The 72,089-nt window shown below is 44.0% G+C and overlaps 5 non-coding genes across 5 annotated transcripts in view; all 5 read right to left on the bottom strand.

Annotated features, from left to right (window-relative positions):
- Nucleotides 1–8,459: 8,459 nt before the first annotated feature.
- Nucleotides 8,460–8,758, bottom strand: LOC146180643 (signal recognition particle RNA). Its single transcript, XR_014700503.1, has one exon.
- A 28,820-nt stretch (nt 8,759–37,578) lies between these two features.
- Nucleotides 37,579–37,873, bottom strand: LOC146180642 (signal recognition particle RNA). The gene has a single exon (XR_014700512.1).
- A 13,245-nt stretch (nt 37,874–51,118) lies between these two features.
- Nucleotides 51,119–51,417, bottom strand: LOC146180641 (signal recognition particle RNA). Its single transcript, XR_014700480.1, has one exon.
- Nucleotides 51,418–57,589: 6,172 nt separating this feature from the next.
- Nucleotides 57,590–57,885, bottom strand: LOC146180640 (signal recognition particle RNA). Its single transcript, XR_014700479.1, has one exon.
- A 14,122-nt stretch (nt 57,886–72,007) lies between these two features.
- LOC146180639 (signal recognition particle RNA) overlaps nt 72,008–72,089 on the bottom strand; it is a 299-nt gene continuing 217 nt past the window's right edge. Inside the window, exon 1 of the transcript XR_014700483.1 lies at nt 72,008–72,089. This exon is cut by the window's right edge and continues 217 nt beyond it. This is a non-coding gene — a non-coding RNA (signal recognition particle RNA).

Raw genomic sequence — 72,089 nt, 5'->3', positions numbered from 1 at the left:
TGCTTTTTCCATGATCCAGCGAAGGTTAGCAATTTGGTCTCTAGTTCCTCTGCCCTTGCGAAACCCAGCTTGCACGTCCGGAAGCTCCCGATCCACATAGTGCTGCAGCCTACCTTGGAGGATTTTCAACATCACCTTGCTAGCATGCGAAATAAGCGCGATCGTGCGGTAGTTGGCACAATCTTTGGCACTGCCTTTCTTTGGAATGGGGATATAAACTGACCTCCTCCAATCCTGTGGCCACTGCAGGGTTGTCCAAATCTTCTGACATAATGTATGCAGAATGTTAACAGCGTCATGGTTGAGGTTTTGAAGCAACTCAGCTGGAATGCCATCAATTCCACTAGCTTTGTTCTTAGCAAGGCTGGCTAAGGCCCATTCAACTTCACTCTTCAGGATGCCCGGCTCGAGATCAGTAATCACAACCGTCTTATCTTGGGTTTGCAGCAAGGAATTTACATTATTGTAAATCTCTAAGTTCGTTTAACGGAATTGGCGTTTTCTGCCTCCCAGGTTACTCGAGTTATGGGTGTTTCCAACGTACAATCCCCTTTACATAAATAAAATATTTGCAATTAATTTTCTCCTTTTTCTAACCGATATCGAATAGTCTCACAAGTTATTATATAGCCTTGATGTTCGCCTCCTAATGTATTACATGCAAAAATTGTTACTACTCAGCAGCCTGAATTTTCCTAAGGAAGAAATACTGTGCTAATATAGAGAATTTCTCTTTAAACCGCAGCAGATGCAAAACCAGTGCCATGTATAAGAAGATGCCTGCACTACACAGACCATACTGAACAAGTGTATCAATGCGCTCGAAGTTGAAATGTGTTTAAGTGCAGCTTCTTTCTTTGCACTATGATTTTGTTGAATGGCGTGCCAGAGGAAACCGTTAAGGGACTCCATCTTTTACATTTCAAATACAAAATTTCCTTACTGGAGACGTTCAATATTTGCCTTTTGTTTAGTTACGTATTATCCCAGTTCGAGCATTATAGTGATAGACATATGAAAATATAAGACAAAACACTTTCACGAGTCTCTTTTTTTTGTCTTTGTTCCCAATGTGTTTTGAATTAAATTCGGTGCAGTTAATCTTTTCATTCCATCTCTCCTGCCCAAATAAAAGCAATAAATCAACTGAAAATGATTTGTTCGCTGCAGAGTGCTCATGTGATGCAATTTCTTCTGCACAAGGGGGCTCTTCTGCACAAGAATCCTCATTGTAGATAAGCTCCATTTACAAGCTGTTAAAATTAGCTCCTAGTGTAGAATATACACCTCCTTCTAATCAGTAACTAATTTTTCAACGAAATTTTACGAATGTTACCAAAGTGCTTCTTTTATAACATAAAAAGGCAACTCTGTAAAAGGGTGTACTAGACCAAAAACGCCTGTTTTCTTGAAGCACAAGTCACCAACGCCTAAGTGCTTTATCGTTAAGCTCCATGCTGCAGTACAAGAAGCCTTGATGTAACTTTGAGGGCCACGTGGACAAGAGCGGTTGAAGCGGTGGGTTGTCTCGGGCGCAGCTGCAAATAAACATAAAAGAACGTTGCGAAAAAAAAAATTAGACATTTCGTTCTCTCCTTTAAAGGGTACTCTGCTACGCAAGAATCCTCATTGCAGCAAAGCTGCATTTACAAGCGGTTGAAATTAGCCACTACTGTAGAATGTACACATCCTCCAAATAAGTACCTAATTTTTAAAACTAAATTTTACGAATGTGGCCAAAGTGCTCCTCTTGAAACATAAAAAGGCAACTCTGTAAAGGGGTGCACTAGACGAAAAATGCCTGTTTTCTCGAAGCACAAGTCACCAACGCCTAAGTGCTTTATCGTTAAGCTATATGCTGCAGTGCAAGAAGCCTAGATGTAACTTCGAGGGCCACATGGACAAGAGTGGCTGAGTGTTGGGTTGCCTCAGGCGTAGCTGCAAAATAACCATAAAAGTACTTTGCAAAAAAAAAAAAAAACCTTACAGACATTTTGTTGTCTCTTTTAAAGGGAACTTTGCGGCACAAGAATCCTCATTGTGGCAAAGCTGCATTTAAAAGCTGTTAAAATTCGCTCCTAGTGTAGAATATACACCTCCTCCAAATCTGCACCGAATTTTTCGAACGAAATTTTACGAATATGGCCAAATTGCGGCTTTTATAAAACAAAAAAGGCAAGTCTGCAAAGGGCTGCACTAGACCAAAAACGCCTGTTTTCTCGAAGCACAAGTCACCAACGCCTAAGTGCTTTATCGTTAAGCTATATGCTGCAGTACTAGAAGCCTAGATGTAAGTTCGAGGGCCACGTGGACAGCAGTGGCTCAAGTGGTGGGTTGTCACAGGCGTAGCTGTAATATAACCATAAAAGAATGCTGCAAAAAAATTACCAGGACGTTTTCTTTTCTCCTTTAAAGGATACTCTGCTGCACAGGAATCCTCTTTTTGGCAAACCTGCATTTACAAGCTGTTAAAATAAGCCCCTAGTGTAGAATATACACCTCCTCAAAATCAGTACCTATTTTTCAAACGAACTTTTTACGAATGTGGCCAAAGTGCGCCTTTTAAAACATAAAAAAGGCAACTCTGTAAAGGGGTGCACTAGACCAAAGGCGCCTATGTTTTCTCGAAGCACAAGTCACCAACGCCTAAGCACTTCATCGTTAAGCTCTACGCTGCAGTACTAGAAGCTGTGGGGCCTCACAGCCCCTTTTAGATTTTCAAACCTCGCGCACTTTTTTCTGTTTGTGTTGGTGTCCGCCCGGGCAGCGCGAGTATGCATGAGCGAGCTGCCCGGAGCAGGGTCGGCATGTTATCGGCGCGAGACAGAGGGTAGATAAGCGCGACGGAAGCATGGCTCGGGGCTTTTTCGCCGGGGTGCCGGCCACAGAAGGGCGGCGTGGCAGCGTCCCAAGCCGGCGGGATGTACACGGACTGCGGAGCGGAGTCCTGCGAGGCAAAGACGGAAGCGGCGCCTACAAGAAAGCCTTTGGAGTGTTAGCATGTGTGCTGCCACGCGAGTAGCAATGCTTTTGTACCGTAATCAATGCTTTGTACTCGCCCTATCCGCGCCGCAGTGTGTTTTCTGTTGCCGCGGTGAAGCCCTGACCCATGTTCTGTTTTATTCTGCATAGTCCATTGTCGCGCACTTCGACGGCATGTTTCCAGCGCAGTTTTGACCAATGCTGTTTCTTTTCTATTTTATACTTTTCTTTTGATCCGGAATAAACTGGTGTTTTTAAGAAAGACTTGGTTTTTCACTCGTCGGGCGAGACCATCGCTCGCGGACCCGTATTCTAGAAGGCGGAAGCTTCAAAGCCTAGATGTAAGTTCGAGGGCCACGTGGACAAGAGTAGTGGAAGCGGTGGGTTGTCTCAGGCTTAGCTGCAAAATAACCATAAAAGAATGCTCAAAAAAATTGCCAGAACATTCTGTTCTCTTTTTTAACAGTCGCTTGTGAGAGATTTTTTTTTCATTTCAGTACAAAGCAACTCGAGAACGATTGCAAAAATATGAGATGCATTCTAGTATTTTTCAGGCTGTCTTATGTTGCAATCACACTGTAATGCTCTAACTGGGATACCACGCAACTGAAACAAGGCCGAAGGTTTTAGCTTTGGCCCTTCAATCCAGGGAAAGGCTATGATGACATTGCGATGCCAGCTGACGGCGTGTGCTAGTACCTATGGCTCCTAATTCAAACTGCGCCGGAATTTCAGTTTAGCACACTTCGTTCTTCCCCAATATAGTGTCAGTGTTACGTGTTGCAGAATAGGCGTAGTTGAACAAGTAAACATTTTGATTTATTGACAGCTGCGGGATGTCATACTACGCAGGTAATATTGAATCGGCGATTAGGCGTAATGACGTAATTCAACGTTTGCTGGATGTATCTTATGATGTAACTTAATTTATGCAGTTACATCATAAGATAGATTCAGGCCGATTTCGCGTAAAGGAACGTTTAAATTTTACATGAGATTCAAACTCAGGACTTTTGTTTTGACAGCCAGCCTCGCTAAAGGCATTTTTCTTGGACTTGGAGCAAGTGGAGATTGATATGCATGTCGTGTTGTGTTTTACATCCATCAGTGGCACCTGGCGATATTGTGCTGATGAGTGTGTATGTAGAAACATGCACCGAAGAACGCAATATTGTCACAACCTTGTCAAGTGGAGCTTGGCATGCGAGAATGAGGGGTCAACTTCAGAACAGTTGCTCCAATTGCATCAGATTAACAAAACCATGATTTCAAAAATCATGAATATTTTTTGCTTTCACTTTGTGTTTGGATTTCTAGGCAGTTCATTGCGCAGGCTTTGGACATTTACGGCTTCTTTATGAAAAATATTTAAAAATTTGACCACTTTAACAGGACCTTTTTTTTTTTTTCATTACATGTCACATATTTGACGCTTGTGTTTTTTTAGGATAATTTGGAATCTGAAAAGTACCTTATTTTGTTCCCAACAAACCTTTAGTTCCGAAACCGCCTTGAAAGCAGATTTTGGCGAAATCATTTGGAGATAGTGATTTATCTCCGTAATTGTGCTCCTACAAAAAATACGAAATGCGAAAAATTATTTCAGAGATTTCAGAACTTCCTATTTAAATATAACGCCGAAGTAATAAATTAAAGCGACCTGGTGCATACGCTGGGCCATTCTTCTGAACAATGCGCTGCTCTGTAGCGATTAATTCGAGTTGCCTGTTTTTGTTTCAGCGTTACACCTGTATTGCGCCCTCGTCTGCGTTCGTAAAATGCTTTCCTTTGTTGCTTGCTGGGAGAACGTTTTCGTGCAGGCTTCATTTCTATCTCCTACTTGCCGAGCACTTTGATTATCCCGGCTACAAGTGGTGCGCTAAGAGCGTTCGGATGTTACGTGGAGCGTTTTATTCACTCCAAGCTTATATTTCCGTTTACCGGCCAATCCGTAGTGGCCGTGTCCACAAATTGTTTTTTCTACTTTGCGTTTCAGCTCTCTGCTGTACTCTTTATAGCAGGTCCTTTTTTACTAAAGAGTGCGGAAGACAACCATCCTAACATGGGCAGGCACTATTTTCAATTTCTTTGTGTTGAAATCAGCGTTCATAGGTTCTTTCAGGGGTGACTGCATCACTGGAAAAAAAATATATATATTTTGGCTGCACAGGTGACAACCAAGCTTCCTGACAATTTTCTTTAATACATGCATAATCCAAAGAAAACAAACTACAAACACACTTTTTTAAAGACATTGAGATTTTATCCCCACATTTTCCCTTAATGGTCTCGATAATTTTGGCTTCGTTGTGTGGCACAACGAAATGCAGGTTTAGAGTTACAGACAGTCCAATAGAATAGGCATGACAAGATACACTAGAGCAAGAACAATTCAAATTTGGCGGAGCAGTCACATGATCACTTATACAGTGCGCGTTGTATTTCCATCGTGCTTCCTGATCGTCTTAAAATAGGAGTTCGCCTTTGCAGGGAATTATCGTGAGATTTCATTTTCCCGAAAAGGTTAGGGAACTGGCTTTCGTTTTTTCGTCTTAAAAACCAATATGAAATTATTGTGTCCGAAGCTTCTATCTCGCCTTTGACACTAACGGCAAAAAGGATTTCTTCTGAAAGCTACGTATCTGGTTTCTCATAAAGAGTCATTCTATTGCACGCTTTTTTTACAGCAAATTACATGCGTCTTGACAACAGTATACTCCTGAAAATATACTTAGCAAATAAAAATTGCGTATGTCCCCATGTCAAGCAATATTAGGAATTGCAGTTCCCACAATTTTATGTTTGGGGAGCAAAACGAAAAGCTACCTTCATTTTTGGTTTTTATTTAATTCTGTACGAATTTTTTCTTTTTCACGTGTTGTAGCTTTGTAGCTCTTTGTGGGTAGCCTCAAACGCCATCCATCAAGTCATTTTCACGTAGGCTGTAAATATTTCTTGCCGCTATCGAATGCAGCTGCCTGGCCATTGTCGCCACTCGTGAAATTTACAAATTTAATTTTGAGTTCTCCTGGTAAGTATACTGCAGGGATTTAAAAATTTGCGCTCTCGACGCATTTCTTGGGGTAAGTGCGCCTGTGGCGGCATCTGTCGACAGTAAAACGAACCTGAAACTGGCTTCCTGGAAAGCTTACTTTCATGCGTGCCCCGCTTTGCGGTAGAGAAAAATGCTTTCAACGAATTAGCAGTTACACATACCGAAAATGTCAGCAGCACTAACATTTCTTTCAGAACAGACAATAAAAGGCATGGTAAAGCAGAATACGCTTATTCAAGTGTACTTTTTTTTTCCGTACAAGCCGGGGCTTCTATGGTGACAATTACTCTAGTCAATTTTATTATAGCGCTTATAAAAACAATAAGCCAGCGAGCTTTTTCACGCAATGCATTACCTCGCTGTGTAAAAGGCAGGCAGCGGAAATTACTATATGTGCTAAACATTTGAAAAAGAAAAAAAAATAATAACGCCTCCAAACATGCCGCACTGTGGAATGCAAATTCATTTCTCCCTCCGCTTCCTCCGTTAAGACTGCGTCGAGATCCTTCTATCTCTCTTTCACAAATTAATCCATGCCACTCATTCACCATTATCGCACCTGCAACGACCCTCTTATTCGTCAACCAGATCCCACTCTAACTACAGTTTTACACGCATTTATGGCAGTACTCATACCTTTAACTTTTCGGCCCTGCCACGTGTTATACGCCTGTGGAACGACCTTCCAAACCACATCGCCTCTGAGCGCCATTGTGAAATTTTCCATGATCATCTAGTCAAACATTTCATCGACAACTGTACTTAGGTCGTTCTCATCTGTATCAGGGAACCATGACTTTGTTTTCACTTTATTTCCCTGTCTTATCACATGTGGTTGCTACGTTGTTACTTTTTTTTATTTTCCCATCTGAAAGATATGCATCTGTTTTTCTGCCAGATTACTTTATGTGTATGTTTTCTTCTTTAATTATTTTGTTCATGTTGGGCTGTTTCTTTCGTGTGGTTGTTATATTTGCAATGATTGCTTAATATATTTTCATATTTAACACTGTTCATTCCTGCTGATCTTGCTGCTTTTTTAGGCACTATTATATTATCTATACTTCTTCTTGTACCCCCCTTGCACAATGCCTCCCTGGAGGCCTGTAAAGTATTGTAAATAAATAAATATATGTTCGTCAGTTACAGCACCGCAGTAGACATACCACAAAGAGCAGCCACAAACGTATCATATAAAAGAGTTTGGACAATTGTGAGCGTGTGAATCAGCTGACAATGGGCATGGATTTCACTAGGTGCCATCCAGAGTGCAGAGTAAGTGGTTCTTCACTGAGTTTACACTTTAGGTAAATTATTAAGGCGACCTTTAATGGCGGAGTGCATTTAGCACAAAAGGAAAAAAAAATTTATGAACTCAAGTCTTAGTAAAATCTTTTATTCATCAATATTATTCGTACCAACACTTGGGGAGATATAATCTTGAACGGAAAAAAAGAATCATAAACATCAAGCATAGAGGTATTTGCTTGGCATAAAATAATTTGCGCCAATACCAGTGTCTGGTTCAGCGGACGATGAGTCTGCATTTCAGTAGGCAGAATCCCGACAGGACCACAACTTGCATCTCTGAGATTTTACAAAGGCAAAGCAATAGGAAGATGGTTTGGTTCGTGGGGTTTAACGTCCAAAAGCAGCTCACGCTATGAGAGACGCCATAGTGGTAGACACCGGAAATTTCGACCACCTGGGGTTCTTTAACGTGCACTGACATCGCACAGCACACGGGTACCTTGCTTTGCGCCTCCATCGAAACGGAGCCGCTGAGGGCGAAGGGAAGAAGTGCAGTGGTTAGAGCACTGAAGTTAAAAAATTGATGAACTCGTCACAATTGCGGCCGAAATCTGACAGTCATAGGTAAATATATACGCAAGTAGGTGTCAATAATATTGCTCCGCGAATATTTTCAAAAAGGCAAACTTCACGCGCATTTCCCATGCTATTGTGTCTCACGACTTCACTTAAGGTTATGTAAATTAGGCGATCCTAACGAATAAAAAGATGTCATTATAAATTTTCAGACCTCAAAAATCACAGTACAAAGTCTGAAGTAATTTTGTGTTTTTGTGGAGGTTTCAGATAATATGAGATAATTTGCGCAAATTCATGGGGAAACGTTCGTACATGTGAGCGCCACTGTAAAGCTAGAATACACTACTCCTGGTGATACCTTCTCATAAACATAATTTTTCAAGCATCAGAGGGCAACGCTGGAACCCCGTGGACGCAGCAAAAAAAAAAAAAAAAAAATGTGGCTGCGGAAATCAAAATGAAATTCAAGCGCGTAGAGGTTGCTTGAACGCCGTAGTGCCAATGCCTTTTTGAAAGCATGTGACAAAGTGCCGACAGGTGGGGAAAATATTCAGTAGCCCTTTGTGCAATTCAAATGGCTACATTAAAAAAAAAGGCGCTAGGTCCGAGTGTATTGTCTGGGCTACCCCACGCCGCACATTCACAGGTGCGATCCCGCTACTGCAAAGCGCGGGAGCTTTTGCCTGCTGCGTTTCCGCCCAGGGCCGGTTCGCTCCTCCTTAGGCGACCTGGTCGCCACCGAGCTCCTCCGGGGCCACCATATCGGCGCCCAGCTTATCGAGAACACCCGATCAACATGGGCAGACGTGGGGCAGGCCTCCCAGATTCAACCCGTCTTCTAACGCCAGTCTCCAAGCACCTGGATCACAGGGGCACGCCACTACACCCGGCGGAGAAGAGAGCAATGCGGCCGGTTCTTATATTCACCATTGTCTAATTCCCTCATAATTACAATCCTTTTTTAACTGGATGCTGTTTCCGGCGGACATATGCTTTCATGTTCTTATAAGGAAATTTCTGCGATCAGTTCTGGTCGAGAGCTGAAATTTCATAGCGCTAAAATACACGCTTCCGATCTGGTTTTGTTTTCAGCTCAACAGCTGCCGCGCTAAGCGCAGCGACCTAACCTCCTCTCTCGTTCGCTCGGTGGCACCAACCTCGGTCCTAAACCCCAGCTTCGATAACCGTTCGAGAGATGGGAGGCCGACGCAAAGAGCGCGATATTTTGAATGGCCTTAGCACATTATAGAACCTGGCATACTTAACATCTCAGACAGTTGATCCTCTAGGCCGCCTGCTCTTTGTTTCAAAGTTATGGAACCGAATATTCTTGCACGTGCGTATGCAAATCCTGAATCATGCTCGGCGGAAAGAAGTTTCGTCTTGACGAGACCACAGTTTTAATATTTCGATATGCAAGAAATCGAGCACCGCTCGATAATCTGCAAGGAATTCACATTATTGTAAACCACCCAAGTTCGTTTAAGGGAATTGGCCTTTTCTGCCTGTCAGGTGATTCGGGTTATGGGTGTTTCCCAACGTATTATCGTCTTTACATATGCAAAATGAATTGCGAATTGTTTTCTCATTTTTCTAAACGATATCGAATAGATTTCACAAGTTATTATATAGCCTTGATGCTCGCCTGGTAATATATTACGTGCAAAAGTTGTTGCTATTGAGCAGCCTGAATTTCCCTAAGGAAGAAATACTGTGCAAATGCAGAGAATTCCGCTTTAACCCGCAGCGGATGCAAAAACAGTGCCATGATTAAGAAGGATATTTTTACCTGTTCTGCACAGACCATACCGAACAAATTTATCAATGCGCTCGAAGGTGAAATGTGTCTAAGTACAGCTTCTTTATTTTCACCATGCTTCAGTGGAATGGCATGCGGGAGGACAACGTTAAGGGACTCCATCTTTTACATTTCAAATACAAAATTTCCTTATTCGACATTTTAAGTGTCTGCTTTATTTCAGTTACGTATAATTCCGGTTAGATCAATATAGTGTGAATGAAGTATTAAAATATCTGACAAAACACTTGCACGAGTCTCTTTTTTTTTGTGTCGACGTTCACAAGGTGCTTTGTATTAAATTCGGTGCAGTTATCCTTTTCATTCCATCTCTTCTGCCCAAATAAAAGCAATAAAGGATCTGGAAGCCGTACCTAACCAATTACAAAATGACTTGTTACCTGCTGAGTGCTCATGTGATGCGGTTTTTCTCTTCTTCATTAACAGTCACTTGCGGAAGATTTTGTTTCATTTCAGTAGTACGAAGCAACTCGGGAACGATCGCAAATATTTGAGACATATTCTAGTGTTTTGCAGGATGTCTTATGTTGCAATCCCAGTGTAATGGTCTAACTGGGGTACTACGCAACTGAAACAAAGCCAAAGGTTTTAGCTTTGGCCCTTCAATCCAAGGAAAGGCATTACAACTTTCGATGATGATGCGGGGCATCGCAAGCGGTGCCCAGTTCAATGTGCGAAGCGTTTCTGCGCAGTATGTGTATTCGTTTTCTCAGCCGTTCATTGCAAACAAACTTGTGCTCATCTCTCTCTGCCGGTCATTATTTCTAAGAAATCTCTTGCGCGACAGAAGAAAAAGGAACAGACAGGGAGACGGCCAACCTACACGCTTGAGTTTTTGATTCCCTTTTCTGTACGCATCCTCTGCTGTGTGACGATGTGCTTATAGACTATGTAATAGTGCGCTGCGCTCTGCAACTGCATTTTTGCTTGTGACAGTGGAATATAGCGTGTGGGATTCTCTAAGGGGCTGCTGTTCCGCTCTCGGCACTAAACGCCGATCCATTAGCTCAGACCTCAATGGTGTCCCGTATGAACAACACGAGCACCGAGAACCAAAAAGTTAACCGTTTATTGGTCGTCATCGGCTGCGCGTGCGATCAAGCTACGGCTGGGTTTACCTGAGCAGTCCGTCTGGCTTCGTGGTCGCGTCCGATCTCTTGGCCCGTCCGGTCCGCACTGCCTTCGGTGCACACACAACACACGCACTCACTCACTCGTTGTCCCTTGCGCCGCCGCCGAGGAAGATAGAGGGGGAACCGCGAGGGGGAACGGCCTTTTGCCACTGGGCACCACGGGTGGTGCGCCTTCCCCACGTTCTTCGCCGCAGAGGGCACCGGCGAGAGGCCGCCATCCCCGAGAGCAGAGAGAGAGGGGAGCAGCGACGGGCCCAAAGTGTGACTGTTTTCCACAAGAGAATATAATACTGTACGACCGCAAGCAGGTAATGCTGTTTAGTCGCATTTTCAGACATTGATGTCATCAGTATGCTTGAAGTTTTTGCGAGTTTTCTCTGAGTTGTCATGGCTGAGTAAAAAACTTGGCTAAAAACGAGGCATCTGTATGAGCCAGACGAACCGTCGACGTCGCCTTGTGCCTGGAGCCCATCGGACTGCCTGCCACCTCGCTGCCACCTTCGCGCCACTCAGTAAACATACAGCAACAGATGGACTAGAGGAATCTTCGAAACGATACCTCTCCTAACAAATACCGAATTTCCAAAATCCTTTGCACAAATTAGGCAAATATGTCGCTTCAGCGGAGAAATCAGAATATCAACTCACATATTACTTATTTGTTTGGCCCATTTAGCTCCTCTGGAAGGCATACCTTACGGATCACTGGTTCTTTGAGCCCATACCGCCCGGAACTGTCGCCCCTTTTCTGATCACTTTCCTTACTCCCACCTTTATTTTCCCAATAAATGTGTACTTGACTTTTCTGCGAAGTTCTCTGTCAGTCTAAAGCGCCCAGTTTCAATTTTCTGCACGAAATTACGACGAAACTAATTGCGCTGGAGAACATCGGAGAATTAGCTCTTCATTTTAGATCTAAGCCCTACTTTAATTTAATAAAAGGTTGTACTGCAATTGTAATACTCATCTTATTATAATATGTGATACAGTGCGCTATGGCATGGAGTATATTGCTGAAAATAATTCCTTCCCCGAGAAAACATTTTAGCAAGCCTCTCGGAGATCGACAGCAAATTCACTTGCTGCATATTTTACTACTTCCCGAGCTGCACAAAATATCAATTTATTTACTTTTTTACATGCCTCGGTGTATTCAGTGAGTATTTGCTATGTCCTAATATATTTTCTTCCAAAAAAATTTCAGTAGCCGCTAATCATCATCACTTATGCGTTTCATGAGTTTTAAATATAACTCTAGTTAGATGTGTGTCAGGAATGCACCATATATTGCGTTTAGGAAGCTTACCTTGATATTCCTGCTCATGCTTTGACGTCTGTCATTGTCAAAAAGAAAGTGACTGTGCTTTTTGTCAATAACGCTTTCGCAGCCTGCTTTAAATACATTGAAATTTTAAATGTATTGATTTGTGATGCAGAACATTCCGTAATAAGAGACAGTATTACTTGAAATTCAGTTAAAACCTATCGCGCAAATATTATGTGCATATGAAGCATGATGTTCTGAAAGGGACCATGAAAAGTTGAAGGGATGACTTTCAGCCGCCGTTTTGGTAATTAGAGAGTTAGGAGGTGTGGAAGTGTAGCTTCTCTTTTCTTCGCGCTTCGTCTAGCTGCTTCTCGTAGTTAAAAGATAAGCATCTAAAAAGCTCAGAAGAGTATCTTGATCGGCATCTACAAGCTAGGCCTTCCAGACTGGCAATGGCTGGTACGTCAACCTACTGCCTGGACTGAGGTGTGGGACTTCACACATCTGGTGGAGTCGTGCTGGGCATACGGTTCCCGACTTTCGTACGCCTACGAGATAAGAACACGGATCTCACACCGGTTCATCAACGCCCAGCTAGCCGCCGGCTCCACTGCCGGTCCCCTGAATTCGGACCTCTTACCGCCCCGACGAGGACGACGAAGCCTCGACCAACGGTTCCACCAGAAATGGCCACAGATAGTAGATCCCCGGCGCCCCATCCTTTACCACGCGGCGCGAACACCGCCATCTTTTCACGGCGATGTATACGAAGATGCGGAGCACTAGTTGGACACATTTCAGCGGTCGCCCGCTACAACGGCTGGAGCGACGACCGTAAGCTCCATTACGTGTTCTTTGCGCTTGAAGACTCCGTTAGGACATGGTTCGAGAACCACGAAAACATGTCCACCTGGGATACATTTCGCCTAAATCTCCTAGCTACGTTTCCCAATGCAGATCGCCGGGAGAAATCGGAAGCTGCGCTTCATTCCCGCAACCAGCGCACCAACGAACGCGTCCGCATATATGTGGAGGACATGACGCGCCTCTTCAAGCGCTGTCGGAGGTCGTCCGGGACGAGGTGCGCCTAACAGCGGAGCAACAACTCCCTGAGGGTCCTAGCAAGAATGAGGTCAGATCTAACTATGCATCTGTCCTCTGCCGGGCGCCAGCACCTGGCTACGACGTCAATACCGTAAATATCACGACTCAAGAAATGCAGCAGTCTGGTGTTGCCCGGATGCCTGCTTAACCAGCCTATCAGTTTCCACGGAAATCTGAAGTGTGGCTTGCATCAGACCGGCGGGCCCTCTGCTACCACCGTGACGAGGCGGGTCATCCTTACAGGCCCAGCCCATATCGCCGAGTGGGCGTGCGTGGTTTCGCGCCCGACGATCCTTGCCCACGGAACGGCGAACGACCATTCGAAATTGAAGCTCACCTGCCGGCTCGTCACAGGCCTGGAACATACGGCCGTTATGACACTAGATCATCGTCTCCTCGGCGTTACCGTACCCCAAGTCCTCGCCGAGATGCCGGCTATCCTGAGCGGCGTTCTCCCAGTCCACGTCGGGAATGCTAATTCCAGCGGTCTCCGGAGGCAAGGCCGCTGCTGTCGGGAAAACCGAAGATCCTCCGTCGACGATACACCGAAACGCTGATTTCTCACAGGGGCAGGGTAGCGACAGCATCCGACGTGCTACCTCTGATTTGTGTTTTACAATTGACGGTACTGACGCTGTCGCTTTACTTGATACTGGTGCAGATTATTCGGTGATGAGCCATGCCCTCGCCCAGGACTTGAGCAAAGTTTTGACGCCAAGGTTGGGCCCTAGCATTCGCACGGCTGGAGGTCACCTCATTAGCCCGGCCGGAAGGTGCACAGCCCGAATCAGCATCCGTGGTTTCGTCTACGTCGGTGAATTTGTCGTCTTGCTCGAGTGTTTGAGGGATTTGATCCTGGGCCTCGACTTTCTTCAGGCAAACGGTGCTGTGATCGACCTACACGAGGCGCGGGTCACATTTTCAACAAAGCAAGCCGTGGCGCACAGTGACACAGAAGACCCAGGAGTCAACGCTTTGTGTATTGTCGAAGACGACGTAATGCTGCCACCACGGTCCAGTGTGCTGGTGTTAGTGAGGAACGACTGGTTTCACGGCTAGGAAGGTATTGCGGACAGTAACCCTTCGCTGTTTCTCGAAAAGAGAGCGGCTATTGCGCGCGGTCCTGTCGACCTGAATGATGGCTGTAAGACAGTGTCTCTGACGAATTTCACCAATGAAATTCAGTACCTCGCGAAGAGAACGGCTGTCGTCTTCCTCCACGATGTAGATGGGTTGCCGAATCTGTGCCCCCTGGAGGTAAATTTTTATGACGAAGCCGCAGCACGCAATGCCATTCAGAAGATTAAAATCAACCCGGGTTTGTCACCTCATCAAAAGAACATTCTGTCGTCCCTGCTACCTGATTTTAAATATTGCTTCGCGACGAGCTCCCCCCGCAGGGGGCATCTGTTAAAGCAGATGTTTGCGTGTACTGTGCGACACCACGGACCCCGAGCACCCACGCTTAGCCGTGCGTGGCATCGCCGTGTCTGGGGAAAAGGGTATCCTGGTGGTTGAGCCGATGCCGAGTGTTTGGACCTTTAAGGCCCCTCGGCGGAGGCAACACACCACTTTGGCCCACGCTTCCCACAGACGGCACCTCCGGGCTGACCCACCCGGGGGAAATCGGCAGTCGCCTTTTCCTGTCCTCCCCTCCATCTTTCACTTTCATATCCCCTCTCTTACAACTGTCCTGTCTTCTCTTACCTTCTTCGTTTCTTCCTACTTCCAGGCGGCGAGGGTTAACCTTGTGTGGCTAACCACCCTGCGTTATGCCATATTTGGTTATAGTCGGGGTGTATGGCTGGCGTGGGCAGGACTGCTTTGCGAGTTCCTGTCCCGTCCCCTCGTTGGGCTCCATGGTGGGTGGCCGCCACCCCGGCTGAACAAAAACTTACTGTATGGCTTCTTCTTTGCTCTCCAATGATCGTTCCCGAAAAAGGGGACGGACCGATGAAACTGCAAACTTCTTTCTAAAGAATGCAAACAGATTCCCACGCTTCCACGTGGTGCACAGTGAAGACCCTCAGAAAACAGCTAGGCAAATATCTCCTTTTGTCGTGACCAAGACATTGACTGAAGCAATAGGCCAAGGATACAATGTCAAAAAACTTCCAAATGGTGACCTTCTCTTGGAAATTATGTACCATCATCAGAATGAAAAACTCCCAACAGTAACCAGCTTTGGGGAATGCCCAGTTAATGTCACCAAACACCGCTCTCTAAACATGGTGAGGGGAGTCATTTCAGATGACGACCTAAAGTACCTAAGTGAAGAAGAACTCCTTGAAGGACTAAGAGAACAAAATGTCATCAATGTGTTCAGAATTAAAATCAGACGGGATAACAAAGAGATACCGACTAGGCACTTAGTCCTTACCTTCGAATCGAGCACACTGCCCGAGGCTGTGGAGGTAGGGTACACGAAGATAAAACTGAAACCATACATACCTAACCCGCGCCGCTGTTTCAAATGCCAAAGGTATGGCCACGGCTCACAGACTTGCCGAGGCCAACTTACATGTGCGAAGTGTGCCTCCCACGAGCATCCCGCTGAGAACTGTGAATCCGAAACGCATCTTTGCATCAACTGTGAGGGCAGCCACGCTGCTTACTCACGAACCTGTCCAACATGGAAACAAGAGAAAGATATCATCACACTAAAAGTCAAAGAAAACCTCACTTACAGGGAAGCACGTAAGAAACTCACGTCCACTCACACCCCAACTTATTCTGTTGTGACGCAAAAGGGGGCGGCGTCACAGCAGTCCTTGGAACCTGCCCAGGTGACACACGGTGCACCTAAGGCAGGGACCTCTACGTCCCCGGTGGAAGTAGCTGGGGCTGCTCCACCACCCCCAAAGCAGGCTGCGCGGGCCTCTAGGTCAGCTGGCCCCAAGGTCTCTCCAGTAACGGAGAGATCTACCACAAATGTGTCTGTGCAGTCTGCACAATCGTCCAGCACGTCCGAGGACGCAATGGACACAACAAACGACGACCGTCCGGGGCCGTCAACATCTGACAGGCGACGGAGCTCCTTGGAGCGAACCAGAAAAGAAAAGGCCCGAATCACCGGGCCAGAAAAAACTTAGTCTCTCTACCTTCCTCATTTAAAATGGCGTTCTTAGTCCATTGGAACTGTAGAGGACTTTTAAAAAACTACAATGATATAACAGACCTTTTAAATTCACTGTCCCCTGTGGTCCTATGCCTACAAGAGACCAATCTGGGACCGCAACAAAAAAAATTTTTTAAAAAAGCACAAAGTGTTTCGATGTGACAGAGAACAAGCAGGTCGCCTCTCCGGAGGCGTTGCTATTGTTGTGCAGAGCAGTATTGCAACGCGAGAAGTCCATCTCAAAAATAATTTCGAAGCTGTTGCAGTTACTGTTGTTCATTATAAAACAATCACAGTATGTTCTGTCTACCTTCAACCTCATGTCATTGTTACCCTTCACGATTTAGAGGAACTTCTACAACAGTTACCTGAACCATATATTTTAGTTGGAGATTTTAATGCACACTCCTCCTTTTGGGGGAGTGAGCAAACAGACAGTAGAGGACGTATTTTAGAAGATTTTTTGCTGTGCAACAACGTCTGCCTCCTGAATACAGGTAAACAAACATATTGCTCCCCAAGCTCGGGAAAAATGAGCTGTTTAGATCTATCATTTTGTTCACCATCAATTTTTACCGATTTTAAATGGGACGTTCTCGACAACCCATATGGAAGTGATCATTTACCTGTCATAATAAGTCTAACATCCTCACCATCCATCACTCTAACCAAACCACGGCGATGGAAACTTCACCTGGCAGATTGGACACTTTTCCAGTCCAAAGCTGACCTCATAAAAATATTTTCAGAAAATCTCAGCATAGATGAGCTGAATGAAGAGATTACAGCTTGTATTATTGCTGCAGCACACCTAGCTATTCCACACTCCTCGGGAACTGTACAGCAAAACCATAAAGTGTGGTATACACAAGAGTGCAAAGAGGCAAAAAGAAAACAAAATAAAGCTTGGGGAATATTCCGGAGATATCCTACACATGAGCACCTTATAACTTTTAAAAAGGCCAGGGCTAAAGCACGGTGCATTCGCCGCGAAGCTGAAAAAGCCTCATGGCAAAATTATGTGTCATCAATAAATAGCTCAACCACATCTAAAAAAATGTTGGAGCAGGTTAATAAACTAGACGGCAAATACTATCCTTTCACGATTCCACTTTTAACAACTCCTGGTATACAAACGAGTGTAGAAGAACAAGCAAACATATTGGGGGAACATTTCGCTACAATCTCTAGTTCGGCACACTATACACATTCCTTTATAAAGTATAAAACAGCAGCTGAAAAACAAAGACTCCCAATAGCTGGAGGCACAAATGAACCGTTTAACTGTTTAATTACACTTGAAGAAATAACTAGAGTATTAAATGCCGGGAAACAAACTGCACCAGGACCAGATGAAATACATTATAAAATGCTTGCTCATTTGACTCCATTGTCAGTAGATGCATTATTGAAATTTTTTAATAAAATATGGATATCTGGAACAATACCAGAAGCCTGGAAGACAGCCGTTATAGTACCTCTCTTAAAGCCTGGGAAGCCCCCGGACTCCCCAGGCAGTTATAGGCCAATAGCCCTGACGAGCTGCCTTGCAAAAGTTTTTGAAAGCATTGTAAATACAAGGCTCATGTTTGTTCTTGAATCCCGGAAACATCTTGATACTCATCAGTGCGGCTACAAAAAAACATGTTCAACTATTGATCACCTTGTCCGACTGGAAAATACTATCCGAGAAGCCTTTATCCATAAACAGCATTGCCTTGCCGTATTTTTTGACCTCGAAAAAGCCTATGACACCACGTGGAGGTTTGGGATCCTGCGTGATTTGGGAGAGCTTGGCATTCGCGGCAGGATGCTAAAATGTATAAGCGACTTTCTCTCTCAACGCTCGTTTAAAGTACGTCTCGGTTCTACCCTTTCTAAAACCTTCATACAAGAAAATGGTGTGCCTCAAGGATGTATTTTAAGTACTACTCTGTTTATAGTAAAAATTAGCAGTATAGCAAAAATAATCCCAAAATCCGTTATGTACTCTGTCTACGTAGACGACCTCCAGATTGCATGTACATCCTCCAATGTGTCAACATGTGAGAGGCAAATACAGCTCACAGTAAATAGACTGGCAACGTGGGCAGATAGGAATGGCTTCAGGTTTTCTACTCAAAAGTCTGTAGTTGTTTTGTTCTCTCTCAGAAGAGGACTGCACATTGATCCCACCATCCACCTTAATGATGTTAAGCTACCTGTAAAGCACGAACATAAATTTCTAGGGCTAACTTTTGACAGAAAGCTTTCATTCCTTCCCCACATAAACAACCTAAAAAAAAAGCTTCGAAATCTCTCAATATATTAAAAGTCCTTTCACATAAACACTGGGGATCTGACAGAACATGTCTTTTAAAAATTTACCGCTCTGTGGTTCGCTCATGTTTAGATTATGGCTGCATAATATATGGATCTGCAAGGCCGTCATATTTAAAACGACTGGACTCTGTACACAATTCAGGCTTGCGTATTTCAACTGGTGCATACAGGACATCCCCCATAAACAGCTTATATGTAGAAACCAATGAACCATCTCTTACAAGCCGAAGAAACATGCTCACATGCTCATACATTTTAAAGATCCGTTCACTGCCAAACCATATCTGTTACCCAATAGTTACAAAATGCCAGTCTCGAACACTGTTCATAAACAAACCTCAAAAAATAAAACCACTTCTGCTCCGCTTTGAAGAGAAATGTCAAGTTTTAGACTTAATAGACTCATTACCTAATATTACCCGAAAACCTGATCCACTTCCACCATGGTACTGCCTGCCGTCTGTATGTGACTTCACATTAAACCAATTCCAGAAAAACCAAACACCACATGAGCACATATTGCAGGAATTTTTAGCCCTAAGTGAAAAGTACAGAAAATATGTGGCATTCTATACAGATGGTTCAAAATCTGCACAATACGTCGGAAGCGCAGTGGTCCAAAACAATTGGAATAGAACAGTACGGCTACCACAGTGTGCATCCATTTTCACTGCCGAGTGTTATGCAGTCCTCATGGCCCTAGAAAAAATTAAAATTGAAAACATAGAGAATAGTGTCATTTACACTGATTCTTTGAGCATACTAACAGCATACAATCATAAAAATGCAGGCAAATCGCTTATTGATGACATTATACACAGCATAAATACAGCCACTACCCAGGGACATACTGTAAAGCTTTGTTGGGTTCCAAGTCACATAGGAATTGATGGAAATGAAAACGCTGATATATGCGCTGCACAAGCTCGGCATATAGAAATTAAGAAAGTGCACGTTCCCTACAAAGAAGCAGTCAAGTTAATGCAGTCTAAGCTAAGAGATAGATGGCAGTCCAAATGGAATAATGAAGAAAATAATAAGCTACACCTAGTAAAACCTGTCATATCTGAATGGAAGTCATGCACACACCAAGAACGATTCACTGAAGTCATTTTATGTCGCCTCCGTATTGGACATACACACCTTACACATGGTTATATTCTTAGAAAAGAGGAAATACCAACATGCGACCTTTGCGGAGAAACTATCACAATTAATCACATTTTATATTCCTGTACAAAGCTAGAAGAACTAAGAAAGAAGCATTTTCCAATATTTTATTCAGAATATATTCCTCTTCACCCTAGCTTACTCATAGGAGAAAATGCTCTTGTTAATATATCATGTGTTTTTATGTTCTTAAAAGATGCCAACCTTCTTAACAAATTATGAGTTTTAACTACCATATTACCATCTGCTGCATGGACAGCAGATCTCTTCATGTGTTTGGCGCATGATAGCCTTAGATGCTTATGCGCCATAAAACACAACACACAACACACAACAAATCGCGACGAGCTCCAAGGTCGGACGTACACCGGTAGCCAAGCATCGCATCGTCATCGATTCAGCCACGCCACCAGTTTGTCAGCGTCCATACCGTGTGTCGCCTAAAGAGCGGGAGGTTATTAGAGTGCAAGTCAATGAAATGCTCGCAGACGATGTTATACAGCCGTCAACAAGTCCGTGGGCGTCGCCGGCCCTCGTGGAGAAAAAGAAAGACGACACGTTACCATTCTGCGTTGATTACAGGATATTGAATCATGTTACTAAAAAGGACGTGTACCCACTACCCAGGATCGATGATGCCCTTGACCGAAAGACCAGGTTCTTCTCTTTCTTAAATTTGAAAAGCGGATATTGCCAGACCGAGGTGGACGACCAAGACCACGAGAAAACAGCATTCGTGACGGCCGACGGTCTCAACGAATTTAGGGTGCTCCCGTTTGGACTTTGCTCGACTCCGGCCACGTTTCAACGCATGATGGACACTGTTTTAGCTATCTGAAGTGGCAGTCATGTATTGCCGCGAAACCTTCAAAACAGTATTTGTTATTTTTTAGCAGCCGCCGGCATACAGGCTTATGACTCTGATTCTGGACCGCGTATCAGTTCCGTAATCTTTGTTTGTTACTGCTCGATGTCGCGAGTCACATCTTTATCAGATTTGTTGTAGCGCAAGACGCACCGAGATCTGTCTCGAAGGTTCCGGCCACTCGGGTGTCTTTCCACAATGTTCCAGCTCGTGCTGGTAGCTGTTTGCGACGTTATCTAGATTGTTCTGTGCAGCCTTTAAATTGAGCGTTACCGAGTGTGACGGGCATTCTTTGTTCGACGATCGACGAGCACTTTTGTTTCTATCGCCGCCGCCGAGTTGCTTAGTTCTTTTGCGGGCGCAAGTCAGCCCAAATAAAGAGTTTCTTTAGTGCAATTATCGACCCCCTTCATTTGTGTCGTCGACCTCGTCACCACTACGTGACATCTGGTGGAGGCGCTGCCTTTGATCCTTCAAGCGAAGACCCAAGCCATGTTCCTGACGCCCTGGAAGACCAGCCTGCAGGTCACCGAGCCAGCCGCCGACTTCAAGGCCTACAACCCGAACACGGTCTGCTGCCTGACCCCATTCGATCTCGGAAGGCATCGACGCTGACAATGGCCCAGCCTACAGCACCGGTTGTTTTCGTCCAACCCCGTGAGCCCCCCTGCTTCCATAAACTACCGGATGACGACGCGGGAGATTGGATGGACCTTTTCGACCGTGTGGCAGATTTCTACGGCTGGAACGACGCTGCGAAACACAGGCAGGTCTACTTTGTTCTTCAAGGACATGCCCGAATTTGGTTTGAAAATCACAAGACTTCTTTCAAGGATTGGGAGACTTTCAAAGCACAGTTTTTGACGGCCTTTACAAGTTCTGTCCGAAAAGAAAGAGCTCAGGCCCTCCTCCAATCAAGAATTCAACTACCAAACGAGCCCGTCCTGGTCTACGTAGAGGAGATGAAACGCCTATTTCGCCGCGCCGACCCTAACGTGACCGAAGGTGAGAGAGTGAAATTCCTAATGCGAGGAGTTAAAGAGTCGCTTTTTGCGGGGCTTGTCCGGAACCCGCCGAAAACTGTGGAAGAATTTAAAAGTGAAGCATCGACCATCGAGAAGACGTTGGACACCCGGATGCGCCACTTCGAGCGACCACTTCAACCAGACTACTCAAGCAACTACCCCAGGACATCTGCAAGCGGAGAGAACCTTCGGGACATAATCCGGAAGATCGTGCGAGAGGAGCTCCGCCGAATGCTGCCATCATCGCAACAACCCCAGGTGGCGACACTCGCGGACGTCGTCCGTGAAGAAGTTCAGCAGGCGCTGGGCGTTCCTCAAGCGACGGCTGCGACTGTTCCAGCTCAAGAGGCAACAGCAATGAACTACGCTGGTGCATTACGTCGCCCTGCGCCCCGACGTGATGACTTTCCGAGCCCTCGCCGCTACCGTCCTTTTCCTGAAAGCCGCCCCTTGGCCCCCGCCCGCCAAGCCTACCAACGACCCCCAATCCCCAGGAAGTGCGACGCCTGGAGGACTGCAAACAACCGGCCATTATGCTTCCACTGCAGTGAGGCCGGCCACATTCTGCGACACTGCCCGTACCGACGAATCGGTCTCCGCGGATTTGCAGTCGACGCTCCGCGACTACGCCCAGGTGAACGACCACAAGAAATTGACAACGATCTGCGTAGCGGTGAGATTGCACCACCAAGCCGTCGGTTCAGATCTCCATCGCCGTACAGGGCCCGCTTTGCGTCGCCAGGCCGTACCTATGATGAGAGTATGCGCGGAAGGTCCCCAAGCCCGCGCAGGGGAAACTGAACAGAGCAACCTATGGGGGTGAGGTTGCTCAACGACGAAAAGACGAACATCCTCCGCCACCGACGACCACCAACGACGACTCAGCCATTTCATCGCCGCTTCACACGACGTTATCGACGACATCGCGACCATACTGCACGCAGACAACGCCGCCCATCGCAGTAACTACGGTATGCCCCGGCCATGACCTGAAGAAACGACGGAGCCGAGATCGGACACTAAGGCCCACGTGCAATGCGAGGACGCGAACAAGTGGCCTTGAAGTTGATATCGACGGTCGCAGAGTCACTGCCCCTGTAGACACCGGAGCTGACTATTCCGTCATCAGTGGACCGTTAGCCTCTCAGCTCAGAAAAGTTACCACCGCTTGGGATGGCCCGCTGATTCGCACCGCAGGTGGCAACCTGATTACTCCATCGGGACGATGCACTGCAAGAATAACCATAAATGGGGGTACTTACCCCACCAGCTTTGTGGTCTTGCAGCAGTTGCAAATTACGAGCGCTGCGACGGAGAACAACAACGAGAGAGTAATGACAAGGACAGGCGCTACTATCAACTGAACGTTTATTCGGAGAACAGAGATTAAATACTCGCAGAAGAAAACCAAAGGCACATGCGCTTCACAGATTTTTCCTAGCTATCCAGATAAACAATCTCACATTCTTGGATGCTTACAGATGGTGAGCTCACGCACGTGTCACTGTTCTTATGGATGTGATATGACTCTGACAGTTCTCTAGTAATTTGCTCTTTGTGTCTAAACTTAATCCTGGTTTTGTTAAAAAGCGGTAGGCATTTTTTCCTACTAGGCCCATTTGACCCACTAGGTTTATTCAAATGACAGTCCCTGTAATGAAGGGCCAAATTGGATGAGGGTGCACTATTCAAAGAAGTGTTATGCTGGCGCAGGCGCGTATTAATACATTTGCCGGTTTGCCCTATATAATTTTTCCCACATTTAAAAGGTGCTTCATACACAACCCCTTCTTCACATGCGACAAAACGCGAATCATGGTCCACTTGGCACGCACCTTTTTTTGTTCTACTTTTTTGTTTCTGATCTCTAGCCCTTCTGTCAACAACCGCACAAATTTGCCCAGCTTATTAGGAACCGAAAATAACACTTTAACTCCATATCTACTGCCGATTTGCTTAAGCCTGTGGGATAACCGATGGATATACGGGATCACTGCATACTTCTTTCTATCGCTATTGATATGGACTTGTGTATCTTCTCTACCAAAAGCCTTAATCTTCTTTATGATTTTATTGCTCGCTAGAATTATCACATCCATCGGGAAGCCCGCTAACCTTAACCTTTGGACCTGTTGTTTGAAACTACTATCTATGGCGTGAACACATGATTTTGTAACAGCAGAACTTAAACAAGACACTGCAATGCCACATTTTACTATCTTCGAATGACCTGAATGGTAACTAAGCAAGGGCTTCTCTGACCGCTGTAGAAAAGACCAACAAACATGATTCAACTTTTTTTCCAATCTTATATCCAAAAATTGAAGCTGATTTCCCTCCGGTAATTCAAACGTAAATTTCAATCCATACCCACAGTCTACAAATGTTTTTAAAACCATTTCCACTTGACTATTAAAGTCCTGAGCTTCAACAAAAACCAGATAATCGTCTACATATCGGAATACTTTTTTTACATAGTTACCTAATTTGTCATTAATGGATCTGTCCACGTAAGAAAGAAATATGTTGCTAAGAACTGGAGCCACTTTTGAGCCAATGCAAACCCCAGATTTTTGTATAAATAGTCTGCCCTCCCATTCAACAAATGTGGATTTAAGATAAAAAGACAAAAGCTCCTAAAAGGAGCCAACCGATACACCGCACTTTGAAATGAATGCCCCCTCATCATTTTCCTCTTCTATACATTTTTTAACACACTGGAGGAGCCTACTATGCGATAATAAATAGAATAAATCCTGCACATCAATACTGAACATGCCACACACACCAGGATTACTGCATTTCAAAAATTCTACAACTGCCACTGAATTAGGAACGAGAAATGGATCTACTACGGAAAGCGAACATAAATTACTTTGCAAAAACTTGAGACAACATGTTGCCAGGTTCCCCGTTCAGTAACAATGGAACGAAAGGGAATGTCAATTTTATGTGTTTTAGCAGAAAAAAATACTTCTAAAAAATTTCCCTTCGTCTTTTTAATGGAGGTGTGCAATCTGTCTAACTTCATTTCTCCTAATAGCCTTAACGCCTCAGTTTTTTGTTTCACGGCACTGGTGCGCACAGGCTTAAAATTCTTGGTGATCGAATCCATAGCCTTCTCACGGAAAAGATTCTCTGGGAGCGTAACAAAATAACCTTCTTTATCCGAAACAACCAAACGCATTTTTTCGGACGTCAGGAATTCGATCAATGGAGCATAGCCCCACCTTCTGATAGGCCCTCCGTCACACTTCTTAAGGGCATCAACACATTCTACAACGCACCTGGGTTGACCTTCTTTCCGGGCTTGACGCGCAATAGTCCTACCAAGAGAAAGTTTTTCTTCTTTTCCCAACGTAGCAGTGCTCCCGCGACGTGATTTTAGGCATGGACTTCCTAAATGAACATAAGGCTATCATCGACCTGCGATCCAAGCTCATCAAGGTCTCTGCAGACAAAGCCATTCCTGCTACGACGACGTCGATGCAACACATCGCTCTAAACGTCCTCGATGAAGATTTGACCGCCCCACCCCGATCAAGCATAGCAGTCTGCGTAGGTAGCGCAAACATCGAAACCGCTGAAGGCATCGTCGAAGGAAATATCCAATTGCTCTTAGAACGAGGTGTCGGTATCGCAAGAGGCATCGCGAAATTCCGGAGAGGTCAAGCTCGGGTGCTGGTAACAAACTTCACCAAAGAATACCGGCATCTCAACAAGGGCACGACGATTGCTTTTCTCGGCGAATTAGCCGACCTCAAAGATGTATTCGCCCTCCACGACCAAACGCTGGAAGACGCACCGGACCAATTCCGTCAGCCTAAATTTGACATCAACCCGGCATTGACCCACCGCAGGAAAGACCAGATTCTCAGTCTTCTTCGAAGCTACGGGGAGTGCTTCTCGTCATCATCGAAGGTACGACAAACACCACTGGCCAAGAACCGCATTATAACGGACGAACACGCCCGACCTCTGCGCCAAAGCCCTTATCGTGTATCGCCGCGAGAACGCCAGGCCATTCGCGATCAAGTTGAGGAAATGCTGCGTGATGACGTAATCCAGCCCTCGAAAAGCCCCTGGGCGGCACCAGTCGTTTTGGTCAAGAAGAAAGACAGCACACTTCGCTTCTGTGTTGATTACCGCCGCTTGAATAGCATAACGAAGAAGGATGTCTACCCGCTTCCCCGCATCGACGACACTCTCGACCGGCTCTGCAATGCAAGGTACTTCTCATCGATGGACCTGAAGAGTGGATATTGGCAAATTGAGGTCGACGAAAGAGATCGCGAGAAGACCGCATTCATCACACCGGACGGCCTTTATGAGTTCAAGGTGATGCCATTTGGCCTCTGCTCCGCACCAGCCACGTTTCAACGAGTAATGGACACAGTCCTGGCAGCCTTGAAGTGGCAAATTTGTTTGGTATATTTGGACGACGTTGTTGTCTTCTCGTCAAACTTTGAAGACCACCTAAAACGACTACAGACAGTGCTGGAAGCCATCAAGTCATCGGGACTAACGCTAAAAGCAGAGAAGTGTCACTTCGCCGACGAAGAACTCCGGTTCCTAGGTCACATCGTTAGCAAGGACGGTATTCGCCTAGACCCGGAGAAAACAGCTGCAATCGCACAATTCCCACCGCCTGCCGACAAGGAAGCTGTGCGCCGATTCCTTGGGCTGTGCGCTTATTATCGACGATTTGTCCGAAACTTTTCGCGGATCGCCGCACCGTTGACGCAGCTTACAAAGGCTGACGTACCTTTTAAATGGGAAGCGCCGCAAGGAGAAGCCTTCGACGAACTTAAGCGCCGCCTGCAATGCCCTCCTGTACTTGGCCACTTTGATGAAAACGCAGAGACCAAAATTCACACCGACGCGAGCAGTGTGGGCCTAGGAGACATTCTCGTCCAGAAGAGTGCCGGACAGGAAAAAGTAATCGCCTACGCTAGCAGGTCCCTCACAAAAGCCGAAGTCAATTACTCGACGACCGAGAAGGAGTGCCTTGCGATCATCTGGGCTACTTCTAAGTTTCGTCCATACCTATACGGCCGACCATTCAAGGTGGTATGCGACCATCACGCGCTCTGCTGGCTGGCTAATTTGAAAGATCCCTCCGGCCGCCTTGCCAGATGGAGCCTACGACTCCAAGAATTTGACATGACTGTAGTCTATAAGTCGGGACGGAAGCACTCCGACGCAGACTGCCTATCACGCGCTCCCGTCGACGCTCCCCCGAAGGACGATGACGACGACGCCTTTTTGGGACCGGTAAGCGCCAGCAGTTTCGCAGAACAACAGCGATCAGACCCTGAGCTGGAAGCGCTAGCCGATTATTTGGAAGGAAAGACCGCTTCCCCTCCTGGTGTGTTCAGGCGACATTTATCATCGTTCGCGTTAAGCAATGGCCTCCTCGTGAAGAAGAACTTCGCACCCAACAAGACCGCGCAGCTTCTCGTAGTGCCTAAAACCCTCCGGCAAGAAATTCTGCAGGCGTTGCACGATGAGCTCACAGCAGGCCACCTCGGATTTGCGCGCACGTTGTATCGAATCCAGGAGAAGTACTACTGGCCGCGACTGCCTGCCGAAGTTGCCCACTACGTGAAGACGTGTCGTGAGTGCCAACGACGCAAGACGCCGCCGATCAGACCAGCAGGACTACTAAACCCGATTCCGCCACCAGTCCTGCCCTTTCAACAAATTGGGATGGATCTCCTTGGCCCCTTTCCATCTTCTTCTATGGGTAACAAGTGGATCATCGTGGCCACTGACTACCTTACCCGTTACGCCGAAGCAAAAGCCCTACCCAACGGTACCGCAGTAGAAGTCGCCAAATTTTTTGTCGAACAAATTCTCTTGCAACACGGCGCCCCAGAAGTGCTCATCACGGACAGGGGAACGGCGTTTACGGCAGAGTTGGCGCAAGCCATCCTGGAATACAGTCACACAAGCCATCGACGAACAACTGCGTACCATCCCCAGACCAATGGCCTTACGGAGCGCCTGAACAAAACGATCGCGGACATGATCGCTATGTATGTCGACGCTGAACACAAGGCCTGGGACGCCATCTTGCCGTACGTGATCTTCGCGTATAACACGGCAGTCCAGGAGACGACCAGAGCGACCCCGTTTAAGCTGGTGTACGGCAGGGAGCCCACGACGACGCTCGACGCAATGCTGCCGCACGTAACCAGCGAAGACAACCTTGACGTCGCCGCCTACCTGCAGCGTGCAGAGGAAGCCCGACGACTCGCACGGCTGCGTATTAAAGACCAACAGCGCAACGACAGCCGACGATACAATTTACGACGACGCTACGCAGTGTACAATCCAGGAAACCAAGTGTGGGTTTGGACACCAATTCGCCGTCGCGGATTAAGTGAAAAGTTGTTGCGTCGATACTTTGGGCCATACAAAATCCTTCGCCACGTCGGACCACTGGACTATGAAGTCATTCCCGACGGAACATCAGCATCACAACGGCGACGCGCACGCCCAGAAATTGTGCATGTTGTACGACTGAAGCCATATTACGCGCGTTAAAGAATCTGGGGTGTTTAAGTTTCTTTGTTTTGAAACATCCAGGCGATGTTTTTTTAAGGGGGGAGTAATGCCGCGAAACCTTCAAAACAGTATTTGTTGTTTTTTAACAGCCGCCGGCATACAGGCTTATCACTCTGATTCTGGACCGCGTATCAGTTCCCTAATCTTTGTTTGTTACTGCTCGATGTCGCGAGTCACACCTTTACCAGTTTTGTTGTAGCGCAAGACGCACCGAGATCTGTCTCGAAGGTTCCGGCCACTCGGGTGTCTTTCCACAATGTTCCAGCTCGTGCTGGTAGCTGTTTGCAACGTTATCTAGATTGTTCTGTGCAGCCTTTAAATTGAGCGTTGCCGAGTGTGACGAGCATTCTTTGTTCGACGATCGACGAGCACGTTTGTTTCTATCGCCGCCGCCGAGTTGCTTAGTTCTTTTGCGGGCGCAAGTCAGCCCAAATAAAGAGTTTCTTTAGTGCAATTATCGACCCCCTTCATTTGTGTCGTCGACCTCGTCACCACTACGTGACAGTATTGTGTACCTGGACGATGTGGTCATATTTTCGTCTAGCTTCAAATAACACTTGCAGTGATTGCGCATTCTCCTTCAAGCTCTACAATCTGCACAACTAACTATCAAGAGAGAGAAATGTCACTTCGCCTTCGAGGAGCTCCGTTTCTTGGGACATGTGGTCAGCACACAAGGTGTTCTCCCAGATCCCGACAAGACTACCGCCGTCTCCAGTTTCTCACGCCCAACCGACAAGAAGGCCCTCCGACATTTTCCGGGCCTTTTTATGGGGGAGTGCCCAAGACTAAGCCTTCAAGGAACTCCGTCGCCACCTGCTAAGTCCACCGATACTAGCTACATTTGACGAGAATGCAGACACAGATATCCAGCTCCTCCACCAGATGTGTAACAGTTGTTACACAGAAGCAACTACTGTGGCCGCTGTGCGAGAGCACCGAGAGTACCGAAACAGCTTAACCAGCGAATAAGGGCACCAGGAACGGTGCCCACACTTCAGCGTCGTCTTCCTCGTCCCCATTAAGCTCCTTCTTCTAGCTCTAATGCGTGTGTCAATATGTCGAACGACTGTTTTTGTGAGGCGGCCAAGCACAAAAGCTTATAAGCTTCTGAATGAGCTCAAGATATGCTACCAACCAAGAATAGGGGCTCCTTAATGCATGCATTGAAGTGAATTTGATGCAAATATGGTTTTCGCTTTTGAAGTATTACAAAATACCGTGCAGAAAAAAAGATGGTCAGGAGAAGTTAGGAACGCTAACGCTCATTTCCCAGTAGACACAAAGGAAGGTTGTGCTGCCTCCTCAAACATTTCCCCCAAAAATATAATGTTCTCTTAATTGCTTTTAACCTTGCAATGTTTGTCATTGGTGATGAAGTAAAGTTCTGGTTCTTTGCTGCATTTCATTGGCATTCAACATTAGTATTGTAGAGAATATTGCATTTTTGCTCATTTTTTTTTTGTTGCGCTAATAAATGCCTCAGGTTCATGCAATTCACTTCTAATGCCCTTTCTGGCGCTGTAGATACCTGGACTATCGTGTTTTAAATCGGTAGTCCTGTGCTAGTTTGCAATAAAGTTAACTTCCCCTACAAACAGAATTACGCCGTTTTCCTTTTCTGTCTGTGTATAAAGGGGGAGGGGAATCTTTCAAGGGCGTGACTTGATTACTCGCAATATAAGTTTGTTTTAATAGACTCATGCGCTTGTTCAGTCATTTCCTTTAGCAGTGCACACGCCTATTCTCACTGATTCCTCTTTTAGTAATCTCAATAAATAACTGTTCACATATGACGTTGTTTTAGACGATAAAGGAATAATTTTGTTTTACATTGCTCTATTAGGGAGTGCGAGAATGCCGATTCGAAGCTATGTTTCACGCCATACCTCGAATCTGAGACATTAATAAAAGCGCTTCTGATTAGGCGACGACAGAGGCCGTTTATTTGTAATCTGTGTTCACTATATCGTTTGACGCGAGTAGCCAGACTTCATGGACTGCATGAACAGGTTGCCAAGGCTAGCAGATTACTGCCTGTAATGGAGGCAATCTGCGCAGCGCAGCAGTAAACGTGACATTCAATGTCTTACCTTCTAAGCTAGAGTGCTGCTATGCACTGAAACTTTGACTAATTTGTTTCCATGACAGGATCTATGCACTGAAAGAGCATACTACGAAACACAGGCCAGGGAGTAAAGCAAGAAACAGCGCTTGTGAGCAAGCCGACGGCGCTCACACTTGTTCCAAAGCATAAACAAGTGCATTTTGTATAACACAAAAGTGTTCTCCATGGTAACGTGTCGCTTCGAAGCCAAAGCTGTCATAATGTAGTTATAATTATACTGCAGCCATGTACAGTGCAACGGCAGCTTGCGAAAGCTACGTGTGTGTTGGCCACTCCATGCTTTCGCGCCGCGTGTAGCAGAAGACGCGTCCGGGAGAAAGCAAGCGTTGAATGCAACGCCGCTAGTTCTCGCGACCGCCACTTGGGACACACTCCTCCGCTGGGCGGTATGGGGAGCTGTGAAACTTAGTTTGTTCTAGTAACGTTGTTCTAGCCCTCCTTACGTTTCGTACCAAAAGATACACCAAGCGTTTTCAGAAAAGGGCAAAGATGTTCATTAACATATATCTGATTAAATTTGCCCAGATTTATATCCTTGATTAAAAGTGTTGCCATTGTTCTCTTCATCAGAGCAGCATCTCGCTTTGTTCTAGATCTAAACGATACAACAACGATACAGCACCATGTAACACAGCTTAATGTTATACACGACGAAAAGTTATCTCAAGGCAATCTGTTTCACAATTTGAAGAACGTGCTTGTTTTCTTATACAATGAGTACGAAAGTTTCAAGGTTTCAATTTGTCACTTGATACTTGAAAATGCATTTTTCCTCTATTTATTCTTTTTCTGTCCGAGCCCAGATAATGCTGGACATCTTTGAATATGCTTACAATTAATCTAGATGGCGGGTGCTGGTCATTAAAATCATTCGTGAAGGCACTATACTTAGTAGCAATAACAAAAAGAGCTTTCGGTATCATATAGAGTACTGCTTCCTTTTAACAGCGCTAATAACCCTTATATTGGTTTCGCCAAGCACTTTTACCGGTATGCAATTACACTTAAACATTATACAAACATCTTATTAGGTTTAAATATTTGGTTGTAAGCGTAAGCTTTATTAAGTGTAGACATTACGGTATTGCTTGTGGATAATTCCTTTAGCTGTGTACAACTTTGTTGCATTTAAAATAGCAGTCATGTTTTTACCGATTGTGCTCTTCTGGTGTCGGATTACACGTTACTAATTTGCAGAGGGCTGAGTCTAGATGAATGGGCATGCAGCGGCTACGCGATGTTATACCAGCACACGTTACATAGGCGGTGAAGTGCGTGGTTGCGGACAAAACAGTGCAAAGACTTCCTTTGGTCGTTTAGTAAAATCAGTAGCTTCATTTTGTCACGGCCTGAAGCAGGAAGAAGGAAGTGGAAGAAATTGTGAACGAAGAATACAATTCCGGTCCCTATTTGTTTGGCTCCTTGCACCTATCTGCCAGTACCTGTTTATTCCTCTTTATTGCATACATATCTCCCCTCTAGGTGCGAAGTGTCGATCAACGTACTTGTCGCTGTTTTCGCTTCATCGGCACCTGAGGCGCGTATCAATGCCAGAAAAAAGCGGCTGTTGCCTGTTGGTCATCTACAGCCGACTTACGTACATCCCTCTCCTGTCTATCGCACCGATATCGATCCTCCTGGATATATTCCAATGACTCAATCAAGCAATGTGCGTATTGCTCCCGCCGATGGTTCTCTCCTACAGTACATCCATAATACTCTTGGCTATGTTATGCTTACTCAAGAAATAGCTTAACTACTCTCCGGTTCACCTAAAGGAAATATATTATTGCGAAAGCAATGCTTATCCAGGTTTCGAGCCTTCGGCATAGCGCGGCCGGTAGCCACGTCTTACCCACATGACGCTGTGACGCCACACCCCACGTGACAATAGGGTGGGAGCTGGATTACCAGCTCAAACGGTCGGCAGGAACTGCCAACTTGGGTCTCTCGTTTCACGAAAACAAAATTGCTAGGACCTTGGCATTCATGTTACCCCTATAGGCCACTAAGGCACGTTCATATAGGTTGGTTAAAGCGGGGCTTTATATCTGGACTGAGGAAGGAGAAAAGAGAAGAAGAACGCTCGGTCACCCGCCGCTAATGCTTTCGCTCAATATTTGGTTAAGCAGCGTTGAACCCTTGTAATATATATTTTTTTTTGTTTAGTGCACGTCCCATCCTGAAGTCTGTGTGCTCTGCTTGGGCTTAGTCAACTGCGTAAGATTTATCATTGCTTGAATATGTACAGGCGCCGGCTGCTTGTTTTACCGCAGCTGACTCACTTCTCAATAAAACCGCGCTTTTCGTCACGTCAGGTGTCGCCACCGCGCATGGCCGAAATGAGAGGAAAGTACTTGCACTTAACATTATTTTATGCTATACTCAACAAAAAAACAACCATCGATAAAGATAGATATCTTGAAAAGTCAAAGTATGTACCCCGTATACAGATCATTACGCGAAGAGCATATTTAGGCACAGCTCTATTCCTAAGTCAATGCATAATTTATTTTAGCACATAGAAAGTGTCACAGAGCTTCGATCATTTCTTTGATGCCCAAAAAAATATTTGAGAAACATTGATCGATGTCTATTTTTGCTGCGCTTACTCTACTTACATTTTTACAGTCTTATTGAAATATGCAAACATCACAGAGCACGCTTGTATACACCTAAAAATTTTTTCTTCGTAGTTCATTTGTGAGCGATTTTTTACACAATTTCCTACTGCCACTCTTTCCATCCCACCAGCCTACACTATAACCAATCGAGGCACTGAAGATGTCTTACACAAATAAGCAGAAAGTATGACACCTAAGCACTTCAGGGCTTGTGTACTGTTATTATTTTCCTCTTCTGCTCGTCTGTGCAGTTTTTCCGCTATGAATATTATGATGACGTTGCGATGCCAGCTTACGGTATATGCTAATACCTAAGGCTCCTAATTCAAACTGCGCCAGATTTTGAGTATATCACTCTTCATTCTTCCCCAAGATAGTGTCAAGATTTCGTGTTTCAGAATAGGAGTAGTTGCGTAGCAAAAAATGTTGATTTGTTGACAGCTGCGTGACGTCATACTACGCAGGTATCTCAAACACCCTGCATCGCCAGTAAATGTGAGTCAGGCGCAAAGTAATATTGGTTGAGCGATTAGGCGTAATGAGGTAGATCAAAGTTTGCTGAATGTATCTTATGATGTAGCTTAATTTTTTAAGTTACATCATAAGATACATTCAGTCGATATCGCGTAAAAGAACGTTTTTTTTTAGATGGGATTCAAACCCAGGACTTTTGTTTTCACAGCTGGCCTGGCTGCAGGCCACAAAAACCATTTCTGTAGGACTTGGTAGCAAGCGGAATAGATATGCATGTCGTGTTGTGTTTTACATGCATCAGTGGCACCTGGCGATATTGTGCTGATGAATGTGTGGGTAGAAACATGCACCGAAGAACGCAATATTGTCACAGCCTTGTCAAGTGGAGATCAATGTTTCATGTGAGATTTAGGGGTCAACTTTAGAACAGTTGCGTCAATTTCAGTAAAATTTTCAGGGATGGCTTATCTTCCTCTCTTTGGTATATATTCTAAGTTTCATCCCTTAGAACATATAGAAAAATATTGTAGACGTCATAATGTGTAATTAAGTGTGCCAGATTATCAAAACTATGACTTCAAAAATCATGAATAAGTGTTGTCTTTGTGTTTGGATAACTTCTACACAGTTCATTGCGCAGGATTAGGACAATTACGGCTTCTTTATGAGCGTTATGTAAAATCTGAGCACTTTAACACGGAACTTTTTTTTTCATTACATGGTCACATATCTGAAGCTTGTTTTTTTTTTAGAGGATAATTACGAATCCGAAAAGTACGTTATTTTGTTCCCAAGACACTTTTAATTCATAAACCGCCTTGAAGCAGCCTTTGGCGACATCATTTGGAGATGGTAGCTTATCTCACAATTGTGCTCTTACAAAAAGTACGCAATGAGAAATATTATTTCAGAAATTTCAGAACTTCCTATTTAAATATAAAGCCAAAGTAATAAATTAAAGCGACCTGGTGCATACGCTGGGCCATCCTTTTGAAGAATTCACTGTTCTGTAGCGATTAATTCGAGTTGCCTGTTTTTGTTTCAGCGTTACAGCTGTCTTGCGCCCTCGTCTGCGTTCGCGAAACGCTTTCCTTTGTTACTTGCTGGACGTGAGTTTTCTTCCAGGCTTCATTTCTGTCTCCTGCTTTGCAAAAACTTTGATTATTCTGGTTCCCAGTGGTGCTAAAAGAATGTGCGGACGTTACTTGGCGCCTTTTATTCAATCCAAGATTATATTTCTGTTTACCAGCCAATCCGCTGTGGCAGTCTCAACAAATATTTTTCTACTTTGCTTTTCAGCTCTCTGGTGTACTCTTGGTAGCAGGTCCTTTTTTAATAAAAAGCGCGGAATACAACCATCCTAACATGGGCATGCACTATTTTCAATTTCTATGTGTTGAAATCAGCGTTCCTAGGTTCTTTCAGCGGTGAGTGAATCACTGGAAAATATACTATATATATTTCGGCTGCACAGGTGACAACCAAGCTTCCTGACAATGTTTTTAATACATACATAATCCCAAGAAACCAAACTACCAACACACTTTTTTATAGATATTGCGATTTTAGCCCCGCATTTCCCCTTAATGGTCTGTATATTTTGCCTTCGTTGTGTGGCACAACGAAATGCACGTTTGCAGTTACAGATTGTCCCGTAGAATAGGCATGACAAGATACATTAGAGCACGAAAAATTCGAATTTGATGGTGGTGTCACATGATCACTTAGCCAGTGAGCGTTGTATTTCGATCATTCTTTCTGATCGCCTAAATATAAGAGTTCGCCTTTGCAGGGAATTATCGTGAGATTTCATTTCGCCGAAAAAGGTAAAGGAACTGGCTTGCGTTTGTTCGTTTTAAAAACCAATATGAAATTAGTGTGTCCGAAGCTACTATGTCGCCTTTGACACTAACGGAAAAAATGATTTCTTCTGAAAGCTACGTATCTGGTTTCTCATAAAGATTGTATTGCAAGCTTTTTTTACGCCAAATTACGTGTGTCTTGGCAACAGTATACTCCTAAAAATATACTCAGCAAATAAAAATGGAGTATGTCTCCATGTCAAGCAATATTAAGAATTGCAATTCCCACAATTTTATGTTTTGGGAGCAAAACGAAAAGCTACCTTTATTTTTAATTTTTATTTATTTCTGTCTTTTTTTTCACGTGTTAAACTCTTTATACACACATGAGCGCATATTCGAATCCTGGGCAGCCTCAAACGCCATCCATCAAGGCATTTTCACGTAGGCTGTAAATATTTCTTGCCGCTGTCGAATACAGCTGCCTGGCCGTAGTCGCCACTTGTGAAATTTGCAAATTTTAATTTTGTGTTCTCCATGTAAGCATAGTGCAGTGATTTAAAAATTTGCGCTTCGACGCATTTCTTGCGGCAATTGCGCCTGTGGCGGCATCTATCGACACTAAAAGAAAACTGAAACTAGCTTCCAGGAAATCTTACTTTCTCGCGTGCCCCGCTTTGCGGAAGAGAAAAATGCTTTCAACGAATTAGCAATTACACATACCTAAAATGTCAGCAGCATTAACATTTCTTTCAGAACTGACAATAAAAGCTATGAATAAAACAGAATAGTCTTATTCAAGTGTACTTTTTTTTCCGTACAAGCCGGGGCTTCTATGGTGACAATTACTTTTGTCAATTTTATTATAGCACTTGTAAAAACAGTGAGGCAGCTATCTTTTTCCCGTAGTGCATAAGCACACTGTGTAAAAGGCATGTAGCGAAAATTGCTATATGTGCTAAACATTTGCAAAAAAAAAAATAACAACGCTTCCAAATATGCCGTACTGTGGAATACTAAATCATATATATTGTTCCTTTTCGTCAGTTACTGCACCGCCGTAGACATGCCACAAAGAGCAGCCTTCCTGGCACAAAATAAAAGAATTTGGACAATATTGAGCGCGTGGATCAACTGACGATGGGCCTGGATTTCACTAGGCGCCATCCAGACTGTAGAGTAAGTGGTACCTAACTAAGTTTGCGCTCTAGGTAAATTGTTAAGGCGACCTTTGAAGGGGGAGTGCATAGCACACAAAATAAAAAAATGATAAACTCTAGTCATAAGAACATGTTTTAATCACCAATATTATTGATAACAACATTTGGGGAGATATATGAAGAAAAAAATAATCACATACATTAAGCATAGAGGTATTTGCATGGCATAAAATAATTTGCATAAAATAAGTGTCTGGTTCAGCGGACGATGAACCTGCATTTCAGTAGGCAGAATCCCGACACAACCACTACTTGCATCTCTGAGATTTTACAAAGGCAAACCAATAGGAAGAAGCGCTGTGGTTAGAGCACTCAAGTTAAAAAAATGGGCGAACACGTCAAAACTGCGGCTGAAATCTGGCGGTCATATACGCAAGTAGGTATCAATAATATTGCTCCGCGAATATTTATCAAAGAGGCAAACTTCACGGCATTTCCCATGTTATTTTGTTTGTAAATGACTTCACTTAAGTTTACTTAATTTAGGCGATCCTAACGAAAAAATATATGTCATTATAAATGTTCAAGCCTCGAAAATCAGAGTACAGAGTTTCACGTAAATTTTTTTGTCTGTGGAGATTTCAGATACTATAAGATAATTTGCGCAAGTTCATGGGACAATTTCGCGCATATGCGTGCCACTGTAATCGTGGAGAACAGGAGCGCAAAAAACTAGGACACAAGGAAGACATACAAAGAGGACTAGCGCAGTCCTGTTTCTTTGCGTTCCTTGTGTCCTGGTTTTTGGCGCGCCTGTTCTCCACGATGCTTCACCGACTCGCCCACACAAAGGTATTAATCGATGCCACTGTAATGATAGAATACAATAATTCTGGTGATACCTTCTCATAAACATGATTTTCCAATCATCAGTGGACATCAGTGGTACACGTGGACGCTGCAAAAAAAAATGTGGCACCGGAAATCAAAATGAAATTCCAACGCGTGCAGCTTGCCTGAACGCCGTAGTGTTAATGCCTTTTTGAAAGCATGCGACATAAAGTGCCGACAGATGGGTAACATTTTGCAGTAGCCCTTTGTGCAATTCCAATGGCTACTTCCAAAAAAAAAAGGCGCTAGGTCCGAGTGTATTGTCTGGGCTACCCCACGCCGAACATTCACAGGTGCGATCCTGCTACTGCACAACGCGGGAGTTTTTGCCTGCTGCGTTTCCGCCCTGGGCCAGTTCGCTCCTCCTTAGGCGACCTGGTCGCCACCGAACTCCCCCGGGGCAACCATATCGGCGCCCTGCTTAGCGCGGATACCCGATCAACATGGGCAGGCGTGGGGCAGGCCTCCCAGCCTCAACCCGTCCTCTAACGCAGCCTCCAAGCAGCTGGATTACAGGGGCACGCCACTACCTTTTTTTTTTTTCTTTATTGCCTGACTTTGACACAAGTACAACGCACTGGAACAAAGGAATAATATATGTACACAAAGCTAGTTCGCGTTGCCTATCCCCCACTGAGGGGCAGGCATTGTCATTTTAAAATTCCTTGAGCACCGTCAAAGGTTCCAGCTTTGACAGCCACTCAGGAGCACATGGTTGCAATTTAAGCACGTCGAGCCATCGCTGCACACTTTCACGGAAATACATGCGGGCTGGCCGTGCATCTGGATCGCAGTGATAACCAGCCATTCGTGCGTGCCATATACTGTGGAGGCACATTAAGATAACCTGTTCTAACGGCATATCATCGTGGTTATCCAATGGCAAATACCTAATGCCATGGGAATCAAGTGGCATCTGTTTTTTAATTGTCCTTTGCAGATCATCCCACAAATATACCCCCTCCCAGCAATGCAAAAACACGTGATCTATTGTCTCTGGCTGTTTGCAGATGAGACATTTGGCCCCCCACGGTAGGAAAATACCCTTTTCCTCCATAAATGATTTTACACTCAAAGTACCGGTATGTAGCATAAAGAAAAAAGTTTTAGCTCCCGTAGCAACTTGCATTTTCTTTACGCGTTTTAATACATTACTTCCTGTGCCTCCATAGTATAAAGCTCGGTACAAGGGCAGCGGGAACACCACTTCACAAACATCCTTGTATAATGTTCTCCTGTTAACATTACTTAAATACTCTTTCGAAAAACGTGCGCTTAAGAATTTCACACTCAAAACAATTTCCCTAAAGAATCCAAAAAGAGAGCCCGGCATACATTGAGTATAAACTACGAAATCAGGCAACGCTCGACCAAGTCTTTGTTGACACACTGTGCGCAGGAATGGATCAGTGGCATCCCTAAAAAACATAAACCGGTTGACAATCTGTCGCACATACAAATGACCCAGACCAAGCCCTCCATGCTTCACCTGCCGGAACAAATTTGTCCGACTGCACCTCTCCCAACTCGAGGCCCAAACAAACACCGCAAAAACTCGATGCAATTTTTGCACATTTACACGGGAGAAATGCAACACTTGCATTACATACCATAACTTGCTAATTAAAAACAGGTTGCAAACTGCGGCTCTTGCAAATATTGATAATTGAGCGCTTTTTCATTTCTCCGCTTTTTCACGGGTTTCTCTGACCTGCTCTAGCCAGTATGGCTCGCTTTCCTTGTAAAATTCCAAGGGTACATCCAAGTACTTTGCAGGCGTTGTAACCCACGACACATTAGCGAAAGTGTCGGGGGTCAGCTGCCATTCTCCGTGCCAAAATCCCAGGCACTTACTCTAGTTAACTTTACTCCCTGTGACTTTGCTAAAATGTTTTACCACATCCACTGTCCTGTTTATACTCTCCTTATTCACACAAAAAATCGCAACGTCGTCTGCGTAAGCCAGCAATTTGACTTCTGACTCCTGCAGTCGAAACCCATCAATGTCATTGTTTTGTAGGATGCTTAAACACAATGTTTCAATATAAATGCCGAACAAAAGAGGGCTGAGGGGGCAACCTTGGCGCACCGAACGTCGTACGTTGATGGGGGCCCCCAGTGACTTATTGACAATTAATCTCGTAGTGCAGTTACGGTACGCCAAGGCCACTCCCTCTCGAATAACAGAGCCGACATTAGCATGGTCTAATATACTGAACAGAATATTATGCGCCACACAATCAAAAGCTTTCTCCAAGTCCAACTGCAGTAAAGCAACACACGCATGAGTTGCATCGCAGCATTCGAGCACACTTCTCGCTTTGTGAATGTTCTGAATGATAGATCGCCCTTTGATACCGCACGTTTGGTGAGGGCCCACTAGTTCGCATATAACCGTTTGTAGTCTGCCAGCAAGCACCTTCATATAAATCTTGTAATCAACGTTTGTCAGAGCAATGGGCCTGTAAGACGACAACTGCCTAAGCTTATCTGGTTGGTCAGTTTTCGGAATAAGTACTGTGTGCGACGATCCGAAAGACGCAGGCAGTGCCTTCAGCTCATACGCTTCATTAAATAAGGCACACAACAAAGGAGATAGCTGTTGCTTGAACGCTTTATAAAAAGCCGCACTCAGGCCATCAGGCCCGGGTGATTTCCCAGGGTTTAAATTTTCTATTGCCTGCTGCACTTCTTTTTCGCTTATTGGCCGCTCCAGTCTTTCTTTTTGTTCGTCATCAATTTTTGGCATCGCGTCAAGAAAGGATTCTTTAAAACGGTCCAAATTAACCTCTCGGGACGAAAATAGCTCTTCATAATACTCCCGGAAAGCTTTCGCGATTCCTTCGTTATCGGTTTCTGTGCGTCCTGTCCAATCTACCTCTGCCACGTGATTTCGCCTTGCATTTGGTTTTTCTATTCCCAACGATCTTTTTGTCGGCGTCTCATCCATGGCCAATTTTTCCGCTCTCGCACGCACCAGTGCTCCGCGATAACGGTCTTCGTCATTCAGTTGAAGTCTTTGTTTTATTTTTCTAACGTCGTCCATGTATAACCCTGGCGTGTTACACTCCAGGGCTAACAATTTATCTAGCAAAGATCTTAAATGCATTTCATTTTGTTTTTCTTGAAACCGTATGCAGCTGGCCTTTTCTATAGCTTTGATTTTAATTGGTTGCTTACACAGTTCCCATTCTTGACCCAGTTCGTGGGTGTCGTCCTGACAAATCTTACCAATTTCTTCTTCTACTAGTCTGGTGAATTGCTCGTCATTCAGCAGTTTATTATTTAACTTCCACAATTCCCAATTAAAACCGCTACCTCCCTTTCTTGGTCCAATTTTACACTGAACCATGCAGTGATTTGGGTACGTTACCGCCAAAACATAATAATCCTGGCATTTTGGAGCCAGTTCTGCGGCCACATAAATTCTGTCAAGGCGGGCGTGGCTAACACCCTGAAAATGCGTATACTGAACCCGTCGCTCGCTCGTGAGGCACTCTGCAACGTCTTCCAGTGCAAACTCGTCAATCAAGCGCGAAAGTACCTCTGTGCTACGATCCCTAAATGTACGAAGGCTAGTTTTGTCACCGGACCTCAGTACACAGTTGAAATCTCCCAGTAAGACAAGTTGCTTATCCGTGTTTAAATACTCTTCAACAAAATCAAACAAAGCAGCCCTCTCATCAACTATCGTAGGTGCATATATACAAAGAGCACGCCACTCAGCCGAGCAAAAACTAAAATCGAGGACCACGCCCCGACCCGACGGAAAAGAAGCATGCGACTGCACTACAAGACCCGGCAACTTCTTCACAAACAGGACGCATCCAGCAGAAGTACCGACTGCATGGCTGACAACTGCGTAAAACCGCGACGTGAAACGTTGCACCATGCTCTCGGTCCCTTGTTCACCCTCGACTTTTGTCTCTTGAACTCCAAGTATATCGATGTCATTTTCATTTAAAAGGCGCAGGACTTGACTCTGCTTCCTTTTCGCTGCTAGACCTCTCACGTTAAGGGTCGCAATCTTTAGTGACAGTTCATAAGCCATTTTCTTAGAGTGAAAAGAGGCCGAGAGATGGTGCTTACCTTTCACGTCTAGCGTGGTGCTAGACGCTTTCGTTGACACCAGAGCCATGAGGTTGGACAGGCAGACCTTGTGACAGGGGCGGCTTTTCGGCAGCTCTCCTGTCCGCCGAGACATTTGGTCTTGGTTTGAAGGTCGCCCTCCTCCCTATTGGCGTTTTTATCGGCGGCTCGTCGTTGCTAGCTGCCTCTGCCTTGCTTGTCTCACTTGTGCTCTCGTCGTGGGCACGCTTCGCAGGGCCTTGGACGTTGGTCGCTCGGCCGCTGCTCTTTTCAAGGGTTTCCTGTCGGCCCGCAGACTCCGGAAGTTCAATTTTTGAGCTCTCGGTATCGCTCACACTTTCTTCCTCTGACGGTCCGTTGCTCGGTAGCGTGACTTCCTTGTCTGGCCTACTGATTATCTCGTCACCGCCCCCCGGGGGCACTAACATGCCTGTCGTTGCTGTTAGCTTTTCAGCTTCTCCGACCCCCTTTGCGGCCTCTTCTGTCTCTGCGACATCCATTTGGTGCTCCGTCATGTCCGCCCTCGCTGTCGGTGCAGTGGCCACTGCATACGTTCGTACGCAATCTTCCTCGGAGTGGCCAAAAGGCTTACATGTCGAACACCGCGGCATTTTACATTCCCGGCGCACATGACCGGTGCGGCACCGCAGGCACTGCATTGGCCGCCCAGGCACCACAACAAGGGCCAACTCCCCTGCTACTCTTATCTGGTGAGGCAGGTCTTCTATCCTTCGGATAGAAGACCTGATGTCCTTCGGATGTCCTCATCCGCCACGCCATGCAACATCCAGTGGAGCCGTAGCTTCACCTGTTGATCCTCCGGGTCAATGATGATGCACCGTCGACCTTTCACTTGAAGCTCCTTGAAGGCTACCAGCCGCTTGGTTGCTTCAGTGCTGCTCAAAGTCACCGCCCAGACATGGTTTATTTGGTAAGCCCCTAACGCCACCACGTCTGGGAGCGTACCAGTCTTGGCCAGGGCGTCCCGGAAATCTTCAACCCTGAAGGGTCGCACTCGTACGTCTCCGTGCAAAAAAACTGTGTTGAAAACAACACGTCCGGGGGGCAGATACGGCAAAATGAGCTGATCTTCCTTATCATCGTTTGCGTTAAGCCTGTTACCGCGGCCAGCCTGGGCCGCAATCGCCGCTCCGCCGGAGCTCATGATTCTGCGACCGTCCCGCTCGGTGGCCGGAAGTAGAATGGCACGCCACTACCCCCGGAGGAGACACGATCAATGCGGCTGGTTTTTATATCCACTATTGTCTAATTCCCTCATAATTAAAATCCTTCTTTTTAACTGGGTGTTGTCAGCGGCGCACTAGTGCTTTCATGTTCTTATAAGGAAATTTCTGGAATCAGTTCTTGTTGACAGCGGAAATGTCACAGTGCTCAAAAATATGCGCTTGCGCAGCGGAATCTGGTTTTAAATTTAGCTCAACAGATGCCGCGCTAAGCGCAGCGACCTAACCTCCTCTCTCGTTCGCTCGGTGGCGCCAACCTCGGTCCTAAACCGGAGCTTCGATACGCATTTGAAAGATGGGAGGCCGATGCAAAGAGCGCGATATTTTGAATGGCCTTAGCACATTATAGAATCTGCCATACTTCACATCTCAGACAGTTGATCCTCTAGACCGCCTGCTCTTTGTTCCAAAATATACAAGCGAACAGAGTTAAACATGCGTATGCAAATGAATTCACATTATTGTAAATCACCCAAGTTCTTTTAAGGGAATAAACCTTTTCTGCCTCTCAGGTTAATCGGGTTGTGGGTGTTTCCAAATTATTATCGCCTTTGCATAAATAAAATGAATTGCGATTAATTTTCTCATTTTTGTAAACGATATCGAATAGTTCTCACAAGTTATTATATAGCCTTGATACTCGCCTGCAAATATATTACGAGCGAAAATTGTTACTGTTGAGCAGCCTGAATTTCCCTGAAGAATAAATGCTGTGCAAATGCAGACAATTTCATTTTAAACCGCAGCAGGTACGAAAACAGTGCCATGATTAAGAAGGATATGTTTGCCTGTTCTGCACAGACCATACCGAACAAGTGTATCAATGCGTTCGAAGATGGAATCTGTTTAAGTACTGCTTTTTTAATTGCACAATGCTTCAGTGGAATGGCGTGCCAGACGAAAACGTTAAGGGACTCCATCTTTTACATTTCATATACAAAATTTTTTATCGGACATTTTAAACGTTTGTCTTTATTTCAGTTAGGTATTATCCCAGTTGGAGCATTATAGAGCCAAATAAATATGAAAATATCACTCAAAACACTTGCACGAATCTCTTTTTTTTAGTCGTCGTTCCCAAGCTACTTTGTATTAAATTCGGTGCCGTTATCCTTTTCATTCCATCTTTCCTTCCCAAATAAAAGCACAAAAAGAACAGAAGCCGTACCTAACAAATTACAAAGTGACCTCTTAGCTGCTGAGTGCTCATGTGAGGCGGTTTCTCTCTTCTTCATTAACAGTCACTTGCGAAAGATTTTGTTTCATTTCAGTAATACAAAGCAACTCGGGAATGATTGCAAAATATGAGACACATTCTAGTGTTTTGCAGGATGTCTTATGTTGCAGTCGCACTGTAATAATATAACTGGGATATTACACAACTGAAACAAAGCCGAAGGTTTTAGCTTTGGTTCTTCAATCCAAGGAAAGGCATTACAATTTTCGATGATGACGCGTAGCATCGCAAGTGGTGCCCAGTTCAATGTGCAAGACTTTTCTGCGCAGTCATGTTTATTCGTTTGCTCAGCCGTTCATTGCAAACAAAATTGTGCTCATGTCTCTCTGGCGGTCATTATTTCTAAGAAATTTCTTGCACGACAGAAGAAAAGGGAACAGACAGGGAGACGGCCAACTGACACGCTTGAGTCTAATTCCCTTTTCTGTAGTCATCCTCTGGTGTGTGACTATGTCCTTATGGTTTATGTAATAGTGCGCTGAGCTTTTCAACTCTATTTTTTCCCCGTGACAGTGAAATATATAATGTGGGATACTCTACGAGGCTACGGTTCCGCTCTAGGAGCCAAACGCCGCTCCGCTATCTCAGAGCAATGAACAACAAGAGCATTGAAGACCAAAGGGTTAACCGTTTATTGGTCGTCCTCGGCAGCACGCGCACGATGAAGCAACGGCTGGGTTCATCTGAGCAGTCCGTCTCTCCCTGGACGCGCCCAATCTCTCGGCACTTCAGGTCAGCACTGCCTTCGGTGCCAACGCAACACACGCACTCACTCACTCACTCGCCGTCGCTTGCGCCGCTGCCGAGTTAGATAGAAGGGGAGCCGCGAGAGGCAAAGCCCCTTGCCATTGGGCTCTACGGGTGGGGCGCCCTCCGCAAGTTTATCTCCAAAGAGGGCACCGGCGAAAGGGCGACAGCCCCGACAGGAGAGAGGGGAGCCGCGAAGGGCCAAAAGTGCGACTGTTTTCCTCAAGAGAATATAGTACTGTGCGACCGCAGGCAGGTAATGCAATTTAGTCACATTTTTAGAGATGTATGTCATCAGTATGCGTGAAGTTTTTGCAAGTTTTCAAAACTTCGTTAAAAAAATGGCGTCTGTACGAGCTGGACCAACCGTCGATGTCGCCTTGTGCCTGAACCCCTTCGGACTGCCTGTCACCTCGCTGCCACCATCGCGCAACTCAGTAAACATACAGCAACAGATGGAGTAGAGGAAGCTTCAAAACGATACCTTTCCTAACAAATAACGAATTTCCAAATTGTTCGCACAAATTAGGCCAACCTGTCGCTTCAGCGGCGAAATCGGAAAATCAAATCACATATTACTTATTTGTTTGGGCCATTTAACTCCTCTGAATGCATACCTTACGGATCACTGGTGCCGTGAACCCATACCGCCCGAAATTATCGCCCCCATTTCTGATCACTTTCCTTACTCTCACCTTTATTTTCCCAGTAAATGTGTACTTGACTTTTCTGCCAAGTTGTTCATCCGTCAAATGCGCCCAGTTTGTTTTCTGCACGAAATTCCGACGAAACTAATTACGCTGGAAAGCTTTGGAGAACCAGATCTTTTTTTTTTAAACTAAGGCCTACCTTAGTTTATTAAAAGGTTGTACTGCAATTGTAATACTCTCAATTTTAATATGCGACACCGTGTGCTGTGGCATGGAGTATATTGCTGAAAATAATTCCTTCCCCGAGAAAACATTTCAGCAAGCCTCTCGGAGATCGAGAGCAAAATGATTTCTTGCTGACTAATTTACTACTTTCCCAACTACACAAATATAATTTCATTTACTTTATTACATGCTTCGGTGTATTCAGTGAGTATTTGCTATTCGCTAAGGCGCTGTTTCACAAATAAGAAGAATTGATAATCAGGCAGCCAGTCTTGTTGCAGAAGCTTACGCCACATGAAACATCTGCATATAATATTTTCTTGTACCAAAATTTCAGTAGCCGCTAAGCATGAGCAATTATGCCTTTCATGTGTTTTAAATCTAATGCCGAAAGTTGGGCGAGTTGGTTAACATTCATGATGGTAAATAGCGCGAAAGTACACGAAAGACGGAAGGAAGTAAGACACGGACAAGCGGTTGTCCGTGTCTTACTTCCTTCCGTCCTTCGTGTACTTTCGCGCTATTTTCCATCATGAGAAGTTTTAAATCTACTTCTAATTCGATCTAATTCGACCAAACCTTTCGTTTAGGAAGCTCACCTCTATATTCCTGCAATGCTTTGACGTCTGTCATTGGCAAAAAGGAAGTGACTGTTCTTTTTGTCAATGCTGATTTCGCAGCCTGCTTTAAATACATTCAAATTTTAAATATATTCATTTGTGATACAGAACATTTCGTAAAAGGAGAGAATATTACTTGAAATTCAAATGAAACCTATCACGCTATTATTATGTGCAAATGAAGCAAGATGTTCTGAAAGGGAGCATGAAAAGTTCAAGGGATGACTCTCGGACGCTATTTGGGTAATTAGGGAGTCAGGAGGTATGGGAGTGTAGCTTATCTCTTTCCACGGTTCTTCAAGCTGCTCCTCGTGGTTAAAAGATAAGCATCTAAAAACCTCAGAAGAGTATCTTGATAGGTATCAGCAAGCTAGGCCTTCCAGACTGGAAATGACTGGCACGTCAAGCTCCAGCCTGGACTGAGGTATGATATATGTCGAAGGACTGTTTATGTGAGGCGGGCAAGCACAAAAGCTTATAATCTTCTGAATGAGCTCAAGATATGCTACCAACAAAGCATGTGAGCTTAATACAGGCATTAAGCGAATTCCCTGCAAATATGGTTTTAGCTGTTTAATAATACAAAATAACGTGCAAAAAAAAAAAAGATGGTCAGAAGCAGTTAGAAACGCTAACGCTCATTTCCCAATAGACAAAAAAAAAAGGTTATGCTGCCACTCAAATATTTCCGAAAAAAATATAATAATCTTTTAATTGCTTGCAACCTTTCAATGTATGTTTATGTTGATGAAGTCAAGTTCTGCTTGTTTACTGCATTTCAATGGCATTCAACATTAGTATTGTTAACAATATTGCATTTTTGCTCAATTTTTTTGCTGCGCTAATAAATAACTGAGGTTCATGCAATTCACTTCTAATGCCCCTTCTGGCACTTTAGATACTTTAAATATCGTGTTTTCAATTACATTAACTTCCCCTACAAGCGGTACAATTACGTCGTTTTTATTTTCTATCTGTGTGTAAAGGGGGAGAGGAATCTATCAAAGGCGCGCTAAATTGATTACTCGCATATAAGTGTTTTGAATACAATCATGCACTTGCTCAGGCATTTCCTTTCCCAGTGCACACGCCCATTCTCGCTGATTTCTCTTTTAGTGATCTCATTAAATAACGGTTCACATCTGACGTTGTTTAGACGATAAAGGAATAATTTTGTTTTACATTGCTATATTCGGGAGTGCGAGAGTGCCGATTCGGAGCTATGTTTCACGCCATACCTCGAATCTGAGCCATTAAGAAAAGCGCTTCTGATTAGGCGACGACGGAGGCCGTTTATTTGTAATCTGTGTTCACTACCGTTTGACGCGAGTAGCCAGACTTCATGCACTGCATGAACAGGTTGCCAAGACTAGCAAATTTCTGCTTGTAATGGAGGCAATCTGCGCAGCGCAGCAGTAAACGTGACATCCAATGTGCTACCTTCTAAGCTAGAGTGCTCCTACGCACTGAAAATTTGACTAATTTGTTTGCGTGACAGGATCAGTGCCCTGAAAGAACATACTACAAAACACAGGCCAGGGAGTAAAGCAAGAAACAGTGCTTGTAAGCAGGTCCACGGCACTCACAGTTCTTTCTCAGCGTTAACAAGTGAATTTCTTATAACACAAAAGCGTTCTCGATGGTAATGTGTCGATTCGAAGCCAAAGTTTACGTAATGTAGCCATATACAGTGCAATATTTAGTAGGACTTGGAAGCAAGCGGAGATTGATATGCATGTCGTGTTGTGTTTTACATGCATCAGTGACACCTGGCGCTACTGTGCTGATGATTGTGTGGGTATAAACATGCACCGAAGGACGCAATATTGTCACAGCCTTGTCAAGTAGAGCTTAATGTGGGATGCGAGATTTAAGGGTCAACTTTAGAACAGTTGCGTCAATCTCAATACAATTTTCAGGGATGGTTTATCTTCCTCTCTTTAGTATATGTTCTAAGTTTCATCGCCTTAGAACATATAAAAAAACGTTGTAGTAGTCTTAATGTGTAATTAAGTGTGCAAGATTAACAAAACTATCATTTCAAAATCATGAAAATGTGCTAAAGTTTGTGTTTGGATGACTTCTAGGCAGTTAATTGCGCAAGATTAGGACAATTTTGGCTTTTTCATGAGCGTTATGTAAAATCGGAGCAATTTAACAAGGAACTTTTTTTTATTACATGTCACGTAATTGAAGGTTGTTTTTTTTAGAGGATATTTAGGAATCTGAAAAGTACCTTATTTTGTTCCCAAGAAACTTTTAGTTCAGAAACCATCTTGAAACAGCCTTACAAACAGCCTTTGTAAGAGCACAATTGTGCTCTTACAAAAAGTGCGAATTTTTTCAGAAATTACACAACTTCCTAATACAATCTAGGATCCAAAAATTAAAGCGCCCAGGTGCAAACGTTGGGCCATCCTTTTGAACAATGCACTCTTGTGTAGCGATTAATTCTAGTTGCCTGTTTTTGTTTCAGCGTTACAGCTGTCTAGCGCCCGCGTCTGCGTCCGTGAAATGCTTCCTTTGTTGCTTGCTGGGCGTGACTCTTCTTTAAGGCTGTATTTCTACCTCCTGCTTTCCGAAACCTTTTATTATTCTGGCTCCCAGTGGTCCTAACAGAGCGTTCGGACGTTACTTGGCGCCTTTTATTCAATCCAAGATTATATTTCTGTTAACCAGCCAATCTGCTGTGGCCGTGTCAACAAATAATTTTCTACATTGCTTTTCAGCTCTCTGGTGTTCTCTTGGTAGCCGGTCCTTTTTTACTAGAGAGCGGTGAAGACAAGCATTTTAACATTGCCATGCACTCCATTTTAAATTTCTACATGTTGAAATCAGCGTTCATAGGTTCTTTCAGCTGTGAGTGCATCCCTCTCGGAAAAAAAAAAAAAATTTCAGCTGCACAGGGGACAACCAAGATTCCTGACAATTTTCTTTAATACTTGCAAATCCCAAGACAACAAATTCAGTTCAGTTCAGTCGTTCAGTCGTGTCCGACTCTTCGTGACCCTATGGACCATGTCACGCCACGCTTTCCGATCTCTCACTATCTTCCTAACATCACATAACTTCATCTGCAGTGCCTCGAGGATGCCATCTAACCATCGCGTTCGCTGCCTACCCCTTCTCTGGCGACCCTCAACCTTTCCCAACATCAAATCTTTCTCCAGCGACTCCTCTCTTCTCATCAGATGACCCAAGTAGCTGAGCTTTAACTTTAGAATTTGACCCTCCAATGAGCAGTGAGGATTTATGGTCGACAATATCGACTGATTTGATCTTCTGGCAGTCCAAGGAACTCTCAAGAGTCTTCGCCAGCACCACAATTAAAATGAGTCAATTCTTCGGCGGTAAGCCTTTTTCACAGTCCAACTCTAGCATCCATACATCACAAAGACAACAAATTACAACACGCTTTTTATAGATATTGCGATTTTAGCCCCGCATTTCCCCTTGATTGCCCCAATAATTTGGCTGCGTTGTGTGGCACAACGAAATGCAGGTTTGCAGTTACAAACCGACCACTAGAATTGGCATGAAAAGATACACTACAGCAAGGACTATTAAACTTTGGCGGTGCAGTCACATGATCACTTAGCCAATGACCGTTGTATTTCCATCATGCTTCCTGATCGTCTAAAAATAAGAGTTCGCCTTTGCAGGGAATTATCGTGAGATTTCATTTAGCCGAAAAAGGTTAGGGAACTGGCTTTCGTTTTTTTGTTTTAAAAACTAATATGAAATTATTGCGACCGAAGCTTCTATCTCGCCTTTGAAACTAACGACAAAAATGATTTCTTCTGAAACTTACGTATTTTGTTTCTCATAAAGAGTCATTGTATTGCACGCTTCTTTTACGGCTAAATCATGTGTCTTGGCAACAGTATACTCCTGAAAATATACTTAGTAAATTAAAATTGCGCAAGCATGCATGTCAAGCAATAATAAGAATTGCAGTTCAAACAATTTTATATTTGGTGAGGAAAAGGAAAAAGTACCTTCATTTTTTTATTTTTCTTGATTCGATGCATATTTTTTTGTTTTTCACGTATTAAGCTTTTTGTAGACACATGAGTGCATATTCGAATACTGGGCAGCTTCAAACGCCATCCATCAAGGAATTTTGACGCAGGTTGTAAATATTTGTTGCCGCTTTCGTATGCAACTGCCTGGCCATTGTCGCCACTTGTGAAATTTACAAATTTTAATTTTGAGTTCTCCTTGTAAGTATACTGCAGTGATATAAACATTTGCGCTTTCGACGCATTCCTAGCGGTAGGTGCACCTTTGGCGGCATCTGTCGACAGTGAAGCGAAACTGACTTCCAGGAAAGCTTACTTTCATGCGTGACCCACTTTGCGGTAGAGAAAAATGCTTTCAACTAATTAGCAATTACACATACCGAAAATGTCAGCAGCACTAACATTTCTTTCAGAACTGGCAATAAAAGGCATGAATTAAGCAGAATACGCTCATTCAAGTGTACTTTCTTTTTTCCGTATAAGCCGGGGCTTCTGTGGTGACAATTACTTTAGTCAATTTTATTATAGCGCTTATAAAAACAATCAGGCAGCTAGCTTTTTCCCGCAGTGCATAAGCACACAGTGTACAAGGCAGGTAGCGAAAATTGCTATATGTGGTAAACATTTGCAATATATATATATATATATATATATATATATATATATATATATATATATATATATATATATATATATATATATATATATATATATTAACGCCTCGAAATAGGTCGCACTGTAGTATACAAATTCATTTCTATTGTTCATTTTCGTCATTTATTCCACCGCAGTAGACTTGCCACAAAGAGGAGCCTTCCTGGCAATAAATAAAGAGTTGAACGCCGTAGTGCCAATGCCTTTTTGAAAGCATGTGACAAAGTACCGATAGATGGGGAAGATTTTGAAGTAGTCCTTTGTGGAATTCCAATGGCTACATTTAAAAAAATGGCGCTAGGTCCGAGTTTATTGTCTGGGCTAACCCACGCCGCACATTCACAGGTGCGATCCCGCTACTGCAGAGCGCGGGAGCTTTTGCCTGATGCGTTTCCTCCCTGGGCCGGTTCGCTCCTCCTTAGGCGACCTGGTCGCCACCGAACTCCCCCGGGGCAACCATATCGGCGCCCAGCTTAGCGCGGACACCCGATCAACATGGGCAGACGTGGGGCAGGCCTCCCAGCCTCAACCCGTCCTCTAACGCCAGCCTCCAAGCAGCTGGATTACAGCGGCACGCCACTACCCCTGGCGGAGACGCGATCAATGCGGCTGGTTTTTATATTCACCTGAGTCTAATTCCCTCATAGTTACAATCCTTCTTTTTCTACTGGATGCTGTACTGAGTGCAGCACCTTGTCATGCTCTCATGAAATTTCTGGGATCGATAGTGGTTTACAGCTAAACTGTCAGCATGTTTGAATACACACTTCCGCAAGGGCGTCAGGTTTTGTTTTGAGCTCAGAAGATGCCGCGCTAAACGCAGCGATCTAACCTCCTCTCTGGTTGTCTTGGTGGCGCCAACCTCGGCCCTAAACCGGAGCTTCGATACCTGTTCGAAAGATGGGAGGCCGATGCAAAGAGCGCGATATTTTGAATGGCCTTAGCACATTATAGAATCTGCCATACTTCACATCTCAGACAGTTGATCCTCTAGACTTCTAGATCTTTGTTTCGAAATTATGGAAGCGAACATTGATGAACGTGCGTATGCAATCCTGAATCATACTCGGTGAAAAGATGTATCGTCTTGACGAGACCCCAGTTTTCATATTTCGTTATGCAAGACGTCCAGCACCGCTCTACAATCTGCAAGGAATTTACATTATTGTAAATCTCTAAGTTCGTTTAACGGAATTGGCGTTTTCTGCCTCCCAGGTTATTCGGGTTATGGGTGTTTCCAACGTATAATCCCCTTTACATAAATAAAATAATTGCGAATAATTTTTTTATTTTTCTAAACAATATCGAATAGTCTCACAAGTTATTATATATTCTTGATGCTCGCCTCCTAATGTATTACGTGCAAAAATTGTTACTATTGAGCAGCCTGATTTTCCCTAAGGAAGAAATACTGTGCTAATATAGAGAATTTCTCTTTAAACCGCAGCAGATGCAAAACCAGTGCCATGTATAAGAAGATGCATGCATTACACAGACCATATAGAACAAGTGTATCAATGCGCTCGAAGGTGAAATGTGCTTAAGTGCAGCTTCTTTTTTTGCACTATGCTTTTGTGGAGTGGCGTGCCAGAGGAAACCGTTAAGGGACTTTATTCTTTTACATTTCAAATACAAAATTTCCTTACTAAAGACGTTCAATATTTGCCTTTTGTTTAGTTACGTATTATCCCAGTTCGAGTTTTTAATGATAGAATTATGAAAATATAAGACAAAACACTTGCACAAGTCTTTTTTTTTTTGTCGTTGTTTCCAAGGTGTTTTGAATTAAATTCGGTGCAGTTATCCTTTTCATTCTATCTCTCCTGCTCAAATAAAAGCAATAAAGGAACTGAAAATGACTTGTTCGCTGCAGAGTGCTCATGTGATGCGGTTTCTCTCTTCTTCATTAAAGGATGCTCTTCTGCACAAGAATCCTCATTGTAGCAAAGCTCCGTTTACAAGCTGTTAAAATTAGCCCCTAGTGTAGAATATACACCTCCTACAAATCAGTACCTAATTTTTCAAACGAACTTTTTGCGAATGTGGCCAAAGTGCTCCTTTTATAATATAAAAAAGCAACCCTGTAAACGGGTGTACTAGACCAAAAACGCCTATGTTTTCCCGAAGCACAAGTCACCGACACCTAAGCGCTTCATCGTTAGGCTATATGCGGCAGTACTACAAGCCTAGATGTAAGTTCGAGGGCCACGTGGACAAGAGTGATGGAAGCGGTTGGTTGTCTCAGGCGTAGCTTCAGAATAACCATAAAAGAATGCTCCAAAAACATTACCAGGACATTCTGTTCTCTCCTTTAACAGTCACTTGTAAGAGATTTTTTTTCATTTCAGTACAAAGAAACTCGAGAACGATTGCAAAAATATGAGATGCATTCTAGTGTTTTGCAGGATGTCTTATGTTGCAATCACACTGTAATGCTCTATTACGCAACTGAAACAAAGCCAAAGGTTTAGCTTTGGCCCTTAAATCCAAGTAAAGGCTATGCTGACATTGCGATGCCAGCTTACGGCGTGTGCTAATACCTATGGCTCCTAATTCAAACTGCGTCGGATTTTGAGTTTAGCACACTTCATTCTTCCCCAATATAGTGTCAGTGTTACGTGTTGCAGAATAGGCGTAGTTGGAGTAGTAAAAAGTTTGATTTATTGACAGCTGCGTGATGTGATACTACGCAGGCAATATTGGTTCTGCGATTAGGCGTAATGACGTAATTCAAAGTTTGCTGGATGTATCTTATGATGTAACTTAATTTATGAAGAGACATCATAAGACAGATTCGGCCGATTTCGCATAAAGGAACGTTTTAATTATACATGAGATTCAAATTCAGGACTTTTGTTTTGACAGCCGGCCTCGCTACAGGCCTTTTTCTAGGATTTGGGAGCAAGTGGAGATTGATATGCATGTCGTGTTGTGTTTTCCGTGCATCAGTGGCACCTGCCGATACTGTGCTGATGAGTGTGTGGGTAAAATCATGCACCGAAGGACGCAATATTGTCACAGCCTTGTCAAGTGGAGCTTGGCAAGCGAGAATGAGGGGTCAACTACAGAACAATTGCACCAATTACAATAAAAGCTTGAGGGATGGCTTATCTTCCTCTCTTTGAAATATATTCTAAGTTTCATCACCTTAGAACATATAGAAAAATGTTGTAGATGTAAGAATGAGTAATTAAGTGCGTCAGATTAACAAAACCATGATTTCAAAAATCATGAATATATTTTGCTTTCACGTTGTGTTTGGATAACTTCTAGGCAGTTCATCGCGCAGGATTAGGACATTTACGGCTTCTTTATGAACGAAATTGAAAATCTGGCCACTTTAACAAAGGAACTTTTTTTTTCATTACATGTCACATATTTGACGCTTGTTTTTCTTTTGGATAATTAGGAATCCGAAAAGTACCTTATTTTGCTCCCAACAAACCTTTATTTCAGAAACTGCCATCAAACCAGCGTTTGACGAAATCATTTGGAGATGGTGATTTATTTCACATTGTGCTCTTACAAAACGTACGAAATGCGAAAAATTATTTCAGAGATTTCAGAACTTCCTATTTAAATATAAAGCCAAAGTAATAACTTGAAGCGACCTGGTGCAAACACTGGGCCATCCTTTTGAACAACGCACTGTTCTGTAGCGATTAATTCGAGTTGCCTGTTTTTGTTTCAGCGTTACACCTGTATTACGCCCACATCTGCTTTAGTAAAATGCATTCCTTTGTTGCTTGCTGGGCGTGAATTTTCTTCCAGGTTTCATTTCTATCTCCTACTTGCCGAGCACTTTGATTATCCCGGCTCCAAGTGGTGCTCAAAGAGCGTTCGGACGTAACGTGGAGCGTATTATTCAATCCAAGCTTATATTTCCGTTTACCAGCCAATGCGTAGTGGCCGTGTCACCAAATTGTTTTTTCTACTTTGCGTTTCATTGCTCTGCTGTACTCTTTATTGCATGTCCTTTTTTAATAAAGAGGGCTTAAGACAACCATCCTAACATGGACATGCACTATTTTCAATTTCTATGTGTTGCATTCAGCGTTCATAGGTTCTTTCAGCTGTGAGTGCCATCACTGGAAAAAAATGTATATATATCGGCTGCACAAGAGACAACCAAACCTCCCGACAATTTTCTTCAATACATGCATAATCCCAAGAAAACAAACTCCGAACACACTTTTTTATAGATATTGCGATTTTAGCCCCGCATTTTCCCTAATGGTCTCCATAATTTGGCTTTGTTGTGTGGCACAGCGAAATGCAGGCTTGCAGTTACAGACAGTCCAATAGAATAGGCATGACAAGATACACTAGAGCAAGAACAATTCAAATTTGGCGGAGCAGTCACATGATTACTTAGCCAGTGAGCGTTGTATTTTCATCATGCTTCCTGATCGTCTAAAAATAGGAGTTCGCCTTTGCAGGGAATTATCGTGAGATTTCATTTTGCCGAGGAAGGTTAGGGAACTGGCTTTCGTTGTTTCGTTTTAAAAACTAATATGAAATTAGTGTGTCCGAAGCTACTATCTCGTCTTTGACACTAACGACAAATATGATTTCTTCTGAAACTTACGTATTTGGTTTCTCATAAAGAGTGATTGTATTGCACGCTTCTTTTACGGCTAAATCACGTGTCTTGGCAACAGTATACTCCTGTAAATATACTTAGTAAATTAAAATTGCGCAAGCATCCATGTCAAGCAATAATAAGAATTGCTGTTCAAACAATTTTATATTTGGTGAGGAAAACGAAAATGTACCTTCATTTTTTGTTTTTCTTGATTCGGTGCATATTTTTTGTTTTTCACGTATTAAGCTCTATGTAGACACATGAGTGCATATTCGAATACTGGGCAGCCTCAAACGCCATCCATCAAGGAATTTTCACGTAGGCTGTAAATATTTGTTGCCGCTTTCGTATGCAACTGCCTTGCCATTGTCGCCACTTGTGAAATTTACAAATTTTAATTTTCAGTTCTCCTTGTAAGTATACTGCAGTGATATAAACATTTGCGCTCTCGACGCATTTCTTGGGGTAAGTGTTCCTGTGGCGGCATCTGTCGACAGTAAAACGATACTTAAACTGGCTGCCTGGAAAGCTTACTTTCATGCGTTCCCGGCTTTGCGGTAGAGAAAAATGCTTTCAACGAATTAGTTATTACACATACCGAAAATGTCAGCAGCACTAACATTTCTTTCAGAACTGACACCAAAAGGCACGAATAAAACAGTTTACGCTTATTCAAATGTACTTTTTTTTTTTTTCGCACAAGCCGGGGCTGCTATGGTGACAATTACTTCAGTTTATTTTGTTATAGCGCTTATAAAAACGATGAGGCAGCGAGATTTTTCCAGAAGTGCATAAGCACACTGTACAAGGAAGGTAGCGATAATTGCTATATGTGCTAAACAATTGACAAAAAAAAGATAACAACGCCTCCAAATATGCCGCATTATGGAATACTAAATCATATATATTGTTCCTTTTCGTCAGTTACTGCACCGCAGTAGACATCCCAGAAAGAGCAGCCTTGCTGGCTCAACATAAATTAATTTGGACAAATGTGAGTGTGCGGATCAGCTGACGATGGACCTGGATTTCAATAGACGCCATCCGGAGTTTAGAGTAAGTGGCACCTAACTAAGTTTACACTCAAGGAAAATTATTAAGGCTACTTTTAAAGGCTGAGTGCGCATAGCACACAAGATAAAAAATGATGAACTCTTGTCATAGGAACATGTTTTAATCAATATTATTGATAACAACATTTGGGGAGATATATTTATGAATGGGAAAAAAAGAATCAAATGCATCAAGCGTAGAGGTATTTGCTTGGCATAAAATAATTTGCGCCAATACCAGTGTCTGGTTGAGCGGACGATGAGCCTGCATTTCAGAAGGCAGAATCCCGACAGGGCCACTACTTGCACCTCTGAGATTTTACAAAGGCAAAGCAATAGTAAGAAGCGCAGTAATTAGAGCACCCAAGTTAAAAAAAAAAAAACTGAATGAACACGTCACAATTGCGGCTGAAATCTGGCGGTCATAGGTAAATATATACGCAAGTAGGCATCACTAATATCGCTCCGCAAATATCTATCAAAGAGGCATACTCCATGCGCATTTCCCATGTTATTTTGTCAATGACTTCACTTACGTTTACGTAATTTAGGCGATCCTAACGAATAAATAGATGCCATCATATATTTTCAAGCCTCGAAAATCAGAGTGCAGAGACTCAAGTAAATTTTTTTCTCTGTGGAGATTTCCGATGCTATAACATAATTTGCGCAAGTTCATGGGGAAAAACTCGCGCATATGCATGCAACTGTAATCGTGTAGAACAGGAGCGCAAAAAACCAGGACACAAGGAACACATAGAAACAGTACTAGCGCAGTCTTGTTTCTATGTGCAGTCCTGTTTCTATGTGTTCCTTGTATCCTAGTTTTTCCCCGACTCGCTGACACAAAGGCATTAATTGATGCCACTGCAATGCTAGAATACATTAATTGTGGTGATACCTTCTCATAAACATGATTTTCAAATAATCAAAGGGCAACGCTGGTACCCGTGGACGCTGCAAAAAAAACTGTGGCAGCGGAAATCAAAATGAAATTCAAACGCGTGCGGCTTGCTTGAACGCCGTAGTACCACTGTCTTTTTGAAAGCATGTGACATAAAGTGCCGATATATGGGGAAATTTTTAAAGTAGCACTTTGCGCAATTCCAATGGCTACTTTAAAATAAGGCGCTAGGTCCGAGTGTGTTGTCTGGGCTACACCACGCCGCACATTCACAGGTGCGATCCCGCTACTGCAGGGCGCGGGAGCTTTTGCCTGCTGCGTTTCCGCCCTGGGCCGGTTCGCTCCTCCTTAGGCGACCTGGTCGCCACCTAGCTCCCCCGGGGCAACCATATCGGCGCCCAGCTTAGCGCGGACACCCGATCAACATGGGCAGACGTGGGGCAGGCCTCCCAGCCTCAACCCGTCCTCTAACGCCAGCCTCCAAGCAGCTGGATTACAGGGGCACGCCACTACCCCCCTTTTTTTATTTATTGCCTGACTTTGACACAAATACACCGCACTGGAACTCAAAACAACAAAAACAAAGGAATAATATATGTACACAAAGCTAGTTCGCGTTGCCTAACACCCACTGAGGGGCAGGCATTGTCATGTTAAAATTCTTTGAGCACCGTCAAAGGTTCCAGCTTTCACAGCCACTCAGGAGCACATGGTTGCAATTTAAGCATGTCGAGCCATCGCTGCCCGCTTTCGCGGAAATATATGCGGGCTGGCCGTGCATCTGGATCGCAGTGATAACCAGCCATTCGTGCGCGCCATATACTGTGGAGGCACATTAACATAACCTGGTCTAATGGCATATCATCATGGTTATCCAATGGCAAATACCTAATGCCATGGGAATCAACTGGCAACTGTTTTTTTATTGTCCTTTGCAGTACATCCCACAAATATACCCCCTCCCAGCAATGCAAAAACACGTGATGTATTGTCTCTGGCGGTTTGCAGATGATACATTGGGCCCCCCCGGTAGGAACATACCCTTTTCCTCCATAAATGATTTTACACACAAAGTACCGGTATGTAGCATAAAGAAAAACGTTTTAGCTGCCGTAGCAACTTGCATTTTCTTTACGCGTTTTAATACATTACTTCCTTTGCCTCCATAGCATAAAGCTCTGTACAAGGGCACCGGGAACACCACTTCATAAACATCCTTGTATAATGTTCTCCTGTTAACATTACTTAAATACTCTTTCGAAAAACGCGCGCTTAGGAATTTTACGCTCACAACAATTTCCCTAAAGAATCCAAAAAGAGAACCCGGCATACATTGAGTATAAAATAAGAAATCAGGCAACGTTAGACCGAGTCTTTGTTGACACACTGTGCGCAGGAATGGATCGCTGGCATCCCTTAAAAATATAAACCGGTTGACAATATGTCGCACAAACAAATGACCCAGACCAAGCCCCCCATGCTTCACCTGCTGGAACAAATTTGTCCGACTGCACCTCTCCCAACTCGAGGCCCAAACAAACACCGCAAAAACTCGGTGCAATTTTTGCACATTTACACGGGAGCAATGCAACACTTGCATTACATACCATAACTTACTAATTAAAACCAGGTTGCAAACTGCGGCTCTTGCAAATATTGATAATTGAGCGCTTTTCCATTTCTCCGCTTTTTCACGGGTTTCTTTGACCTGCTCTATCCAGTATGGCTCGCTTTCCTTGTAAAATTCCAAGGGCACACCCAAGTACTTTGCAGGCGTTGTAACCCACGACACATTAGCGAAAGTGTCGGGGGTCAGCTGCCATTCTCCGTGCCAAAATCCCAGGCACTTACCCCAGTTAACTTTACTCCCTGTGACTTTGCTAAAATGTTTTACCACATCCACTGTCCTCTTTATACTCTCCTTATTTACACAAAAAAACCACAACGTCGTCTGCTTAAGCCAGTAATTTGACTTCTGACTCCTGCAGTCGAAAACCATCAATGTCATTGTTTTGTAGAATGCTTAAACACAATGTTCCAATATAAATGCCGAACAAAAGAGGGCTGAGGGGGCAACCTTGGCGCACCGAACGTCGTACGCTGATGGGGGCCCCCAGTGACTTATTGACAATTAATCTCGTAGTGCAGTTACGGTACGCCAAGGCCCCTCCCTCTCGAATAACAGAGCCGACATTAACATAGTCTAATATACTGAACAGAATAGTATGTGCCACACAACCAAAAGCTTTCTCCAAGTCCAACTGCAGTATCGCAACACATGCGTAAGTTGCATCGCAGCATTCGAGCACACTTCTCGCTTTGTGAATGTTTTGAAAGATGGATCGCCCTTTGATACCGCACGTTTTGTGAAGGCCCACTTGTTCGCATATAACCGTTTGTAGTCTGCCAGCAAGCACCTTCATATAAATCTTGTAATCAACGTTTGTCAGAGCAATGGGCCTGTAAGACAACTGCCTAAGCTTATCTGGTTGGTTAGTTTTCGGAATAAGTACTGTGTGCGACGATCCGAAAGACGCAGGCAGTGCCTTCAGTTCATACGCGTCATTAAACAAGGCGCAAAACAAAGGTGATAGCTGTTCCTTGAACGCTTTATGAAAAGCCGCACTCAGGCCATCAGGCCCGGGTGATTTCCCCGGGTTTAAATTTTCTATAGCCTGCTGCACTTCTTTTTCGCTTATTGGCCGTTCCAGTCTTTCTTTTTGTTCGTAATCAATTTTTGGCATCGTGTCAAGAAATGATTCTTTAAAACGATCCAAATAAACCTCTCGGGACAAAAATAGCTCTTCGTAATAATCCCGGAAAGCTTTTGCGATTCCTTCGTTATCGGTTTCTGTGCGTCCTGCCCAATCTACCTCTGCCACGTGATTTCGCCTTGCATTTGCTTTTTCTATTCCCAACGATCTTTTTGTCGGCGTCTCATCCATGGCCAATTTTTCCGCTCTCGCACGCACCAGTGCTCCGTGATAGCGGTCTTCGTTATTCAGTTGAAGTCTTTGTTTTGTTTTTCTAACGTCGTCCATGTATAACCCTGGCGTGTTACACTCCAGGGCTATCAATGTATCTAGCAAATATCTTAAATGCATTTCATTTTGTTTTTTTTTTTTGAAACCGTATGCAGCTGGCCTTTTCTAAAGCTTTGATTTTAATTGGTTGCTTACACAGTTCCCATTCTTGACCCAGTTCGTGGGTGTCCTCCTGACAAATCTTACCAATTTCTTCTTCTACAAGTCTGGTGAATTGCTTGTCATTCAGCAGTTTTATTATTTAACTTCCCCAATTCCCAATTAAAACCGCTAACTCCCTTTTTTGTTCCGATTGTACACTGAACCATGCAGTGATCTGAGTACGTTACCGCCAAAATATAATAATCCTGGCAGTTTGGAGCCAGTTCTGCGGACACATAAATTCTGTCAAGGCGGGCGTGGCCAGCACCCTGAAAATTCGTATACTGAAGCCGTCGCTTGCTCGTGAGACACTCTGCAACGTCTTTCAGTGCAAACTCGTCAATCAAGCGCGAAAGTACCTCTGTGCTACTATCTCTAAATGTACGATGGCTAGTTTTGTCACCGGAGCTCAGTACACAATTGAAATCTCCCAGAAAGACAAGTTGCTTATCCGTGTTTAAATACTCCTCAACGAAATCAAACAAAGCAGCCCTCTCATCAAGTACTGTAGGTGCATATATACAAACAGCACGCCACTCAGCCGAGCAAAAACTAAAATCGTGGAACACACCCCGACCCGACGGAAAAGAAGCATGTGACTGCACTACAAGACCCGGCAACTTCTTCACAAACAGGACGCATCCAGCAGAAGTACCGACTGCATGATTGACAGCTGCGTAAAACCGCGACGTGAAACGTTGCACCATGCTCTCGGTCTGTTGTTCACCCTCGACGTTTGTCTCTTGAACTCCAAGTATATCGATGTACTTCAGAATAACGGCCTGGGGGGCGAGTTGGTGCATGATGGAATTGAACGGCGGCGCAACACGGAAACGAACACAGACAAGAAGGGGATGCGCATGTGGTGTCCCCTTCTTGTCTCTGTTCGTTTCCGTGTTGCGCCGCCGTTCAATTCCTTCTATATCGATGTCATTTTCATTTAAAAGGCGCAGGACTTGGCTCTGCTTCCTTTTCGCTGCTAGACCTCTCACGTTAAGGGTCGCAATCTTTAGTGACAGTACATAAGCCATTTTCTAAGAGTGAAAAGAGGCCGAGAGATGGTGCTTACCTTTCACGTCTAGCGTGGTGCTAGACGCTTTCGTTGACATCAGAGCCATGAGGTTGGACAGGCAGACCTTGTGACAGGGGCGGCTTTTCGGCACCTCTCCTGTCCGTCGAGACATTCGGTCTTGGTTTGAAGGTCGCCCGCCTCCCTTTTGGCGTTTTTATCGGCGGCTCGTCGTTGCTAGCTGCCTATGCCTTGTTTGCCTCACTGGTGCTAAAGTCGTGGGCATGCTTCGCAGGGCCTTGGACGTTGGTCGCTCGGCCGCTGCTCTTTTCGAGGGTTTCCTGTCTGCCCGCAGACTCCGGAAGTTCAATTTTTGAGCTCTCGGCATGGCTCACCCTTCCTTCTTCTGACGGTCCGTTGTTTGGTAGTGTGACTTCCTTGTCTGGCCTACCGAGTATCTCCTCACCACCCCCCGGGGGCACTAACATGCCTGTCGTTGCTGCTAGCTTTTCAGCTTCTCCCACCCCTTTTGCGGCCTCTTCTGTCTCTGCGACATCCATTTGGTGCTCCGTGATGTCCGCCCTCGCTGTTGGTGCGGTAGCCACTGCAAACGTTCGTACGCAATCTTCCTCGGAGTGGCCAAAACGCTTACACGTCGAACAACGCGGAATCTTACATTCCCGGCGCACATATGACCGATACCGCGGCAGCGCAGGCACTGCATTGGCCGCCCAAGCACCACAACAAGGGCAAACTCCCCTGCTACTCTTATCTGGTGAGGCAGGTCTTCTATCTTCATCCCGGGCTTCAACTTCAGAAGCACGGTTCTCGTTGTTGAGCCCTTTTCGTGCACGCCCGGGACTCGCCACCGCTCACGGGTCACTTCGGTCACCTCACCGAAAGCCGCAAAAGCAGTTCGGATATCCTCATCCGCCACGCCATGCAACATCCAGTGAAGCCGTAGCTTCACCTGTTGTCCTCCGGGTCAATGACGATACACCGTCGACCTTTCACTTGAAGATCCTTGACGGCTAGCAGCCGCTTGGTTGCTTCAGTGCTGCTCAAGGTGCCCAGACATGGTTTATTTGGTAAGCCCCCAAGGCCACCACGTCTGGGAGCGTACCAATCTTGGCCAGGGCGTCCCGGAAACCTTCAACCCTGAAGGGTCGCACTCGTACGTCGCCGTGCAAAAAAACTGAGTTGAAAACAACACGTCCGGTGGGCAGATGCGGCAAAATGATCTGATATTCCTTGTCATCGTTTCCATCAAGCCTGTTACCGCGGCCAGCCAGGGCCGCAATCGCCGCTCCGCCGGAGCTCATGATTCTTCATCCGTACACGCTGGTGGCCGGAAGTAGAATAGGCACGCCACTACCCCCGGCGGAGATGCGATCAATGCGGCTGGTTTTTATATGCACCTAAGTCTAATTCCCTCATAGTCACAATCGTTCTTTTTAAACTGGATGCTGTCTCCGGTGCACATATGCTTTCATGTTCTTATAAGAAAATTTCTGGGATCATTTCTGTTTGACAGCCGAAATGTCATAGCGCTGAAGTATACGCCTGCGCAAGGGCGTCTGGTTTTGTATTGAGCTCCACAGATGCCACGCTCAGCGCAGCGACTTAACCTCCTCTCTCGTTCGCTCGGTGGCGCCAACCTGGGTCCTAAACCGGAGCTTCGATACCGTTCGAAAAATGGGAGGCCGATGCAAAGAGCACGATATTTTGAATGGCCTTAGCACATCATAGAATCTGCCATACTTAGCATCTCAGACAGTTGATCCTCTAGACCGCCTGCTCTTTGTTCCAAAATATTAAAGCGAACAGAGTTAAACATGCGTATGCAAATCCTAAATCACACTCGGTGGGATGTAGTTTCGTCTTGACGAGACCGCAGTGTGAATATTTCGATATGCAAGAACTCGAGCACGGCTCGATAATCGGCAAGGAATTCTTATTATTGTAAATCACCCAAGTTCTTTTAAGGGAATAAACCTTTTCTGCCTCTAAGGTTACTCGGGTTATCGGTGTTTCCAAATTATTATCGCCTTTACATATATAAAATGAATTGCGATTAATTTTCTCATTTTTGTAAATGATATCGAATAGTTCTCACAAGTTATTATATAGCCTTGATCCTCGCCTGCAAATATATTACGAGCGAACATTGTTACTGTTGAGCAGCCTGAATTTCCCTAAAGAAGAAATGCTGTGCAAATGCAGAGAATTTCCCTTTTAACCACAGCAGATGCAAAAACAGTGCCATGATAAAGAAGGATATTTTTGCCTGCACTACTCAGACCATACCAAGCAAGTCTATCAATGAGCTCGAAGGGGAAATATGTTTAAGTACAGCTTCTTTAATTGCACAATGCTTCAGTGGAAAGGCGTGCAAGAGGAAAACGTTAAGAGACTCCATCTTTTACATTTCAAGTACGAAATTTTCTTATTGGACATTTTAAATGTTTGTCTTTATTTCAGTTAGGTATTATCCCAGTTAGAGCATTATAGAGCCAATTAAATATGGAAATATCACACAAAACGCTTGCACGAATCTCTTTTTTTTATTCGCCGTTGCAAAGCTGCTTTGTGTTAAATTCGGTGCAGTTGTCCTTTTCATTCCATCTCTTCTGCCCAAATAAAAGCAGTAAAGGAACAGAAGCCGTACCTAACAAATTACAAAGTGACCTCTTAGCTGCTGAGTGCTCATGTGAGGCGGTTTCTCTCTTCTTAATTAACAGTCACTTGTGAAAGATTTTGTTTCATTTCAGCAGTACCAAGCAACTCGGGAACGATTGCAAAAATATGAGACACATTCTAGTGTTTTGCAGGATGTCTTATGTTGCAGTCGCACTGTAATAATATAACTGGGATATTACACAACTGAAACAAAGCCGAAGGTTTTAGCTTTGGTTCTTCAATCCAAGGAAAGGCATTACAATTTTCGATGATGACGCGTAGCATCGCAAGTGGTGCCCAGTTCAATGTGCAAGACTTTTCTGCGCAGTCATGTTTATTCGTTTGCTCAGCCGTTCATTGCAAACAAAATTGTGCTGATGTCTCTCTGGCGGTTATTATTTCTAAGAAATCTCTTGCACGACGGAAGAAAAGGGAACAGACAGGGAGACGGCCAACTGACACGCTTGAGTCCAATTCCCTTTCCTGTAGTCATCCTCTGCTGTGTGGCGATGCGCTTATGGTTTATGTAATAGTGCGCTGAGCTTTTCAACTCTATTTTTGCTCGTGACAGTAAAATATATAATGTGGGATACTCTACGAGGCTGCGGTTCCGCTCTAGGAGCCAAACGCCGCCCCGCTATCTCAGAGCAATTAACACCACGAGCACCGAGGATCAAAGGGTTAACCGTTTATTGGTCATCCTTGGCAGCGCGCGCACGATGAAGCAACGGCTGGGTTCATCTGAGCAGTCCGTCTCTCCCTGGACGCGCCCAATCTCTCGGCACTTCAGGTCAGCACTGCCTTCGGTGCCAACGCAACACACGCACTCACTCACTCACTCGCCGTCGCTTGCGCCGCTGCCGAGTTAGATAGAAGGGGAGCCGCGAGAGGCAAAGCCCCTTGCCATTGGGCTCTACGGGTGGGGCGCCCTCCGCAAGTTTATCTCCAAAGAGGGCACCGGCGAAAGGGCGACAGCCCCGACAGGAGAGAGGGGAGCCGCGAAGGGCCAAAAGTGCGACTGTTTTCCTCAAGAGAATATAATACTGTGCGACCGCAGGCAGGGAATGCAATTTAGTCGCATTGTTAGACATTTTTGTCTTCCGTATAGCGTGAAGTTTTTGCGAGTTTTCAAAACTTCGTTAAAAAAAATGGCGTCTGTACGAGCTGGACCAACCGTCGATGTCGCCTTGTGCCTGAACCCCTTCGGACTGCCTGTCACCTCGCTGCCACCTTCGCGCAACTCAGTAAACATACAGCAACAGATGGAGTAGAGGAAGCTTCAAAACGATACCTTTCCTAACAAATAACGAATTTCCAAATTGTTCGCACAAATTAGGCCAACCTGTCGCTTCAGCGGCGAAATCGGAAAATCAAATCACATATTACTTATTTGTTTGGGCCATTTAACTCCTCTGAATGAATACCTTACGGATCACTGGTGCCGTGAACCCATACCGCCCGAAATTATCGCCCCCTTTTCTGATCACTTTCCTTACTCTCACCTTTATTTTCCCAATAAATGTGTACTTGACTTTTCTGCCAAGTTGTTCATCCGTCAAATGCGCCCAGTTTGTTTTCTGCACGAAATTCCGACGAAACTAATTACGCTGGAAAGCTTTGGAGAACCAGATCTTTTTTTTTTTTAAACTAAGGCCTACCTTAGTTTATTAAAAGGTTGTACTGCAATTGTAATACTCTCAATTTTAATATGTGACACCGTGTGCTGTGGCATGGAGTATATTGCTGAAAATAATTCCTTCCCCGAGAAAACTTGTCAGCAAGCCTCTCGGAGATCGAGAGCAAAATGATTTCTTGCTGACCAATTTACTACTTTCCCGACTACACAAATATAAATTCATTTACTTTATTACATGCTTCGGTTATTCAGTGAGTATTTGCTATTCGCTAAGGCGCTGTTTCACAAATAAGAAGAATTGATAATCAGGCAGCCAGTCATGTTGCAGAAGCTTACGCCACATGAAACATCTGCATATAATATTTTCTTGTACCAAAATTTCAGTAGCCGCTAAGCACGAGCACTTATGCCTTTCATGTGTTTTAAATCTACTTCTAATTTGATCTAATTCGACCAAACCTTTCGTTTAGGAACCTCACCTTGATATTCCTGCAATGCTTTGACGTCTGTCATTGGCAAAAAGGAAGTGACTGTTCTTTTTTTCAATACTGATTTCGCAGCCTGCTTTAAATACATTCAAATTTTAAATATATTCATTTGTGATGCAGAACATTTCGTAAAAGGAGAGAATATTACTTGAAATTCAAATGAAACATATCACGCTATTATTATGTGCAAATGAAGCATGATGTTCTGAAAGGGACCATGAAAAGTTCAAGCGATGACTCTCGACCGCTCTTTTGGTAATTACGGAGTTAGGAGGTATGGAAGTGTAGCTTATCTCTTTTCACGGTTCTTCAAGCTGCTCCTCGTGGTTAAAAGATAAGCATCTAAAAACCTCAGAAGAGTATCTTGATAGGTATCAGCAAGCTAGGCCTTCCAGACTGGGAATGACTGGTACGTCAAGCTCCTGCCTGGACTGAGGTATGATATGTCGAAGGACTGTTTTTGTGAGGCGGGCAAGCACAAAAGCTTATAAGCTTCTGAAAGAGCTCAAGATATGCTACCAACAAAGCATGTGAGCTTAATACATGCATTAAGTGAATTTGCTGCAATTATGGTTTTAGCTGTTTAATTAATACAAAATAACGTGCAAAAAAAGAAAAGATGGTCAGAAGCAGTTAGAAACGCTAATGCTCATTTCCCAATAGACACAAAAAAAGGCAATGCTGCCCACTCAAATATTTCGAAATAAATATAATGAACTTTTAATTGCTTGTAACCTTACAATGTATGTTTATGTTGATGAAGTCAAGTTCTGCTTGTTTGCTGCATTTCATTTGCATTCAACATTAGTATTGTTACCAATATTGCATTTTTGCTCAATTTTCTTGCTGCGCTAATAAATAACTGAGGTTCATGCAATTCACTTTTAATGCCCCTTCCGGCACTTTAGATACTTTAAATATCGTGTTTTCAATTACAATAACTTCCCCTACAAGCGGTACAATTACGTCGTTTTTATTTTCTATCTGTGTGTAAAGGGGGAGAGGAATCTATCAAAGGCGCGCTTGATTGATTCCTCGCATATAAGTGCTTTCAATACACTCATGCACTTGCTCAGGGATTTCCTTTCCCAGTGCACACGCCCATTCTCGCTGATTTCTCTTTTAGTGATCTCATTAAACATCTGTTCGCATCTGACGTTGTTTTAGACGATAAAGCAATAATTTTGTTTTACATTGCTATATTCGGGAGTGAGAGAGTGCTGATTCTGAGCTATGTTCCACGACATTCCTCGAATGTGAGAGTTTAAGAAAAGCGCTTGTGATTAGGCGACGGTGGCCGTTCATTTGTAATCTGTGTTCACTACCGTTTGACGCGAGTAGCCAGACTTCATGCACTGCATGAACAGGTTACCAAGGCTAGCAGATTACTGCCTGTAATGGAGGCAATCTGCGCAGCGCAGCAGTAAACGCGACATCCAATGTGCTACCTTCTAAGCTAGAGTGCTCCTATGCACTAAAAATTTGACTAATTTGTTTGCATGACAGGATCTATGCCCTGAAAGAACATACTATAAAACACAGGCCAGGGAGTAAAGCAAGAAACAGTGCTTGTAAGCAAGCCGACGCCACTCACAGTTCTTTCTCAGCATTAACAAGTGAATTTCTTATAACACAAAAGCGTTCTCGATGGTAATGTGCCGCTTCGAAGCCAAAGCTTTCGTGATGTAGCTATGTACAGTGCCGTTGCACTGTACCTGGCTACATGGAAATACTTTGTAGGACTTAGAAGCGAGCGGAGATTGATATGCATGTCGTGTTGTGTTTTACATGCATCAGTGGAACCTGGCGCTACTGTGCTGATGAATGTGTAGGTAAAAACATGCACCAAAGGACGCAATATTCTCACAGCCTTGTCAAGTAGAGCTTAATGTGGTATGCGAGATTTAAGGGTCAACTTTAGAACAGTTGCGTCAATCTGAATTCAATTTTCGGGGATGGCTCATCTTCCTCTCTTTAGTATATGTTCTAAGTTTCATCGCCTTAGAACATATAAAAAAACGTTGTAGTAGTCTTAATGTGTAATTAAGTGCGTCAGATTAACAAAACTATCATTTCAAAAATCATGAAAATGTGCTAACTTTTGTGTTTGGATGAATTCTAGGCAGTTCATTGCGCAGGATTAGGACAATTACGGCTTCTTTATGAGCGTTATGTAAAATCGGAGCACTTTAACAAGGAACTTTTTTTTTATTACATGTCACGTATTTGAAGGTTGTTTTTGTTTTTAGAGGATAATTAGGAATCTGAAAAGTACCTTATTTTGTTCCCAAGAAACTTTTAGTTCAGAGACCGCCTTGAAACAACCTTACAAACAGCCTTTGTAAGAGCACAATTGTGCTCTTACAAAAAGTACGAATTGAGAACAATTTTTTTAGAAATTACAGAACTTCCTAATAAAATATAGGGTCAAAATATTAAAGCGACCGGGGGCAAACGTTGGGTCATCCTTTTGAACAATGCACTGTTCAGTAGCGATTAATTCGAGCTGCCTGTTTTTTTTTCAGCGTTACAGCTGTCTAGCGCCCGCGTCTGCGTCTGTGAAATGCTTCCTTTGTTGCTTGCTGGGCGTGACTCTTCATTAAGGCTGTATCTCTACCTCCTGCTTTACGAAAACTTTTATTATTCTGGCTCCCAGTGGTCCGAAAAGAGCGTTCGGACGTTACTTGGCGCCTTTTATTCAATCCAAGATTATATTTCTGTTAACCAGCCAATCCGCTGTGTCAGTGCCAACAAATATGTTTCTACTTTGCGTTTCAGCTCTCTGGTGTACTCTTGGTAGCAGGTCCTTTTTTACTAGAGAGCGGTGAAGACAAGCATTTTCACATTACCATGCACTATTTTCATTTTCTATGCGTTGAAATCAGTGTTCATATTTCTGTCACCTGTGAGTGCATCCCTCTCGAAAAAAAAAAAATTTCAGCAGCACAGGGGATAACCAAGATTCCTGACAATTTTCTTTAATACAAGCAAATCCCAACAAAACAAATTACCAACACGCTTTTTTATGTATATTGCGATTTTAGCCCCGCATTTCCCCTTGATTTGCGTTGTGTGGCACAACGAAATGCAGGTTTGCAGTTACAAACCGACCACTAGAATTGGCATGACAAGATACACTACAGCAAGGACTATTAAAATTTGGCGGTGCAGTCACATGATAACTTAGCCAATGAGGGTTGTATTTCCATCATGCTTCCTGATCGTCTAAAAGTAAGAGTTCGCCTTTGCAGGGAGTTATCGTGAAATTTCATTTTGCCCAGGAAGGTTAGGGAACTGGCTTTCGTTTTTTTGTTTTAAAAACCAAAATGAAATTATTGCGACCGAAGCTTCTATCTCGCCTTTGACACTAACGGCAAAAATGATTTCTTCTGAAAGCTACCTATTTGGTTTCACATAAAGAGTCATTGTATTGCACGCTTCTTTTACGGCTAAATCATGTGTCTTGGCAACAGTATACTCCTGAAAATATACTTAGTAAATAAAATTGCGCAAGTTTCCATGTCAAGCAATAATAAGAATTGCAGTTCTCAGAATTTTTTGTTTTGGGAGGTAAACGAAAAAGTACCTTCATTTTTATTGTTTCTTAATTCTGTGCATATTTTTTTGTTTTTCACGTGTTAAGCTCTTTGTAGACACATGACCGCTCATTCAAACTCTGGGCAGCCTCAAACGCCATCCATGAAGGCTTTTTCACATAGGCTGAAAATATTTTTTGCCGCTTTCGTATGCAGCTGCCTGGCGGTAGTTGCCACTTCTGAAATTCACGAAATAAAATTTTGAAATCTCCTTTTAAGCATAGTGCAGTGATTTAAAAATTTGCGCTTCTGACGCAATCCTTGCGGTAGATGCGGCTGTGGCGGCATCTCTCGACAGTAAAACGAAACTGACTTCCAGGAAAGCTTACTTTCATGCGTGCCCCGCTTTACGGTTGAGAAAAATGCTTTCAACGAATTAGCAATTACACATACCGAAAATGTCAGCAGCACTAATATTTCTTCCAGAACTTACAATAAAAGGCATGGTAAAGCAGAATACGCTTATTCAAGTGTACTTTTTTTTTTTTCGTACAAGCCGGGGCTTCTATGGTGACAATTACTTCAGTCTATTTTATTATAGCGCTTATAAAAACAATGAGGCAGCGAGCCTTTTCTCGCAGTGCATAAGCACACTATGTACAAGGCACGTAGCGAAAATTGCTATATGTCGTAAACATTTTAAAAATATAAATATATATATATATATATATATATATATATATATATATATATATATATATATATATATATATATATATATATATATATATATATATTAACGCCTCGAAATAGGTCGCAGTAGTATACAAATTCATTAATATTTTTCATTTTCGTCACTTAACACACCGCAGTAGAAATGCCACCAAGAGCAGCCTTCCAGGCACAAAATAAAAGGATTTGGACAAATGTGAACGAGTGGATCAGCTGACGATGGGCCTGGATTTCAATAGGCGCCATCCTGAGTGTAGAGTAAGTGGTACCTCACTGAGAGTTCACTTTAGGTAAATTATTAAGGCGACCTTTAAAGGCGGAGTGCATATAGCACACAAAATAAAACAAAATAATGAACTCTGGTCATAGGAACATGCTTTAATCATCAATATTATTGATATCATTTGGGGAAATATATTTAGAAAAAAAAAATCAAATACGTCAAACATAGAGGTATTTGCTTGGCATAAAATAATTTGCATACAATAAGTGTCTCGTTCAGCGAACGATGAGCCTGCATTTCAGTAGGTTGAATCCCGACTGAACCACTACTTCCTTCTCTGATATTTTACAAAGGCAAAGCAATAGGAAGAAGCGCAGTGGTTAGAGCACTTAAGGTAAAAAAAATGGATGAACTCGTCACAATTGCGGCTTAAATCTGGCAAACACAGGCAAATATATACGCAAGTAGGTATCAATAATATTGCTCCGCGAATATTTATCGAAGAGGCAAACTTCACGCGCATTTCCCATGCTATTGTGTCAATGACTTCACTTAAGGTTGCGAAATTTAAGCGCTCATAACGAATAAATAGATGTCGTTATAAATTCTCAGACCTCGAAAATGAAGATATAGAGTCTCAAGTAAATTGTTTTGTCTGCAAAGGTCTCCGATCCTATGAGAAATTTTTGCAAATTCATGGGAAAAAAACTCTGTGCATGTGCATGCCGCTGTAATCGTGGACGACAGGAGCTCAAAAAACCAGGCCACAAGGGACACATAGAAACAGGACTAGCGCTGTCCTGCCTCTATGTGTTCCTTGTGTCCTGGTTTTTTGCGCTCCTGTTCTCCACGATGCTTCCGCGACTTGACAACACAAAGGTATTAATCGATGCCACTGTAATGCTAGAATGCTGGTAATACCTTCTCATAAACATCATTTTCCGAGCATAAGAGGGCAACGCCGCTACCCGTGGACGCTGCAAAAAAAAAAAAATGTGGCAGCGGAAATCAAAATCAAATTCAAACGTGTGCAGCTTGCTTGAACGCCGTACTGCCAATGCCTTTTTGAAAGCATGTGACATAAAGTGCCGATAGATGGGAAAAATATTGCTGTAGCCCTTTGTGGAATTACAATGGCTACTTTAAAAAAAAAGGCGCTAGGTTCGAGTGTATTGTCTGGGCTACCCGACGCCGCAGATTCACAGGTGCGATCCCGCTACTGCAGAGCGCGGG

Source organism: Amblyomma maculatum, chromosome 8, assembly GCF_055883805.1.
Source record: "Amblyomma maculatum isolate TAMU_Amacu chromosome 8, ASM5588380v1, whole genome shotgun sequence".
In the NCBI taxonomy this organism is placed as follows: domain Eukaryota; kingdom Metazoa; phylum Arthropoda; class Arachnida; order Ixodida; family Ixodidae; genus Amblyomma; species Amblyomma maculatum.
Note: the sequence above shows the minus strand (reverse complement) of the source record. Positions and strands in the feature narration are given on the sequence as shown.